A 60,948-nucleotide genomic window follows, 5' to 3' on the forward strand; every position below is an offset into this window, starting at 1 on the left:
TCGGGGGGAAAGGGGAGCCGGAATAAAGAGCACCACCCTCTAACCACACAAGCCCACTGCCCTCCTTCCTGGCCCACCACCCTGCTTCCGCACAGAGAACCAGAATGCTCCACCTGAAATGTACATCTACACACATTCCTGTCTGGCTCAGACCCCTCCAGAATGAAGCCGCTGCAGGACCCCTTCCCCCAGCCTTGTCACTCGCTTTCTCTCCATACAAAGCTCCATCCTCTTGTCTAGCTAGAGGGCCTGAAGTTCCCTTTGCACCCAGCCGCTGCCCCTGCTCCAGCGCCTTAGCACCGTTCTGGGAACACTTTCTGTAAACCTTTCAGCGATTCATGCTCAGAAACAGCTCAAGTGCCACCCCCTGCCAAAAATCTGCCTGGGCCCCCTAGGTCGGGTTCCCCTGGACTCCCATATCCCCTTGTGGATTCACATGCATCCAGTATGTCATTCACAGTGTTATTCTGAAATGGTCTGCTGATGAGTCCATTTCTCATGCTAGCCTTGAGATCTCGGGGGCAGCAACTCTGTCTTAGCACACCTGTGCACCCCTAGCACCTAGCACAGCACCAGCACCTAGTCGGTGCTCACGGAGTAATTTCCAAATCAACCCAGACCCTGTGCATCCACGATCTGAAATGCTTTTACACTATTCTCTCCAATGAATTAATCCTACCTCTACTCCAGGCCCCAGCCCTGGGCCTTAAGGTAAATGCAGAAAGCTGTGGTCTGGGTTTCAACTTGTCACAGTATCAAAGTCTGCAAGGACAAGTAAACTTCTGAGCAGGCGGCTGGTGGCCAATCTGATCCAGGATTCTTATTTTATAGATGGACCAATGAGGTCTGGAGATGGGGGTGACTTGCTCACATTTCACAGGGAATGAAAGCAGAGCTGGGGCAAGATTCAAGTACTCCTCATTCCATTTCAGGGTTCCTACTCTTTACTCCGTGCCTGAGTCCTGCAGGGAGCTGGGTGAGGAATGGGGGGTGGGGGTGCGGGTGCAAGAGCAGAGAGATGCATGGGCCTGAGCCACCATTAGGAGCTGATGGGCACAAAAGTTTCTCATCCCCCAGCCCCTCTTCCCCAGGGACAGTGGCTCCAGGCTGTGGGTCAGGCCAGGATAATCTTTTTGCTCAGCTGGCATTGCTCCTGCCTCCCCAGCCTTTTGTCTTTAATCATGTTTGTTGGACAGTCTCAAAGTGTCTGGTGACTTCTTCAAAAAGGAATTAGACTTGGAAGCCGGAAGAGGTGGGGCGGGGTATGTAGGGAGTCGGTGGGGCAGAGCAAGGCAGGGTGATGGGAAATGGTGCGAGGATCAGGGCACATGGCTCCCATCTCAGCAGCCAAAACGATGAGGCCAATTCAATTCATAGCCTCTCAGAGTCCACAAAGAATAGACTATGGAGATAATTGACCTGATAAATCAAGAAAAGGTTTTTCTTTTCCATGAATGATAGGCAATAAGACAATTTAATGACCGTCTTCAAGGCTGTGAAGGGCTACAAGAGCAAGATGATTGCCTCTTTCTTTCTTTTCCTTAGAAAAGAAAAAGAATTAAGTTTCTCTTACAGCAGGAGAGAACAAGGTCAGACTCAAGCATATAGATGGGGAGAGTGGAACACAGAAAGTTGTGGATTTGTGCAGAACCCACCACAGAAGGAAGAAGTGCCTGCTGCCAGGCTCCAGAGAGAATGTTGGAACCTCAAAGTCCCCCACTCAGTGCCCTGAAGTCCTTGCCCTACTTCACCCCTCCCCAGTCACTCCTATACACGGCATCTCACCCCACCTTTCTCAAACATTCCTCTCAAGCAACCCTGAGATTCAGAATCCTGGCCATTCTCTGACCCAAGCAGTCCTGCCCCTTCCACCAAATTGGGTCTTTCGTTTTTTCCTAACTTTACTGTCCTCACCTCTTCCAGGAAGCCCTCCCTGATGACCCTCACCTAGCATGAATTCAGCTTTAACTACACTGTGTAAAGAGTCTCAATCCCATTTCACTGATATATTTGTTTAGACTCATCCCTCCACCAGGGATGAGGAGCCTCCAAAGGCAAGAACTTGCCCCTCTCCTGGAGGACTGTCCCTTTGGCACTGGGCTCTGCCCTCAGCACCCAGCCCAGATCCTGTGCCTGACCTAGTCTTTGTTCCCTCTCTCTGTCTCAGCCTCAAGGCACTTCTAGGACCTGCCTCTTCTCACCAAGATGAACTCACTGGTTTCTTGGCAGCTACTGCTTTTCCTCTGTGCCACCCACTTTGGGGAGCCATTAGAAAAGGTGGCCTCTGTGGAGAATTCTAGACCCACAGGTATGTATCCTCTGGGGAAAGGAGTGGGAGGGAGCAAGTGGGTTGTTACAAAATGAGCTTTCCCGTATTTTCCATCTAGTCGACTGGTGTGAGTTTAACATTGCATTTGGTGGAAATCTAAGACTGGCACACGTGCAAGTCATTGAGGGGGTCCCGTTATCCCTGCAAGTGAGGGATGCCTTGCCTCTGCGATGGCCTCAGTCCGCCCACCTAGGTTCCAGGGCTTGTTAACCCTTGAGCTCCTTCATGGTTTCCTCACACTGCGTTCTCTGCTTTACATCAGCAACCTCTCTGTGCCGATGTTGAGAAGGAACTTCATATGCAACCTTCCTTTATCGGTGACCTCAGATTCCTTGTGGAGAATTAAAAAAAAAAATTTAAACGAAAGGACAGATATTTGATACCTATTAACCTTTTGGGGACAATGAACTGTCTCCAGTTCATTGGGGAACTGATAAGCTGGAAAATTTGAGACCCACAGAGGTAAAGAGACTTCCCCAGAGTCGCTCAAACACTGTGGAAACCCAGCAGGTGTCAGAGCTCCCCAGGAGTGTGTCTGGTAAGTGGTACAAGCTAGAAAAATACTAGTCCCCAAGTCAGGAGCTGTGGCTTGGCACACTTCCTGGTGTCAGCTTTCTGGGCAAACTAGAACCCATGACTTAGCTTCTCTGGACCTCAGTTCCCCCAGCTATAAAATTTGGGGCATGCCCTCTACACATTTGATGTCCTCATTTATGCCCATAAGACCTTCCAGAGCACAGAGGACATGGCCCTGGGTGTCGTTTGCCAAGCGTGTCTTCTGTCCTGGGATCAGGCATTTTTCTGGGTGAGGGAGGCTACCCCAGACAATAACGCCACACTGCCCAGGCACATAGGGTTGTTGGCTCTTTTTGGCAAAAGGCTTTAGGTGAGGTCACCAACAGCAGCCTGAACAGTGATTTACCACTGATCTAGTGTGTGCAACTGGGGAGAAAGCCATCCTCCTCCTATCTCAGCCAGGCCCTGGGCAAGGGCTGAGGGACCTCGAAGGCGACTGCCATTAACTCTGGACCAGGTCCACACTCCTCTTTTCCAGAATGTGCCAGGGCACGGAGGAGCAGGGCTCAAAGCCAACTCCTGCCCCAGCACATCCATTCACACCCATTCACACACCAGGCCTCATTTCCACTAATCTCTTGCGCAGTGGGCTGGGGTTATTGTCTACGCAGAGCTAGTTGCCCTATTTTACGGCCAAAAAGTACAGTGAACTTAATGAGCCTTGCATGTGAAGTGCCTTCCAAATTAGCCTTGTTAATCCTCAGAATGAAGGAGAGGAGTTATACCCAGGATGGAGGAAGAGAGCCAGTTAAGGTGACCTAGATAATTTTTGTTTCTCATTGAGTCCTTACGTAGCTTATTGGGCCGGAGGGTGGGGGCGGGCGGGGGCGGTCACAATTCTTATCAAAGAAGAGGGTTGGAACACAGGTGTGTGGGGCCACAGTGACTTAGCTCCACTTTCTTGATTTCTGTTACTACACGTTTTTAGCTTTTATGCATTTAACAAGCATTTATTGAGGCCCCACTATGAGCAAGCCACCGTTTCAAGCACTGTGAGAGATACAGAGATGAATTAACACGGCCCCACTGCCCAGGCTGCTCACAGCCAGGAAGGGGCCCAGAGCTGGGTGTTCAGCAAATGCTTTGGTTTTCTTTATTTCCATGCCCTACCCTGTTTGTTTCCTAAAAGGAAGTAATGTAATATGAAAGTTATTTAAGATAATTCTGGCAAACATTCTAAAATCGAAGCTATGTTGGAAGAGGGAGGCGCCTAGGGCCTAATCATCCTAGCTAAGATGATCATGCTGGTTCTGCATGACATTGAGCTCTGAGCTTCCAAAAGGTCAAGGAAGGAAAAGAAGGATAGGATGGGATGAGAGGAGGTGTTGCAAAGCCATCTTTCCCGGACCCCGGCCTCATCTTTCTGTGCCCCCTGTCCTAGGCCAGCAGCTGGAATCCCTGGGCCTCCTGGCCCCCTGGGAGCAGAGCCTGCCGTGCACCGAGAGGAAGCCAGCTGCTACTGCCAGGCTGAGCCGTCGGGGGACCTCGCTGTCCCCACCCCCTGAGAGCTCCGGGAGCCCCCAGCGGCCAGGCCTGTCCGCCCCCCACAGCCGCCAGATCCCCGCACCCCAGGGCGCGGTGCTTGTGCAGCGGGAGAAGGACCTGCCGAACTACAACTGGAACTCCTTCGGCCTGCGCTTCGGCAAGCGGGAAGCGGCACCCGGGAACCACGGCAGAAGCGCTGGGCGGGGCTGAGGGCGCAGGTGCGGAGCAGTGAACTTCAGACCCTAGAGGAGTCAGAGCATGCGGGGCGGGTGGGGGGTGGGGGGGACACAGGGCTAAGGGAGGGGGCGCTGGAGCTTCCAATCCGAGGCAATAAAAGAAATGTTGCATAACTCACTGGCGTGTGGTCTGTGGCTCATTTTGGCAAGCAGCTCTGATGAGGCTGTTCCCCTTCCATCCTCACTGGATGGTTAGCTGATTTCAAGAGGCCTCTGGTGTCATTAAGGTCAGTGCTTCTCACACTAGATGTAATGAAGGAACAGGCGGTTAGTTCTCCAATCCATTGCAGATTGGTACTTTAAAAAAAATTAAAATGGATCACTGAAAACTTGAAAAATCTAAAAACAACAAAAGAGAAGACCAAATTGTATGCTGCTGGAATGTTTCAGCGATATCAAATTTCTATAAAAATTTCTGGAGATGTCCTCAGAATGCCCAGACTTATCTCCCTGAGGATGGGTAACGTTTTGCAGAGGGGCATGGCTCACTGCCCACACCTTGAGTAGTACTGGGGGATAAGGGTGGCATGGGGGAGATGGACTGATTAAGTACCTTTCCCTTTCCCACGGAAGTTGGGCAGCTTGATCTGGAAGATGATGCCAATCACTGCCCTGTCCATTGAGGCTTAAATATCACCCAAGCCCCACAGTCAGACCTCTGCTGGGGTCTGGGATGCAAAGGGCATCAACAGTGGACCAGCCACTCACTCTTCCCCCTCCCCTCCGGGGAGCCAGGTTGGGTCTTTACACATACTGCTTTTCTTCATCCTCATAACTAACCAGGGTGATGGGCATGCATTAGCCCCATCTTTACAGGTAGAACCCTGAAGTCAAGAAGGATAAATCACTCGCTCCAGGCACATCGGCAATGAGCTCCAAGCCTAATAGGTCTGATACCAGAGCCTGTCTTCCCCACTGACCTGTCATGCTTCTCTGCCATGGAAGGGTTTCCATCTGAGTCAGCCAGGTGCAGATCAAGAAAGGGTAGCCTGCCTCACGGGGACTTACTTGGGGGCGCAATAGCTGGGGAGTAGAAATTGTGGTAGGAAGAAGTAGAGCTCGTCAGTGGGAAAGCCCCAGGAAATCCACCCTCCTGCCGACAAGAAAACACAGCACTACTTAACAGCCTCGGGGTACCCCTATCCTGCACAGTCTAGGATGAAAATGTTCTTTCCCAGAGGGATCGTAGGACCCATCTCCATACAGTGAAGTGCCACAGTGTTCCACCCACTGTGGAAACCTGGACTCCACAGGATGGAGGCAGAGCTGTGTTGCTATGGCAATGAGATAGGCTGTCATGGGAACATGACAACCTGCTCCCTCATCTCTACCCTTGAAACAGCTCTCCAGGATCTCTCAAATTATCGATACTGCTGTGAGCTCACATCATCACGCATCATGACAGCATGATGTTGATATTTAGAAGGGCTTTTTATCCCTAAACACTCTGGGCTGTGTCTCTGTACCTCTAGGAGAGGAATCATCAACTCAAGACCTATTCTATTAAGCATGTTGTTCTCCTAGCCCCTGGAAGCAATCCTTTATCTGATGATGGATAGGAAGAAGCTGATGGTTTCCTGAATTCTGCTCTGAATTTTTACAAAACTTCCTGTGACCCCATTTACTCTTCCTCACAAGCTTAAGCTCGGGCAGATGGGAGGAGTGCTTGTGCCGCTTCAAGTGTGCGAGAGTGAAATGTGTTCTCTGGCTTGAGAAGCTGGCCTGTGTGTGAGAGGGCATGTATGAGGGGGGTCAATATAAGAAACTGCACGCATGTTCATATGCACATGCCTGTGTGACCTTGTGTATGGTGTGGGTTCCTCTAACCATCTTCCAGTCCTTGTCAGCACTGCTGCAACCCGAGGGTCCCCCAAGATCTCTCGTCTAGCTGACCAGAGGCCCTGCTTCAGCAGACAGCTGGAAGGGGGTTGAATGCCCATCCCATGCTGCTAGCAGCCTGAACTGCTGCCTTTGAGACTCTGGGCTTTGCAGTTCTTGGCCTCGTGTCTTGGGAAAAGATGGGGAGTCTCTGCGGAACAAAAGGGATTTCTGATTTCATGTGGCTCCCAGCCTATGAGCCTGCTATCCAGATGGAAGGGAAGGACAGGGGAAGATTGGAGGCTGTGAAGAGCCCCAGGGTTTCCCTTCCCTCCCTCCAGCCTTTCTGGGTGGGCTCAGAGAGTGGGGCACCAGAGCCCAAACACTTGGAGGTAGGACTGCCTGCGGGCACGCAAACCTACTTCTTCCTGGGGTCTCTGGACAGTGCCCAAAGGGGAGAAATCGGCAGGGCCTGGGCATCCCTTGTGAGTGGAAGTGGGAGGATCTCTTCCCAGGCTCCATCCCTTTTGGTAAGTCATTTACAATAGATGTGGGCTAGGAAGTAGGGGGCAGGGGTGAGAGGGATGCAGGGAGATTTCTGCCTCTAGTATCGCTCTTACCACATTCATGAGCCATTTTTGAGTACCTGCAGCGTGCCAAGCAAAGTCTTGCCTCATTTTGTCCTCACAACTGCATGAGGTGGGAGTACAATCCCCATCGTATAGAAGAAAAAACTGAGGCTTGAAGAGGTTAAGTGGTGTGCTCAAGTAGTTGTAAAGTCATAGAGCCAAGAGTCAGACTCCCACATTCTAATTGCAAACACCATTAGCTTCCTACATACTGCAGCCCCTACACCACTTAAGAAAGCACTGCCAACACTTTGGGAGGCCGAGGCGGGCGGATCACAAGGTCAGGAGATCAAGACCACGGTGAAACCCCATCTCTACTAAAAATACAAAAAATTAGCCGGGCGTGGTGGCGGGCGCCTGTAGTCCCAGCTACTCGGAGAGGCTGAGGCAGGAGAATGGCGTGAACCCGGGAGGCGGAGCTTGCAGTGAGCCGAGATTGCACCACTGCACTCCAGCCTGGGCGACAGAGCGAGACTCTGTCTCAAAAAAAAAAAAAAAAAAAGAAAGCACTGCCAGGTATCAGACCCGACCCTTTTCCTGAATGATTTGTCTTGGGAAACAGTCTGGCAGGCAATGTCACTCTATCCAACCCATCTGCAGGCCTCTCCACAACACTAGTGACAATACAGACAAGTCACCAATCCCCAGGGCAGGTCTCCTCTTCTCTGACCACATGCCAGGGGCCAGGCATCTGCTCTTGCCCCTGCCTGCCTTCTCTCTCTGCCAGCAGCTTCCCAGGTCTAGAATTGGTCACAGGGAGGGGAAGGATGTCAAGTCCAAAGAGTGTGCCCTTCCTCACCTGTGCCTTCTTCTGTTTTTCCGTCTTACATTTTAAAAGACATCAGAACCCATCATGGTTTCTTGCTTGGTGCAGAATGGGGAGCCTGGGGACAAGGTTTGCTTTTGGTTACTGGGGAAGCCAAGACACAGCAAACAGCTCCCCACTTTCATCACCTTCTCAGGTTTTGCTTTCTTATGACTCCTTTAATATCTGCCCAATAGTCTTTACAATTAACCCTGCAGCATATTACCTTCATAAAATGTTAAAAAGTACCACTTTGGACACATCTGTGTTTGCTCACTCCCTAAGCCCCTTAGAAGACAGCAAAGGAAGAAGAACGGTATAAACCCTCAAGGACAAAGAGAAGGGAGAGGAAACCAGAGCAGATGAGAAACGTCAACAAGATTTTGAAGATGGAAATTGTATGGAGGGCTTGGCAGAGAGCAAAGGAAGCTACAACCTGAAGCCAGCAAAGGCGGTTACCGAGAGGACATGACTGATTCCTGCCCAGGACCAAGGCTTGGCGTGTGAAAGTGTCTGGTAGGGATGACACCTGGACTGAAAACAGGGAGACTGGCTGAAAATCTGCACATAGAGGAGTTAGATTTCCCGAGTACCCTCCCGCAGCCAACACAACCAGGCTACTCCGCCAGGAAGAGGCCAGACGCTTCCTCTCTCAAGGACTGCAGTGGAGACGCTCCAGTCATGGGGACAGAAAGCATAATCAGGATGCGGATAAAGAGTGGCTGAAGGTCAGGTGCAGTGGCTCACGCCTGTAATCCCAACACTTTGGGAGGCCGAGGTGGGTGGATCGCTTGAGGTCAGGAGTTTGAGACCAGCCTGGCCAACATGGTGATACCCTGTCTCTACTAAAAATACAAAAATTAGCTGGGTATGGTGGTGTGCACCTGTAATTCCAGCTACTCAGGAAGCTGAGGCATGAGAATTGCTTGAACCAGGGAGGCGGAGGTTGCAGTGAGCCAAGATTTTAACACGGCACTCCAACCTGGGTGACAGAGTAAGACCCTGTTTCAAAAAAAAAAAAAAGAGAGTGGCTGAAAAGCAGGACCATGTGACAGTCTCTCTGGGTAAGCCCCCTCCCTCTCTGTGTGCTGGGAATGCAGGCAGCAAGGTTTATATTCCCCAGGGGGGAGACCAAAGACCCCAAAGAAAAGACCTTCAGAGGCTGACATTGGAGGGTGCCCTAGAAAAAAGCCAGCTTGGAACCCCCACCTAGAGTGGGGTGTACCTGCCCATGAGTTCTGCCTATGCACTGTGAGTTTCTAGGCCCTTCCACCTGCTTCACTCTTAACCATGAATGAAGTCAAGGAGTGACAGGAGTTTGAAGAAAACTTCAAGTTGGAAGAGTAGACCAAGTACACAAATGCAGAGGAAATAGACTTTCTGCAGAAAACAGATACAATTTTTTATGTGTGGTTAAAAAAAAATTACAAAATGTCCCATATTTCCAAGTGTGGTGCTTTACACCTGTAGCCCCAGCCTCCTCTTTCGGAGGCCAAAGAGGAAGGATAGCTTGAAGCCAGGAGTTCAAGATCAGCCTGAGCAACATAGAGAGACCCCATCTCTACAAAAAATAAAATAAATTAGTTAGGCATGGTGGTGTGCACCCTATAGTCCCAGCTACTTAGAAGGCTGAGGTGGGAGGATCGCTTGAGCCTGGGAGGTCAAGGCTGTGGTGAGCCATGATCACGCCACTGCAATGCAGCCTAGGTGACAAAGCAAAAAAGACTCTGTCTCAAAAAAAAAAAAAAAAAGGCCAGGTGTGGTGGCTCACACCTGTAATCCCAGCACTTTGGAAGGCTGAGGCGGGGGATCTCGTGAGCTCAGGAGTTTGAAACCAGCCTAGGAAACTTAAGGAGATCTTGTTTCTTAAACACAATAGGCCGGGCGCAATGGCTCACGCCTGTAATCCCAGTGCTTTGGGAGGCCGAGGCGGGTGGATCTAAGGTAAGGAGTTCGAGACCAGCCTGACCAATATGATGAAACCCATCTCTACTAAAAATACAAAAATTAGGCAGGCCTGGTGGTGCGTGCCTGTAGTCCCAGCTACTCAGGAGGCTGAAGCAGGAAGATTGCTTGAACCCGGGAGGCGGAGGTTGTAGTGAGCCGAGATCGCGCCACTGCACTCCAGCCTGGGCGACAGAGCAAGACTCCGTCTCAAAAAAAAAGAAAAACAAACAAACAAAACAAAACTGTGAGATCCCTGAAGGTATAAAAGAAAATTTTGCATCTATAAGACAAGTACTGGATACAATAAAAACAGAAGTTATCAGAGAATCAGAAAGAGCCTTTGGAAGTTAAAAATATGAGATCAAAATGTTTAAAAAGAAATAAAAGAATTGCAACATAGGCCGGGCACGGTGGCTCATGCTTGTAATCCCAGCACTTTGGGAGGCCGAGGCGGGTGGATCATGAGGTCAGGAGATCGAGACCACGGTGAAACCCCGTCTCTACTAAAAATACAAAAAAATTAGCCGGGCGTGGTGGCGGGCGCCTGTAGTCCCAGCTACTCGGAGAGGCTGAGGCAGGAGAATGGCGTGAACCCGGGAGGCGGAGCTTGCAGTGAGCCGAGATCGCGCCACTGCACTCCAGCCTGGGTGACAGAATGAGACTCTTTCTCAAAAAAGAAAAAGAAAAAGAAAAAGAAAAAGAAAAGAAAAGAAAAGAAAGAAAAGGAAAAAATCAAGAGATAAAATGTAAGAAAAGTAGAAAAACAAACAAAAGTTGCAACATCCTACTTATGTGAGTTCCAAGAAAAGAGAAAGAAAAATGGAAAGGAAGAAATGACCAAATAATTAATGCAGGATGATTTGCCAGAATGGAAGGACATGAATTTCCAAATTGAAGGGGCTCACTGAGTGTCCAGCTCATGAAAGAAAAAAGACCAGGCCAGGCATAAGGAAAAGGTAGTGGAAGCCCCTTGGGATGAAACCGTGGAAGGAGTTCAGAATCAGAATTGCATCAGACTCATTCAAATAAGAAGATATGGCCAGGCACAGTGGCTCACGCCTGTAATCCCAGCACTTTGAGAGGTCAAGGTGGGAGGATCACTTGAGGTCAGGAGTTTGAGACCAGCCTGGCCAACATGGTGAAACCCTGTCTCTACTAAAAATACAAAAAATTAGCCAGGCGTGGTGGGTGCCTATACTCCCAGCTACTCTGGAGGCTGAGGCAGAAGAATCCAGCCTGGGCAACAAGAGTGAAACTTTGTCTCAAAAAAAAAAAAGAGAAGAAAAAGAAGATATTGGAAAAACAACTTCCAATATCAGAGAGAAAATAATTCCAACCTAGAATTCTTTTCACATTGAACTATCAAGAATAAGGCCCAAATGGGGGTCTTTTTAGACATGTCAGGGCTAGAAGTGTTTACTCTCATGCACTCTTTCTCAGGAGCTTTGGAAGCTCTATTTAAACAAACATGTAAACTGAGAAAGAGGAATTCCCAGGCACCAGCACACAGAGATGTAGCAGAGAGAGGTCCCCAGGCAACAAGGCAGAGCTCCCTGGAAAGAATCCCACTGGGCCATAAATTGGATGTTGGACCTGGTGGGAAGGGGTTTGGAGGATCTGAGCAGAATATATAAGGTCATGCTGGGTGCAGTGGCTCACGCCTGTAATCCTAGCACTTTGGGAGGCCGAGACGGGCAGATTGCTTGAGCCCAGGAGTTTGAGACCAGCCTGAGCAACACAGTGAAACCCTGTCTCCACAACACACACACACAAAATACAAAAAAAAAAAAAGCGTGGTGGTGCACGCCTGTGGTTCCAGCTACTCAGGAGGCTGAGGTGGGAGGATTGTTTGAGCCTGGGGTGATTGAGGTTGCGGTGAGCCACTATTGCATCACTGCTGTCCAGCCTGGGCGACAGGGTGAGACCCTGTCTTAAAAATAAATAAATAAATAAATAAATAAATAAGTTCACAGAAAAACAAGAACTAGAAGAGGAGAGGCAATGCTAAACAATGAAAATACAAAATACACAAGAAAGGAAATTAATCCAAAATAGACAGTGAACAATAATTATTTATTGTAAATACTGAGGTTGTTTTTTTTTTGTTTTCACTTGCCAGACTATCCAAAACTTCAGTCTTGCCTTTTCCACCTTCAGAATTAGGAAGCTTAATGTTATCAATGGTGACTTCACAAGAGATGCTGTCATCTTCATCCTCAGATTCTGAACTGTCCACTTTTGAATCCGACTGGTTCATCTCAAACAAGACCACATCCATTTGTATAGCTTTTCTAAGAGAACCATCAATATTTTCAATATTGAAACAACCAGGGCCAGGCGCGGTGGCTCACGCTTGTAATCCCAGCACTTTGGGAGGCCGAGGCGGGCGGATCACGAGGTCAGGAGATCGAGACCACGGTGAAACCCCGTCTCTATTAAAAATACAAAAAATTAGCCGGGCGTGGTGGCGGGCGCCTGTAGTCCCAGCTACTCGGAGAGGCTGAGGCAGGAGAATGGCGTGAACCCGGGAGGCGGAGCTTGCAGTGAGCCGAGATTGTGCCACTGCACTCCAGCCTGGGCGACAGAGCAAGACTCCGTCTCAAAAAAAAAAAAAAAAAAAAAAAAAAAAAAAAACAACCAGGTGGTGAACCCATCATTTATTGTCTTAGCTTTTCACGTGCCTGGGCCATCTGTGGGAGAAAGGTCTGTCCTTGGTCCACTAAAGGACTCCTCTGTATCTGGACTGGTTGGAGAGTGGAGTTCTTTCTAGAATCAGGCTGGGAGTTGATGAGCAACCTGTCTGCTATACCTCCTTGGCTGTTGTTCCCTACCGTCAGCCACTCCTTAGGCACCAAGACTCCCTCTGGAGCAGTCGTGGGCGGACAGCACAGAGCTTGAGCTGGCCTGGGGCTTGCTGTGACCTCTATGCCTCCTGCACACCCAGGCCCGGAGGCAGGAAAGACCTGAGCTTTGATTTTGTCAAAAACCACAGGTGGAATATGAGAGAAATTCTCATTTATCACAAAAGAAGAGTAATACAAATGTGTAAAATTTTGGCCAGGCATGATGGCTCACGCCTGTAATTCCCAGTACTTTGGGAGGCCGAGGCTGGTGTATCACCTGAGGTCAGGAGTTCAAGGCCAGCCTGGCCAACATGGTGAAACCCTGTCTCTAGTAAAAATACAAAAATTAGCCGGGTATGGTAGTGGGTGCCTGTAATCCCAGCTACTCCGGAGGCTGAGGCAGGGAGAATCTCTTGAACCCAGGAGGTGGAGGTTGCAGTGAGCTGAGATCATACCACTGCACTTCAGCCTGGGTGACAGAGCAAGACTCTGTCTCAAAAAAAAAAAGAAGAAGAAGAAAGAAGAAGAAAGAAGAAGAAGAAGAAGAAGAAGAAGAAGAAGAAGAAGAAGAAGAAGAAGAAGAAGAAGAAGAAGAAGAAGAAGAAGGAAAAGAGAAAAGAGGAAGGGAGGAGGAGAAAGGGGGCAAGGAAGGATGGGAGAGGCGGGCAGGCAGGCAGGGAAGGAGGAAGAGAGAGGTCTATTTTCTGGAAAATGTATTCTTGAGGTGCTGACAAAGAATTTTTGCTTGTCCAAACTTTAGTTATGCCTTTCAAATCTTCTGCTAGGTTTATCTAGGCACTTCCTTGTAAAATCCAGTTTTAGCAAAGAGCCCTGCTAAGTTAATTTAGCAAATAATCCCCACCCTCAATATCTGATCACCCTGGATATCTGACCAGGTTCCTCAGCCTGCACCATGCCACAGGTGATGTCTGATCACCCTGGCCTGTCTGTGGCGGGAATCCTGTTAGATGAGTTTAGCCAGAATGCCCCCACGCCCCTGATGTTTCCTCTTAGTGATTTTCATCCACTGACCCCACCATGCTCCTTGGCTTTACATTTTCACTTGCCCATGCTGTATTTGGAGTTGAGCCCAACTTCTCTTCCCAACTGCGAGAACCTGTTGCAGTGGTCCCTGTATCTATCTCAAAAGTCCTGAGTAAAGTCCGCCTTACTGTGCTTTAATAAGTGGCACTGGATAATTTTGCTTTAATAGTACAAACCCTGTCCCTAACAGCCATCCTCCATCCCAGCTATGCTTCTGCTGGTGACACTCAGCACACGAACCCCTAGCACTATCCTATCAGAATCACCACCCCACTGTCACCCCCTACACACCACACACACACACATGCACACACACACTCCACTGCTGTGCTGCCAAACCCTCCTCTAGAAAAGGAGCCTTCCAGCTTAACCTTGTTCAATAACAAAACAGACTCCTGGTGCCACTGAGGAAAAGCATTTTTCTATGTTTCTAGCTTTCATGCCTAGGATATTGATGTCTGGTTCCACCACATCGGGTGCATCTCATTTTAGGAACACCCTTCGATCAGGCTATTCCACCAAGCCCCCAACCCCCATGCCAATCCCCTCCTGCCCCAGGCCCCTGCAGATCCCAAGACCTGTATAACCTGCCTTCGATTTTCCTGGGTCACCACTTAAACAGGCCTCAGGTTGGGATCACCCAACCCCATGGCTGAATACCTGTTCCTTTAAGGTTCCCAGAACAAACAACTAAGGATACTTGGTTCCCTCACCCCAACCTCTACCCCACCTCCATCCCAAGGTTCTTCTGTTCCTGCCCATCCCTTGCCCAGAGCTCTCTGAGTAATTATCCCTTCTGGAGAGTCCGCCCACACAAGGCAGCACTGGACGGTTACAAAACTCCATTCTGGGTCTTTCTTTCCTCTCAAGGCCACAGCTGCTCATCTCTACTAGCAGAGTTCAGCACCCCATCTGATTGGTAAATTCCTCCAGAGCCAGCTGGGGTTCTCCAGGGATGGGGAGTGAAGTGTGATGAGGGAAGGAGGACAGGTTGAAGAGAGACGTGGCCATGGTTGATCTCACCAGTTGCTTGCTCATTTGCCTTTTTTTTGTTTTGAGACAAGGTCTTGCTGTGTCACCCAGCTGGAGTGCAGAGGCCCAGCCACAGCTCACCGCAGCCTCGAACTCTTGGGCTCAAGCCATCCTCCCTCCTCAGCCTCCTAAGTAGCTGGGACTACAAGTGTGTGCCCCCATGCCTGGATAATTTTTTTAAAATATTTTTAGACACAGGGGCTCTCTATGTCACCAAAGCTGGCCTTGAACTCCTGGACTCACGCAATTCTCCCACCTTGGCTTCCTGAGTAGCTGGGATTACAGGCGTAAGCCACCATGCCCAGCCCCATTTGCTTTTTAATGAATAGAAGCAGGACTGGCCAAGAGATGATTAGCTCCCAAGCACTAAGCCTCAGTGAGTCCAATTTCTACCTCTTTACCACCACCCCCTGGGCAGGGGCCATGATAAGAGTTTTCTACTAAACTGCTGACACCAAGAATAAATCCATGCCTGTTTCACAGGAGCACAAACCAGATTTTTCATGCTACCCAGCCTTCCCTCCCTCCACCCTCAACCTCCCCTGACCACTCCAGCCTTTGTCTCAACATCTGAATCTCCCTGGGCTCATTATCATGGAGGAGAGTGGGATTTTGGGTTTTTAAGAAAAAACCCTGAGCACCACTTATGTCCTGAGAGATTTCCAGAGGTTGTGGGATCTGAAGTAAGATGAGAGGGCTGGGATCTGACTGGATTTATGCTTCCCCTGCCTGGTTCTCACGTCCCAGCTCTGCCTCGCTGGGAAAGGGCTGGGGCAATATGACCCTTCCCTCTGCCCCCACCCGCTCCACTTCCCTGAGCGAGAGGTGACGCAGCCCAGGGCTTCTGCGTAGCATCCTGGCGAGCCTTTGTGAGAAGAACTGGACCCTGGGCAGAAGGGGGTCAAAAGATGACCTGATAAGCGTCCTCATACTCTCTCTTTTCCATCCCCAGCCTGGGACACGGGAAGGCCCAAGTTCAGAGGGGAGGAGAGGCTCTCCTGGCAGCTTCACCTCCCCTTCTGTATTTTCCCCCACCTGTGCAGCAGAAATGGGAGAGTGACAGGTCAGGCCATCTGGCAGTCAGGACACACCAGAGCTCGACAGGCACAGAGTCAGCCCAGCCCTGTCCACGGCAGAGAGCTCCCTGACAGTTGAGCACCTGGGCAGGACTATCCCCAGGTAGGGGAGTTCACCACCTCAGAGGGCACTTGCCCTGTTGGGCAGTGTGAACTGCTGGACAGTTCCTCCTTAGAATGGAACTCAAACAGATTCTCCCCATCCCGCCACTTCTCATGGGCCTCAGATCTGCATTGTGGGCACAGAAAATAGGGCTGGTTCTGATTCCTTCAAGAGTCGCATATGTGGCTTCTCTCTTCCAACTAAGCTTCTCCAGGGCCCTTGGCCAACCTTCAAGACATGGTTTCAGGCCCCTTGCCTGTCCCAGCTCCAGACCGTGCATGGTCGTGCTTAGCTGTGTTGCCCATTTTCTGATCTCAGGATCTCTCCTCCAACTGTTCCCCTCCCAGGCTGTGCGCTGGGGTGGAAACCAGGAGAAATAAGACAGTGGCTGTTATTCTGGACGCTGTTACCCTCTTAGAAGTTGATTTCCTTTCCTGCCCTGTGGTCTCTGCAAATCTTGTCTGCAACTTGCCTGCAGCCTCAGAATGAGTTAGCAGAGTCATTGTTCCACTTCTCTCTCCTGGTGAGGTTATTCGTGCTTCCTAGTCTCACTTGTATGCACTGCTGGACTCAGGACCACATGGGGGTCATGGTGCTGCATACATGGTAGGAGGCAGGGGATAGATGTGGGAGTGAGGACATGTTTGGTTGGAGAGTGCTGGGTCCCCAGGGGGCCTAGATCTACTGGCAGCTCAGGGCTTCACATTGACTGCTCTGGACCTCCTGGCTCTGGTTTTGCTGTTGAAGAGTCCGGAAACTTAACCAAAAATAGACGTGAGGGTTCTGCTGCACTGTACTGGGTGTCTAAACTATACTAGACGTGGGGCTTAGAAAAGCTCCCCTTTCCCCATAGAAAAGCTCTATGGGGTTGGATCACTCTCTACAGATTCTTCTTTTGAATCCCACTGGCTCTCCCAGTTGTTCCCGATACCCATAGCCACAGAGAAGGAGTCACAAAGTGAAGCCCTCAGCTTGTCCTTCTCTAAGCTCTCTGCAGCCTCAGTGGCCTCATCTGAACAGTGCGGATGATAGTTACCACTTCATAGAGCTGCCTAGAGAACAAAATCCAGCAGTGTTCAAAGCACCTCATAGCACATCGTAGATGCTCAAGAAAGTTGGCTGGTGTTACTCGCATTCTGCTGCAGCCCCTAGGCTGACCCCATCTCCAACAGTCCCCCAACTTGTTCTCTCCCTGCTCCTTGCTCCCTTTCCTCTAGGGTTTGCTGAGAGCAGAGGGAGAGAAAGGGTAGGTGGTCAGTCACCCATGCTGGCTATGACAGGTTGCAGTCATGGTGGGAAAGGAGACAGCATCACTCTTAAGCACTCTCCTGAGATTCATGATGGACATTCCTCCAGCAACGCAGGGGCCCTCCAGCTCGAGGTGGAGAGAAGTGAGATTCTGGGGCAGGGCACCCACCCAAGTTCAAGTCCAGCAACTGTACCCATGAGCAACACCGGATATGGTGCAGGAGAGATGCAAGTCCCCACTCTGCCACTAACCATCTGCAAATCATGACACACTGCTTACCCTCCTAGGTCTTGGCTTCCTCCTGTGTCATGGGGAAACCGATCCACTCACCTCCCAGGCTGATGTGGACACTGGGAGAAGACCCTCTTCCCTTCAGGCCCTGCTTTTTTGCCTTGGACCCTCCACACACTCCCTGCTGTCATTACTGGACTTGCCGTTCCCGCCCGGTCATTTATCAAAGACATTGGCTCCTGGTTTACAGATTTCCTCCACCCCTTGCCCTCTGCAACCTCCTGGATGACATCATCAACCACGCAGATGGTGACCTGGCCATACTCTGGCCTCTCAGATCCTTGAGGTCCCATTTCCAACGACCTCACCCCTCCTCTGCTTCAGCTATCCACAGCCACGTCCTACTTGGGACTTATCACTTATAACTGCTCCCCCTCCAGACTGTCTCAAGCATCCCACGCTCAGCCAGCTCATCTTCCAGCTTTGTGTTTCAACTGTTCCCACCAGCTCTGCTCACTCTTCTCAATTGCCGTGGTCCTCTGCTTTCTTCAGATCATCCATTCTGTCCTGTCTTGACTTCTCTAGCCACCTTACATTCCACAGTTTTTCATTCAATAGCAGTTTTTTTCGTTGTTGTTGTTGTTTTGAGATAAAGTCTCACTCCATCACACAGGCTGGAGCACAGTGGCAACAATCACAGCTCACTGCAGCTTCAACCTCTTGGGCTCAAGCAATCCTCCACCTCAGCCTCCCAAGTAGCTGGGACTACAGGTGGGCACCACCATACCCCGGTTAATTTTTGTACTTTTTTGTAGAGACGAGGTCTCACTATGTTGCCCAGGCTGGTCTCAACCTCCCAGGCTCAAGCAATCCTCCTGTCTCAGCCTTCCAAAGTGCTGGGATTATAGGCATGAGCCACTGCTCCCGGTCCAATAACATTTTTGCTAAGACCTTAAATTCCTTTGTCCCTCATCTTTGATCACCCCAACCCTGGATGAAGCCAGCAATATACTTTCTCTGTATCTGTATCCAAGGAGCTGACACTGTGGTATTGGTAAGAGGAGTCAGAGAACCAGGCCAACTGGCTTCCTATAAAGTCATGATCTCCAGCCATTAAATGTCTTCATTCCTCACAGAAATCCTCTGGATTTCCCTGGCCAGCTTCTTCCCACTTTCCATAATGATTCCAGAGCTTCTCCATTTTTCTCATGCCTCCAAACCCCCTCCCATCCCCAACTCTCAGCAGAGGTCCTTGCTTCCCACTTGTCAGAGAAGATAACAGCCACTAGACAGGCAGTCCCTCAGCTTCCAACGCCAAGCAAATCAACCACTAACACCTGCACACGCCTTGCCTTCTTTCCTCCTGCTGCAGTGGAGGGGCTGCTTCATCCTGCTGTTTCCAGCCCTGTATACTCCTTCCCTCCCAGGAATCCTACTGTGTTAATTAACTCTTCCTCTCAACTGAGTACTTTCTATGCATTTAGATATACTCAACTCCCTGCCATCATTAGAGAAGAGTGGCAGTGCAGCGGGATAATTAAGGAATCAGAGAGACCGAGGGGTTAAGGAGGAATTATTTAATTACTTAGGTGCACCGACCTAGTTGGATTAACATCTAAATGACTGAGCCCCGAACAAAGAGTCAAGCTACCTTTTAAGCATTTCATCAGGGAGAGGAGGAGGAGAGGGAAGGAGGGAAGGAGGAGGAAGAAAGAGAAAAACCTCTCACCTGATCCTCATTCTCCTCCAGCTATCACCCTCTTTCCCCTTTTTTACACCTCCACTTTTCAAAATAGCTGCCTACACTATGTTGTCTTCATCTTCTTACTTTCTATCCTAGTCTGTTCAGGCTGCTATTAAAAAATGCCATAAACTGGGTAGCTTATAAACCACAGAAACTTATCTCTCACAGTTCTGAAGTCTGAGAAGTTCCAGATCAATGCATTGGCAGATTTGGTGTCTGGTGAGGGCCTTTGTCCTGGTTCATGAATGGCATCTTCTTGCTGTGGCTCACATGGTGGAAGGGGAAAAAAGAGCTCCCTTGGGCCCCTTTTATAAGGGCATCAATCCCATCAGGACTTAATCACCTCTCCAAAGGCTCATCCTCCTAATACTATTATATTGAGGGTTAGAATTTCAACCTATGAATTTTGGGGGACACAAACATTCACATTGTAGCACTTCCCATCATTCATCAACCCATCCCTGTGTGGACTCCCACCCCTCTGAATCACCAAAACAGCTCCCACTGACAGCACCAGTGGCCTGCATGTCTCCATTTTAACCCACGTCTCACCTCACCCTGCAGCAGCAACTACTGTCGCTCACCATCTCTTCTTAAACAGTCTCTCCCTGCAACTTCAGAGACACCTGCTGCTCTCCTCCTTCCTCTGTGGCCACTCCTTTGGGGTCTCCTCTGCAGATTCCTCCTCTGCTGCTTGTCCTTAAAGCTTAGAGTCCAGGGCTTTCTTGCTGCCCACCTTCTCGCTGGCTAATTTCATTCATACCTGTCGCATTACTCACCAATTGCAAATAACACATAAACCTTTCACCCAGGTTTATTTATGCACCTGCCATTTGACATCACCCCTGGGATGTCTCAAAGGAGAGCCGTACTCAACAACTCCTCAAACTCATGGTCTCTCCATGAGTTCAGAGTTGGCTAAGCATACATATTCAATTTATGTATGTTACAGGAGAAGCTACAAATATTTATGAAGGTGATCCTGACACATGCGTATTGTACAAACATGCATGTTACATATGACCCATGTTTACCCTGAGGTGAAAATGTAACATTTAAATGCACTACAATTAGGCCCTGTATATCAAAAGGTCTTTTCAGAACACAAAGGCATGCAAATGCATAATCTCTATAAGCAGCTAGAACCAGTTCATGGCCAGCAGTCTTATTATCAGGACAAAATTAGTGAAATCAGTCTTCTGCTCAATCAAAGCTATAGTTATGGCTGGTGGAACTGGGGTTCAGTTAGTCAGCATCTATGAACTGGATGAGTTGCAATTGTTTTAATATCGCTTGTCTTAAGGCCAGTGCTTGCTTAGCTGCTACAGAAAAAGAGAAACCTTGTGTCATTGAGAATATAGCTCATTCTTTAAGTGTAAGGATGCATGACTTAACTCTTGCCTGGCATGGCCTTAGGTCCTGTTTATAACATGGTATTTTATTGCCACAAAATTTCAGTTATGTCAGTCTTATGACCTCTATTTTAACATTAGTGTTGATTAGTTGTTGTATCTAAACCACAAAAGGGAGAGGGTATAATCAGGTGTATTTGACTTCCCATCACATTATACCTGAAGACTAAGGTTTTTTTTTTTTTTTTTTGAGACAGAGTCTCGCTCTGTCGCCCAGGCTGGAGGGCAGTGGCGCAATCTCGGCTCACTGCAAGCTCCGCCTCCCGGGTTCACGCCATTCTCCTGCCTCAGCCTCCCTAGTAGCTGGGACTACAGGCACCCGCCACCTCGCCTGGCTAATTTTTTTTTGTATTTTTAGTAGAGACGGGGTTTCACCGTGTTAGCCAGGATGGTCTCGATCTCCTGGGGTCCCCTTAGCCAAGAGGGGGCCATTCAGTCAGCAAGGGGCTTAAGATTTTATTTTTAGTTGACATTCTCCCATTTGGCCAAGATATACCAAAGGCAGCATAAATGGCCAAACTTTTATTTTGTTCCATATTGTTGCTGGGGGTGTTGTGGCTACCTGCCCCAGGTCCATCCCAGCCCTTGCTAGGATCCCTGTGGCTGAGGAACTCAAAGCCAAAAGACCTGTAGTCAATTAAATGTTTTAGGCCAGATGGTAATGGAGGTGGGCAAGCATTCATTAACCCTTAAAACCTTTTAAGTAACATAAGAGCCAAAACCAAAAGCCAAATAGCAAAGGTACAAAACTGACCTTTCGATAAGTTCTATGTGTTGAGCCATCAGCTGTTTAGGCATCTATGTACCTATATTTGGAGGATCTGAACTAATTTTACTCTTTAAAAGTAAAATTATTACATCAAAAGGTGTTTTGTGCCCACCTCTTCCATGATCATCCTTGGGCCCAGAGGGATTGAATAGTTTTTTAAATCCTGGAGATATTAGGTACAGAGAGAAAGGTAAACCCAATTTCTATAAGCTATAAATAGCTCAAAAAGAAAAACGGTGGGCCGGGCACAGTGGCTCACACCTGTAATCCCAGCACTTTGGGAGGCCGAGGCAGGCAGATCACGAGGTCAGGAGATTGAGACCATCTTTGCTAACACGGTGGAATCCCGTCTCTACTAAAAATACAAAAAATTAGCTGGGCGGGGTGGCACGTGCCTGTAGTCCCAGCTACTTGGCAGGCTGAGACAGGAGAATGGTGTGAACCCAGGAGGTGGAGCTTGCAGTGAGCTGAGATTGCGCCACTGCACTCCAGCCTGGGTGACAGAGCAAGACTCTGTCTCAATAAAAAAAAAAAGGCTTTCTTGACTCTGGAAAACAAAACATAAAGAATTAGCAACATTTCGAACAATTTAGGATTAGATTTTGAGGACATCTGTCAAAATGTTAAAGCCTCAAAATATTTGATCAAAACAGAACCACCAGTCTTTGTAAAATAATAATTATTCATTTCACAAAAGTGATAATCAAAAGACTTTAATAGTAATACAGAAAGTTACATGAATATAAAGCCTTAACCTTTCTAAAGCTCAGTTTTCCTAAGTAATCAAAAACCTGATAAAGATAACATAAGAATTAAGAATTATCTTGAGAAAATGTAAAATCTTTCCTTTTTTTTTTTTGAGATAGGGTCTCGCTGTGTCATCCAGGCTGAAGTGCAGTGGCGCAGTCATAGCTCACTACAGTCTTGAACTCCTGGCCTCAAATGATCCTCCCGCCTCAGCCTCCCCAGTAGCTAAGACCACAGGCACGCACCACCACACCCAGCTAATTTTTTTCAGAGGTGGGGTCTTGCTATGTTGCCCCGGCTGGTCTTGAACGAGCTTCAAGTGAGCCTCCTACCTCATCCTCCAAAAGCACTAGGATTACAGGCACGAGCTACTGTTGCCCAACCTAAAATAATTGTTTCTTAGACCAGCTACCAAAGACGCAAAGAAAAATTTTCTGTAGTGTGATTGCTTCTCCTTAGGGGAAGCCCATTTAGATAACCTGTAAGTCAAACCTGATGAAAACAATACTTGAATGTAATCAGACACAGAAAGACTGTTCAAGGCTATGAGTAGCTGAGTCCAAGCTCATATCACTTGCCACACAACAGCCAATAAGTCTAGAGACAAGGTGTTGTGGCAAGGAAAGCTACCTTATTCAGAGAACCAGAAAACCAAGAAGATGGTGGGCCACCATCATGAAGAACCATCTGAAGTCAGCATGAATGTTAGGCTCTTTTTTACGTTAAGGGAAGGGGAAGAAGAAGGGGATTGGTATCAAGAGGTGACTGATGACCACAGACACCTGGGTGCCAGCAAGGGTCTGAGGAGGTTGTAAAACTTCTTTTTTCTAGGTCGGGTCACAATGTTCCTATACATCTTTAACATAACATTGTTATTTGTCTGTATATTTCCTTATCTCCTTGGGGGTTAGTTTGGGGAAAGGAACTGTTACCATTTTTTTTTAAGTTGAACTGCAAGCTAAACTCCTATAATTAGCTGGTCTATGTACAGAGCTAAGCAGAAGCTTTTAACCTAAAGGATAATACCCCTGGGGGGTCAGAGGCAAAATGGAGTCAGTCATGCTAAGTCTCCCTCCACTCTCTTTCTTTTTTGAGACGGAATTTCACTCTTATTGCCCAGGCCAGAGTGCAATGGCATGATCTCAGCTCACTGCAACCTCCGCCTCCTGGGTTCAAGCAATTCTCTTGCCTCAGCCTCCTGAGTAGCTGAGATTACAGGCGTCCATCACCACACCCAGCTAATTTTTGTAGTTTAGTGGAGATGCGGTTTCACCATTGTTGGTCAGGCTGGTCTGGAACTCCTGACCTCAGGTGATCTACCCACCTTGGCCTCCCAAAGTGCTGGGACAGGTGTGAGCCACCATGCCTGGCCCCTCTACTCATAATTAAACCAGGTGTTTCTTCTCCTGCCAAGAAACCAGTCATGAAGATTCACCCATCTTCTAGATGGGAAAACTGGGCTGCAGCCTGGGAGAGGCCAGTCAGGGACAAAGCCAAAGTTAATACAGAGGATGGAGCTTCCAGGGTACAGGGGTTGGGTCTGGGCTAGGAAGCTGGAAACCTAGATTTTATGCTTGTCGCAGTTTTGATGTTGGCCCTAAGCAGTGCTGTTTCTCATCAGCCTCTGCCTGCTCCAGGGGTCACAGGGCCAAGCCAGATAGAGGGCCGCTAGCGTCACTGGACACAAGATTGCTTTCCCACAGCTCTCCTTCCTCTGGCCCCTCTGCTCCACATCCGGAAACCTGGGTACCCTTCACCCACCTAGCTCTGTCCCACAGTGAGATTTATTGCTGACTGCCCTGCCATCTGCCCCAGGGTAATAAATCAGGGCAGAGCAGAATTGCAATCACCCCATGCATGGAGTGTATAAAAGGGGAAGGGCTAAGGGAGCCACAGAACCTCAGTGGATCTCAGTGAGAGCCCCAGACTGAGGGTAGCATGGACGGATGGAGAAGAATGCCTCGCTGGGGACTGCTGCTGCTGCTCTGGGGCTCCTGCACCTTCGGTCTCCCGACAGACACCACCACCTTTAAACGGTAATTGGTAACTCAGGCAGAGAAGGGGTGGGAGGGGTGCAGGGTTCCCACCTTCCCAACACCCTGGCTTTTCCATATGCAGTGTCATTCAGTCCTTACCGTCAGCTGGACAGGGAGGTATGGACCTGTTCAGAGAGGTCGAGTGACTTGCCCAATAAATGACACTAGTAGTCAGGTCTAGAAGCTGTGTCTTTTGCTTCCTGCCCAGAGCACCATGCTAACTAAGCACTGTAGAGAACTCAGAAATATTAGGAGATGCCCCTTGCCCTTGAGGGGCTCACAGCCTGAATATTAAGAACGGCATGGGTGGTTGGGTGCGGTGGCTCCTGCCTGTCATCCCAGCACTTTGGGAGGCCGAGGTGGATCACTTGAGGTCAGGAGTTTGAGACCAGCCTGGCCAACGTGGGGAAACCCCGTCTCTAATAAAAATACAAAAATTAGCCAGATGTGGTGGCAGCCACTTGTAATCCCCAGCTACTTGGGAGGCTGAGGCAGGAGAATTGTTTGAGCCCGGGAGGCGGAGGTTGCTGAGCCAAGATCGTGCCACTGCACTCCAGCCTGAGTGACAGAACAAGACTCCATCTCAAAAAAAAAAAAAAAAAAAGAGGGGGGTCGGGGCATGGGTACAGTTAACTCTACCAGGGAAGCAGCGTGATACCGTGGTTAAATGCAAGGCTTATAGAGTTAGATTGCCTTCATTTAAATTTTGCTTCACTAGCAGAACAAACTAGGTCTGGAATCATGGGCAAGTTATTTAATCTCTCCAAGTCTCAGTTTATCATTTTAAACAGGTATGATAATAACAGTACCTACTTGATGGGGCTGCTTTGGGGATTTAAGGAGATAATGCATAGAAAGCTGGGCACGTTGTAAGAGCCCAGCTACTGTTAGTACTACAGGATGGATTCTTACAAATATCAAAAGCAAGGCTTGGCCGGGAGCAGTGGCTCATGCCTGTAATCCCACACTTTGGGAGGCCGAGGCGGGCAGATCACCTGAGGTCGAGAGTTCAAGACCAGCCTGACCAACATGGAGAAACCCTGTCTCTACTAAAAATACAAAATTAACCAGGCGTGGTGGCACACGCCTGTAATCCCAGCTACTTGGGAGGCTGAGGCAGGAGAATCGCTTGAACCTGGGAGGCGGAGAGCCGAGATGGCGCCATTGCACTCCAGCCTGGGCAACAAGAGCAAAACTCTGTCTAAAAAAAAAAGAGAAAAAAGCAAGGCTTTAGGTAGCCCACAACTAGAAGGAGAAAACCCTAGCATCCTCTAGGTGCCAGGCCCTGTGGGGAAAAAGTGATTCATTAAGACTGTAGAAGGAAGCTGGGCACGCGGCTCATGCTTGTAATTCCAGCACTTTGAGAGGCTGAGAAGGGCAAATCGCTTGAGCTCACGAGTTCAAGACCAGCCTAGGCAACATGGCGAAACCTTGTCTCTACAAATACAAAAATTAGCTAGGTGTGGTGGTGCAAATCTGTAGTCCCAGCTACTCGGGAGGCTGAGGTGGGAGCATCACTTCAGTCTGGAAGGTGGAGGCTGCAGTGAGCAGAGACTGAGCCACTGCACTCTAGCCTGGGTGATAGAGCCAGACCTTATCTAAAAAAGAAAAAAAAAAAAAAGACTGAAGAAGGGGAAGAGACAGCATTTGAGAAAAGGCTTCACAGAGAAGGGCGTTTTCAATCTGGGGACCGCAGATGTGACCAGCAGTCCTGAAGGTAAGAAGGCACATTTTAATAATGGTAATACTTGCTAAGCCTATAAAATGCTTAGGGTGTCACGGGATCTTTTCACATGTCTCATCTCAAGTCATGCCCCCAACAACTCAGCATTCCCACTTTGCAGATGAGGACACTGAGGCTCAGGGAGGTGATATGTAAGAGGCTAAGGCTCAACACACACTGGGCCTTTTGCTTCCAAAACTGCTTTCCCTTGCTCTGAGGCTCTCAGAGAGTAATTGCTGGGTTGTGAGCACTGGGTAAGAAGATGGGTGCTTCAAAGCAGCTGCACCCCAGGATAAAGGTAGAGGAAAGTAAAAACATCTTCCCCTGCTGTTATCCAAAAGAGAAAAAGAATGGAATTGGACAAGGGGTGGAGGGGGAAGCCAGCTTTTGAAACAGAATTGTAGGAATTTTGCTACCTGCTATGTGCAGAGCACCATGCGATGCACTTGGGACAGCTGAATGAATGAGCTCCATTCTCAAGGTGAACATGTACATATACACACTCACAATTTACATTTATTGAGCAGTGGCTGCATGGTTTCATCTGCACAGTGACTCTGAGGTAGGTACTACCATTAGGTCCATTTTTAGAGAGGGGTTAATGGAGACTTAGAAGAGGCCCAGAGAGGTTAGGTAGCTTTCTTAGAATCACACAGGTGGTAAGGGGATTCGGCATGTCCCCTGCAACCACTGTCTTCACCACTGTACGGCACCAGTTCCACAAGGTGCACAGTGTGGGCTGTGAGACCCAAGGAAAAACAGAGCAGAGGCCCAAGGGAAGGTGAGGCCAGTGTGGGCTGGAGGCCTTGGGGCAAGCTTCCTGGAGGTGGGGGTACATGTTGGGCCTTGGAGGACTAAAGAATTAGGGGGAAAATGAAGGGGAGAAGGAAAGGATTTTCTGAAAAGGAAATGGCAAAAAGTAAAAGTCCAAAGCATAGGCTGTTGTGAGTAAATAGTGGGAAATGTAACCTCTTTGGGGTCAAACTTCTCACCCTCCATTTTCCCATCTGTAAAGTGGGAGTAATAAAATCATCCACCTTATGAGAGCAAACAAAATAATGATTGTGAAAATATTTTGGTAACAGTAATCTGTGATAGGAAGATAACAAATCATTTCCATTACAATACCATGCTGATAGGCATAAAAGTTGCATTCATGTTCATGGGCAAAATGGGGGTAAGTAGAATGCATGGGACGCAAGAAGAATGTAGGAAGGAAAGGGTAGTGTAAGTAGAGGAGGACTAGCCGCTGAGAACAAAGTAGAAGAAAGAGGGAATCTCCGTGTGTATGGGAAAGTCTATTGCACAGTCAACTTGGGCTTCCATCCTGGGATCTTCCCGTGAACAGCTAGGGACATCTTCTTCTAGGCTTTGGCAGCCTTTATGTCGGGACCCAGGGGACCCTATATGGGAAATAGGGCCAGACGCATGCTCTGAATCCCTGCTTCAACACTTCTGAGTCACCTTCTTCCCTGTGAGCCTTCATTTTTCTCACCTATGAAATGCATGGCAGCTAGCTTGTTGGTGTGCTTTCAGTAGCGGCTCAGTAAAGTCGGTTTCCTAGGTCTCTTTAATTCTGCCTCTCAAAGGTGATGGGAAAACATCTGGACAAGAAGCCAAGGGACTGGGACACATCTCTCCAAGGACGAGGTGCATGGTGCTCTGAAGATGCTGGTATCTCTCTAGGCCCAACCCAGCTCAGGGGGTCCACTCCACCACAGCCCTGGCTGGGTGCCTGTCCCCTGGTATCCTGGAGACCTCGCAGCTGCTGTGGGCATCTGCTGCCACCTAGAGGCCTCCCATGGCACTGTCTCCCCGCCAGCCCCTAGTTTTGACGGGGGCACTAGCTGGCATTAATCTCTTCAGAGGGAATGTCTGTGCCTGTTTCCTGTCTGTCCTCCCACCAGCTGGAGTTCCTTAAAGGCAGTCATGATCATTATCTTTCTAGCTCCAGTTTTCCAGCACAATGAGGCACAATGTAGTTGTTCAGCAGGTGATTACGGAATAAATGAATGAACGGACCAAGAAACAGCCTTATCTAATCAAAATTAGGCAACAGAAGGAAGTCACTTCAGGGTTATTTAATCCCCCGGCAGCTGACTCCTCTAAATTGACTCTTGATAAGAAGTAACTCTTATAAATGCTCCAGAGGCTCTCAGGGACAGAGGTGATTTCCAGGTGGCCGGGCTAACGTTAAAGGTGGTTGTACTAAAAGCAGGAGTTTGGCCTCAGGGACTCTACCACTGTGGTGGAGGTACAGCACTTTTCTATTTTTGCTTCCTCCACCCTGGGCCAGGATCTTCCTCAAGAGAATGCCCTCAATCCGAGAAAGTCTGAAGGAACGAGGTGTGGACATGGCCAGGCTTGGTCCCGAGTGGAGCCAGCCCATGAAGAGGCTGAGCCTTGGCAACACCACCTCCTCCGTGATTCTCACCAACTACATGGACGTGAGTGCCTGGCTCAGCCCCTCGCTCCCTCCCTGTCTCCTTTCCCTCATGGACCTAGGGCTTTCTTTGCCGCAAGACTCACCCTTTCCATGCTGTGTTTGACGAAGGCGTTGAGGAGCACATGATCACCCTAGAAAATTCCCATTTTCCAGCTGGAAAGCCTGAGCACGGAAGACAGGAAGCCACCCAGGGGCCATTCAGGGGCAGAGTTAGGTTTGAAACTCAGCCCAGGCCTCAAGCCAGGTGTCACAGGTGGGTGGGAAGGGGTGTGTGACTCAGGTGGGGGTTTCTGTGACCTGGCCCAGCACAGCCTGACGGCTTCCTGCCCCAGTGGATCCTCAAGGGTCAAGTTTGCTTCCTGCTTCATTCTCAATGTTTTGATTTTGCCCTCTTGTCTTACTGAGGCTCCCACTTTCTGGGATGCCATGGGGCGATGCTAAGCCTCCTACCAGTTCCTGCAGGAAAATGGAAACCCCGAGAGGCTATAGGACCACACTGAGAGCCAAGAGTGAAGCCAAGCAAGACCCCAAGACCCAAGGTCCCCTGAGCCCCTCCAGCCCTCTCTTTTTACCCCCACAGACCCAGTACTATGGCGAGATTGGCATCGGCACCCCACCCCAGACCTTCAAAGTCGTCTTTGACACTGGTTCGTCCAACGTTTGGGTGCCCTCCTCCAAGTGCAGCCGTCTCTACACCGCCTGTGGTGAGACCTAAGACCCACAGTGCCTCTCCCCCATCCCCCTGCCCTACTGCGCATGAGCAATCCTGCCCAACACCCAGCTCCCATCCCTCTTGCCACCAAGGGAGTGGCTTCCTCTCCGCCTCCGTGCCCACTGACACTTAGGGGAGAGAGGAAGATGTCTCCCATTTTTCTGATATAGCCACCAAGGTTTAAAAAAAAAAAAAAAAAAAAGGTCCAAGAACCCCTGAGCACCCAGAAGTCCACTTCCCAGTCTTCCCGAGATTGAGACAGGACTGAATTCTCAAACCCATCCCAGGCACTCGGAACTCTTCCGTCCCTAGTCTTAATCAACAACCTCTTACTAGGCACTTACCCTGTGCCTGGCATCTTCTCTGGTGTTATCAGTGTTAGTGATTACTTTAAATTCCTTCATTTAGGACAAAATTCTCGAGGTATGGGCACATTAGGAGGGCCCAAGAAACCCAGTCCTTAATTGATGAAGCACATATTCCAAGTCCCCTGACCCTAGGGCCACTCATCCCTGCACCTAAGCTAACCAGCCATACCCACAATGCACCCTGCCTCTGAGTCCCCCTGTCTGGGCCACTCTTGGACAAACCTGAGCCTCTGTCCCCCTGCCAGTGTATCACAAGCTCTTTGATGCTTCGGATTCCTCCAGCTACAAGCACAATGGAACGGAACTCACCCTCCACTATTCAACAGGGACAGTCAGTGGCTTTCTCAGCCAGGATATCATCACTGTAAGTTGGGCCGCCCTAGGTCATCTGCCCCCGACCCCTTCTGTCCCCAGGCCTCTCCTGACCCTCCAGGGCCCACACCTGCGGGGAGGCACACTGCAGCCCACTTGGAGCCTGGGGAGCTGAGGAACACCCTACTCTGCCACATCTGGCCGTTGCTGCAAAGCAGCAGTACCTATGGGGGAGCAACCCTGGGCTACAGGCTCACCGTTGGGTGGTTTATGGATGTTTTTGCATCTAACTTGCATGTAGGGCTTGTCCTGAGCCCCATGGCTGCAGTCAAGTAACTTGTCCAAGTTCACCAGCTCTGACTGGGCTACACCCTAGACTGAAATCCAGGGTCAGGGTCAGGCTGAGTTTTAGGGTCAGGCCTAGGTTTTAAGGTCACAGTTGAGGTTGACTCTGGGATTCAGGTCAAGGCCTGCTTTTCTTTTTCATGTGGCCCATGTCTGACCCTTTCCTCATCCTGGAGTTTCTCAGGCCCTGCTCCATCAGAATTAGGGGAGGGGCACACATGGCACCTGACAGGAAATCAGGGTGATTCCTGCCTCCCTTCCTTTTTCTGTGAACTCAGATATAAAGGAGGGAGAAGGGCAAGCTTGGCTGTGTTGAAGAAACCCTTTGCCCATGATAAGGGTGGGGGCCAAGACCCAGTCCTGCCGGGCATGAAAGCCGGGCCACTGGGGAGGGGGAGGAGTTCTTGGCAGCTTTTCTTTTGCTGCTTGGTAGGACCACCCTCTCAGCCTCTGCTGTCCGATCCCTGGTCAACTCCAGCTCTCTCTGGGCTCCGCAGCAGAGATGTGTATTGGCACAGAGTGTGTGGGTGCAGGGTTGAGGAAATACTCTTACCCTGATTTTTGTACCCTGGGGCATGTGTGCCCCTGGGATCCCTAGTGTGGAAGCCCAGACCAGACTCCAACCAAGGAGGGGGCAGTGGGCTTGGTCTCCTCTGGTCCTTCCTCCCACAGGTGGGTGGAATCACGGTGACACAGATGTTTGGAGAGGTCACGGAGATGCCTGCCTTACCCTTCATGCTGGCCGAGTTTGATGGGGTTGTGGGCATGGGCTTCATTGAACAGGCCATTGGCAGGGTCACCCCTATCTTCGACAACATCATCTCCCAAGGGGTGCTAAAAGAGGACGTCTTCTCTTTCTACTACAACAGGTGGGGACTGGGACTCCAGGGGCTGAGGTGGGGGGAGAGGAGGGGAGAAGTGCTGGGGAGTGGAAGGAGAGTCTGGGCCAGAATTGTAAAGTGTTTGTAATTAGGTGACAGCCAATCAATATCTAGAGCTGTACTAGCCAATATGGAAGGTACTATTGAAATTTAAATTAATTAAATACAATTAAGCATCAATTAAGCATTCAACTGGTGGCTGTTAGTTGCACTAGCCACATGTCAAATGCCTGGCAGCCACGGTGGCTAGTAACTACGGTCTTATGACAGTGCGGATAGAGAACATTCCCAGCATGGCAGGACGTTCTAACAGACAGTGCCACTCTGGAGCAAGAGGAGATGCAAGGTGGGCGTGATGGGAAATAAGGGATTACTGTGACCTGTAGCCCTGCCTGTTAGGGCCATGGCTCCTCCCACACAGAGACAGCCATCTTCAGTCATCCATTAGATCCTTCATTCGTTTGCTCACTCATCAGTTCAGTAAATGCTATGTGCCAAGCACTGTGGTAGGCTCTGGGGGTGCAGCAGTGAACACAGTGAACAAGGCAGAATCCGTACTCCCCTACCCACATAGAGCTTACAGGCTAATAGGGAAGACAAGACATATTCCAACATAAAGAGTCTCACAGGCAGGCAGCAAGTGTGGTGCTGAAAACCATGGATGCTTTTCAATTCTAGGCTGAGTTTATATGCAGCTCAGCCAGCCTTGGGGAAGCTCTTGAGCAGGGTTGGGCTCTACTCCAAACTGCTGGGCTTAGAAAGATGGCACGAGTTGGAGACGAGAGAGCTGGAGGCAAAAGGGGCTGGGTGCAGTGGCTCATGCCTGTAATCCCAGCACTTTGGGAGGCCAAAGTGAGAGGATCGCTTGAGCCCAGGAGTTAAGGCTTCAGTGAGCAGTGATTGTGCCACTGCACTCCAGCTAAGGCAACAGAGTGAGATCCAGTCTCAAAAAAAAAAAAAAAAAAAAAAAAAAAGTCACAAGGGTAAGAACATGAGGCCAGTGGCAAAAAGAATAGAGGAGAGGATCAGAGTTCACAGAAATCTCACAGTAAAATGGAGAGGAGCCTCCGGTTCGGTGATAGAAAGGGAGGCCTCGAGGAAAGGCCAATTGGCGGCTCTGCAGTCAGGGGTGGTCTTTAGAAGAGCTGTTCTAGAGGAGGTGGGGGCAAGGCCAGATGGCAAGAAGTTAAGAGGTGGACGATGTGGGTGTCAGGAAGTGGAGGTCATGAGATGTAGGCTGCCCTAGGACATTCAACAGAGAAGGGAATGGGGGGTGGAGTGGGGGGTGAGATCCAGAAGCAGGAGAGGAAGGGTGGGTGTTTTTAAATGCTAGAGGAAGCTCGAGTGATGCCTGTAGGTGGAGGAAGAAGCCAATGGAAAGAAAGAGATTAAAAATATGGAAAGAAGAGGAGCTAAATGGGGGCACTGGAGTTTGGAGGCCATAAAAGAGATGAGGTTCCAGCAGACAGGAAGAAGCCGGGCTTTGCAGAGGAGAGGGCTGGCCTCTTCTTTTATCTTGGGATGCGAAGGAGGGAACATCCAGAGAGATCCTGAAGTGTGGAGAGAGAGGCAGGAGGGAATTTGTGCTAGCATGTACACATATATTCTGAATGTATAAAAACACAAGTAGTTTGCAGTTGCACAAAATAACATATGCACACCTACACACCCGTGCACACATGTGCATGTGTGAATTCTAGTATGAATTCTGGAAAAACACATCACACACACATGCATGCCCTGGAGGCTAGGCCTACAGTAGTCCCTGAGCCAAGTGCAGTGAGGAGGAAAGGAAGGTGAGGGGAATCAGCTCCAGGCGGGGCACCAGGAGCCTGGCTCCAGTCCCCGACTTGTTCACTCATGGACTGGGTAACTTCAGGCAAGTGACTTTGCCTCTTGGTGACTCCATTGCCTGAAGGGCAAAGAGAGTACATAACACCCACCCTGCCGATCAGCAGGGCTGATGAGCCTGGCATGAAATGAAGCTTCCTTTCTGCTGTCTCTCTTTCTCTGCAGAGATTCCGAGTAAGGAGAAAAAAACCCCACATGGCTGTGACCTTCCAGTACTCCCTGAGCACCTGACCTAGAATTATACATGCCACCGGCCCAAAACTCACATCAGCAAGCCCAGCCTCCGCTAGATGCCGAAGTTCTCTGTCTCTCCTTCCTGCTCTCTCCATGCCCCCTGCCCACCCCATACCCAACAGCCTCCCCAGAGTCCCCTCCCATGCACCTGCTCAATCAGCAGCAACCCAAGGGTGAGGGGTGTCCATTTGTGTCTTGCTCACATCCACTCACTGTCCTTGTACCTGCGCCTTTTCTGTGACCTCTCTGGGGATGCTTTTTGGGGAACAGCTGGACTACCCTGGAAGAATCTCTGGTTGGTCTTGGGGAGGGGAAGAAAGGCAGAGAAGCAGTATGTTCTGCATGCTTCCCAACAACAGCTCCGAGCCTGGCTGTCTGTCCCACATTCCTCTGCCCTAGAGCCCTCTGTCCTGCCCTGCCCTGCACCCTTGTGCAACCTTCCCGATTGCCTGAGTTGCTGGGTCCTGGAGGTCATGGGTTTCCAAGAGCTTCTGATCTTTCCTCTAGGAATTCCCAATCGCTGGGAGGACAGATTGTGCTGGGAGGCAGCGACCCCCAGCATTACGAAGGGAATTTCCACTACGTCAACCTCATCAAGACTGGTGTCTGGCAGATTCAAATGAAGGGGTCAGAAATCCTCAACCCTCCCCGGGCTCCAAAAAGTGCTGCTGTCACTGGGGTTGGGGAGGGTGGGGAAAGACAGCATTACCATCCTGCCCTCTTTCCAAATGCAGCCACTTCTTAAGCACAGCCACCATTTGCTCTCTGCCTGCTCTGTCCAGGCTGGGGAACACAGAAGGAAGGGGCCTGGGGAGAAGCGGTGGAGGGCGACAGTACCTTCCCTCCTCTACTCACTGCCTCAACAGGCCACCAGCGTGGCCTCCACCCCCCCCCCCCCCCACACTCAGGAAGGACATGCAGCCTGGAGGTGCCCCATCAGCCTTCTGTCTGTCTGTCTGTCTGTCTGTCTGACTGACTGTGGCCTCCCCCAGGGTGTCTGTGGGGTCATCCACCTTGCTCTGTGAAGATGGCTGCCTGGCATTGGTGGACACCGGTGCATCCTACATCTCAGGTTCTACCAGCTCCATAGAGAAGCTCATGGAGGCCTTGGGAGCCAAGAAGAGGCTGTTTGATGTAAGAAGCCAAAGAGGGAAGGTGGTGTGGATGGGGGGAGCGCCACCTGGTATCGGCTCACAAATCCCCCAGGCAAATGAGGCCATCTCAGGCCTTCGCTTGTTCACCTCGCACTCTCCACACATGTGGCTGGTCAGCCACGGAGCAGGGCACTGTGCCTAGCCCTCTCCAGCAGAGAGGCCAGGCCACCAGCACAGGACTCCTTGTCTGCTGAGATGTCTTCCATACTCAAGGAAGCTCCCTTTGCCCCCCACCCCAGTATGTCGTGAAGTGCAACGAGGGCCCTACACTCCCCGACATCTCTTTCCACCTGGGAGGCAAAGAATACACGCTCACCAGCGCGGACTATGTATTTCAGGTGAGGTTCGAATCGGCCCCCTCGGTGGCAGGGAGAAAAGCTGGACAGAGACCCTCAAAGGGGGACAGATTACAATGCACAGATCATGTTAGAACCGTAGTTCTCAAACTTGGCTGTGCATGTCACTTGGAGAGCTTCGAAAAATCCTGGTACCTGGGCCACATCCCATACCTATTAAATCAGAACCTCTAGAAGTGGCACCTGGGGCTCAGTTTCCCCAGATGATTCCAATGTGTGGCCATGTTTGGGCATCACTGTGCCTGTTCCTTCATCTCCATTTTCTCATCAAATACTCCCAATAATCCTATGCTCCTATGTTCTTATCCTCTCTTCATCATCAATAGGCTTAGAGAAGTTGAATAACTTGTCTCGGATCAGAAGCTAAGGGAAACTGTAAGCTCCTGAAGGAAGCACGGTGCCTGATGCATTGTTTGCCTGGGATCTAGCACAGGGGCTAAACACAGGAGTGGTGCAGTCCACGATGGGGCAAAATGGCCAAGATGTGAGGGAGGCCCAGTGTGGCTAGGGGAGAGATGGGGGCGAGAGGGGGAATGTTGCTGAAGACAGTTGCTGGGGTCAGGCAAGGTGAAAGGAGAATGCTCATGTGCTGGGTATGGAGAAACTCTCCCCCTTCCTGCCAGGAATCCTACAGTAGTAAAAAGCTGTGCACACTGGCCATCCACGCCATGGATATCCCGCCACCCACTGGACCCACCTGGGCCCTGGGCGCCACCTTCATCCGAAAGTTCTACACAGAGTTTGATCGGCGTAACAACCGCATTGGCTTCGCCTTGGCCCGCTGAGGTCCTCTGCCACCCAGGCAGGCCCTGCCTTCACACCTGGCCCAGAGCTGGAACACTTTCTGAGATGCCCCTCTGCCTGGGCTTATGCCCTCACATGGAGACACTGGATGTGGAGCTCTGGCTGGATGCGTGCCCTGACCCCTGCACCAGCCCCTCCCTGCTTTGAGGACAAACAGAATAAAGACTTCATGTTCACAGCCTGTTGCATCTGGGTTCACTAGGGTTTAGAATGGAGGGAGGGGCTGCGTGATCATGTGTGGACAGGAATGTGACATGGATAAGCTACACATTCGCCTCGCGCACAGGTTCTTGCGTGCAGGGATGATGCCATCCATCTGCCATCAACAGGACTCAGGTGGAGCTGTTTACACAACCTCGGGTGGGAAGTCTGAAGAGAGCCAGAACCAAGCTCCCTATAGTCCCTCAGGGACCAAGGCTAATGCTATGGCAGTAGACTGTGGGTCAGAAAGTTCTCCCAGCTCACAGAAGCCAGCTCTGAGTTCAGACTCTGCTCTGCTGAGCTAGTCAGCCCTGTCTCTTGTCCGGTTGCAAAACTCCCCTCAGCTCTCCTTATCCACTGCAGATGCCCCCGCCCTGCCCCATGTAGCCATTTACACAGGCATTCTAAGGCACTACCACCTAAAATCATAGAACACCAGAGATCCAGGCAATACTTCCACTTTGCAGGTGGGGAAACTGAGGCCCAGAGAATGGAAGGCCTTGCCCAAGATTACTCGGTCAAAAATCAAGTAGTGAAGAATATTGAAAAATAGTGAAGAATCAAGACTGGAACCCAGCCCGTCTGACTTGGGTCCTGGGGGTTTCCACCTTATCATAAGCAGTTGGTACTGTCATAAGTACAGTGCTTCATGCACGCTGGTACAGGGCCACGTGCACAAGCACACAGGTGCACACACACACTGCTGTCCTCCATCCCATCCACCCGGGACTCGTCAGGCTGAAGTCTCTTCTCCCACTCTCACTCCTTGGGCTGTCTTCAGGGCACATGTAACTTGGGGAATGAGAAATTAGCATCCACCTGGAGCCACTGAAGCCATCCCTCTTCACCATAGTTGCTCACCTCTCTTTTGACAGAAAGTCGTGAGGCACTGAATGGCCCAACCAGGCCCTCAGTACCTCTGGGAGCCATCTGCAAGAGTCCCTGCGCAGCACCAAGAGCCGGAGCCTGGGCTTCAGGACGCTGGACTCCCACTGATTCTCCATGTTCCCTTGTCCTGCATAGCTGTACTTCCTCACTGCAAAGGAAGTGTTGGAGGCCAGTGTCTTTTCCAGCTCCATCCTGGAGCTCCAGGACCTTAGGAAGGCAGGCACAACCCCCCATTATCTCCTTCACTGTCCAATATGGTAAGCACATGTGGCTATTTACACTAAAATTAAAATTAATTAAAATTGAATAAAATCGGCTGGGCGCGGTGGCTCACGCCTGTAATCCCAGCACTTTGGGAGGCCGAGGAGGGTGGATCACCTGAAGTCAGGAGTTCAAGACCAGCCTGACCAACATGAAGAAACCCCCTTCTCTACTAAAAATAAAAATACAAAATTAGCTGGGCGTGGTGGCACATGCCTGTAATCCCAGCTACTCAGGAGGCTGAGGCAGGAGAATCGCTTGAACCCAGGAGGTAGAGGTTGTGGTGAGCAGAGATCGCACCATTGCACTGCAGCAGCCTGGGCAACATGAGCTAAATTCTGTCTCAAAAAAAATTTTTTTTTTAATAAAATCAACGTGGCTAATGGTCACTGCATTGGACAGCAGATATCGAACATTTCAATCACTGAAGAAGTTCTGCTAGGCAGAGCTGGATTCTGGACAGCAGTAAGCATAGGAGTCTCACGGTTGAGAGGTTCCAGGATAGGCCAAAGGGGTAACTGGGAAAAATAGGAAAGGGCCCCTTCACTGAAGGCGCTTTTCTGGGTGGGGCAGTGAGAGATAGTGACTAGTGAGATCCCTGAGGCCTCACTACAACAAATAGGGCTGGCAGCCAACAGAGCCCTGCTCAGGAGGTGGCAGAGAATGACCAAAGGAGAATCTGGCTAGTAGACGGACTTGCCCCCTGAGCTGGCCTGGCCGCTCTCCATGTCTCCTCCCCACAGCAACCTGCCCAGGGACACCTTGTCACCCCTTCCCCTTCCTTCCCACCCCTTCCCCTTCCTTCCCACCCCCAGCCATCACCACGCCTTGCTTTGGCCCTTAGCTGCGCCAGGCCTTTAGCTCTCCTCCCTAGGACGGGCGAAGGTCTGTCCACTTCACACCCCGAATGCCCAGCAAAGCACTGGACTCGGGTACACCGCTTGCCTACTACCTGGCTCCATTCACACGCTCAGGATGGGAGGGAGGCTTTAACTCAGTCTTGCCCCAAGTCCTGCCCAGGATGTGCCCAAACACTCCAAAGACCTGGCTGTTCAGTGGCCTGCCAGGGGACAGCGCAGTCTGCTGAACTGGCACACTCTCACCCCAACGCTATCACCCAATGTCCCCTCTTCATGCAGTGTGTTTATGTCGGGGATGGGAGGTTGCCTGGGTAGGGGGGGCTCTCTGCAGGGAAGGACCTTTGAGATGCAGCAGGGGCCGCCCCTGCAGAGCCATTTCTCGGGGTCCGGGGACTGGGGGCAGGAAGCAGGGGCACAGGGGGGCGAGCCCAAGCTGACGTCGTGGGAGCAGCGGATCTCTCTATTCCAGGATGAGGTGGGGGCGCAGGACGAGCCCTCCCCCGCCTCCGCCCCAGGCTACCGGGAGAGAGCTGGAGTCTCGCGGCCTCGGAGGCCGGGAAGCCAGCCCCGGCGGGGACCCGGGTGGGGCGGAGCCAGCGGAGGCCCCACCCCCGGCGTCACCGGCCCCCAGGGGGGCGTCGCCCCCACCCCGCCCTCCAGGTAGCGGCGGCCGCAGCTGCCGGCGGTGGCTGGCTGAGCTCCCCAGCGGCCCGCGGGCCGGGGCGGGGGCGGGCCGGGGGCGTTCCCGCGGGCCGCCGCCAGTGATGTCACAATCGCGGCGGGCCGCGGCGCTCCGGGGTCGGCGGTGGGCGGCGGGCCGCGAGCCGGCGATCGAAGCGGGCAGCTCGCGCCTGAGTCATGGACTTCCCCTGGCCCCTCCTCTACCACTCCCACTCCCTCGCCGGGCCCCCCCGCCGGGGCTAGCGTCTGCCGCGGCTCCGAGGGGGTGGGGCTGCTGGGAATGGCTGTGCCCCCTTCGGCCCCTCCGCCGCGCGCGTCCTTTCACCTGAGTAGGCACACGCCTTGCCCGCAGTGCTCATGGGGCATGGAGGAGAAGGCGGCGGCCAACGCAGGCTGCCGGGAGCCGCCGGGCCCCCCGAGGGCCGCCGCCGTCGCGTACTTCGGCATTTCCGTGGACCCGGACGACATCCTTCCCGGGGCCCTGCGCCTCATCCAGGAGCTGCGGCCGCATTGGAAACCCGAGCAAGTTCGGACCAAGGTAGCGGAGTGGGCGCGGGGCCGAGGATGGGGTCCTGCCAGGGCTGCCAGGGGGATGCGGGGACGCCGTCCTCGCATCCTTCCGGGTGTCGGTCCCAAGGGTGCGCGGCTGCTGCGCAAGAAAGGTTTGGAACGTGGTTTGTGTACGGATTGATTTCGTCCCTACCAAAACTAGGCTCACACCTCCCTCGGCCCTGCACACGCCCCCCTTCTCCCGGGGCTCTTAGGCACGCCGGATGGCCACCTGCCCACTGTCGGCATGCTGCGTGTGCGGGCCGCACCCCTTGTCGCTGCGTGCTGGTGCCCCTCGCTGACCAGAAGCGCGTACCCAGCCAGCTCTGAAACCTGAGGAGGCGGGAACTTTTAAGAGACCCCCCACCCCCCGACCCGCAGCCATACATGCATACATTGCTGCCCCTTTTCCACCCCATGGTGGGAGCAAATCCTCCATGCTCTGAGCTGCCCCTATGGGTCCCAGGAGCCACCCTGTGGAATTCCAGCTAGCACTCAGCTCCTCACCATCGCTGCAGGCTCGGGCTCAGCACCCCCACACAGGCCAGCTTCCCTAGCCCCTGCTGGACACAGGTCCCAGGACACACCTGTGGGCAGAGCCACTCACTGAGCCTTAGGCGAACTCCCCAGCTGACTACCTCCAGCCCCGCTGTGGGCTGCCTGTGGAGGAAGGTGCCGAGTGGGGCGCTTGTAGCTCGTGCTGGAATGGTAGTGGCTCCATGCAGACAGGCATTCTGGGGTGGGGTGGGGGCAAAGTTGTGGGGAGGTTCTAAACCAAGTGTGGAGGCTGACAGAACCCGCCCTGGGGATGGAGTAGCGTTTTCAAAATAAAAGGCCCAGTTTGGTATAAGACTGTCAAGGCATCAAGCAGGCCTGAGGTTAATTCCAGCACTGATCTAAGGTGCTATCTGCCAGTCCCTCCCCTCTCCTGCCTCAGTTTCCCTACCTAGAATTGGTTCAGATGACCTCTAAGGCCCTCCCAGCTCTGTCACATTGTGCCCCATAAATTCCATGGTTCTTTTCTCCTTATCACCCTGCTGCCCAGAGAACCTTGCTCGCAGCCAGGTTGTCTCCTGTCTCTTCCGGTATGGACCTCTGGCCACTAAAGTCCTGGGATGGGTGCCAACCTCAGTACCCTCCTTGTACCTCTGCCACTGGATGGGGCAAGGGGTAGAGCAGAGCCCACTGCCCAGCACAAGGTGAGAGGCAGCTGGTCAGGACATAGTGTTCTGGGCAACTCCCAGCCCTCCCCTGCCACAGTCTGGTCCATGCTGTTTCTTTCTGTACTGGGATGGAGGGTAAGGAGCAGGAGGAGGTGTCTACCTCCCAAGTAGTGTGGAAATTTCTCCACTGCCAAATCCCATTCACTAGAGGCAGACCCAGGAGTGTGTGGGAGCTGAACCCAAGCTACCATTTTTTTCTTGAACTCTATAGAGACTGGAGACCCCCAAGGTTGGGGACAGAGTGGAGCATGAGTGACTGGGCTAAAGCACTGGGGGCTTGGGGTGGTTGTGCTCAGCATTCAAATGAGCACCTCCTGCTGGAGCTACAGAGCCCAGGAGAGAGACCAGAGAGATCCTGCCCCACCCACCCACCCACGCACTGTCCTCTCCCCATGCTAGCGCTTCACGGATGGCATCACCAACAAGCTGGTGGCCTGCTACGTGGAGGAGGACATGCAGGACTGCGTGCTGGTCCGGGTGTATGGGGAGCGGACGGAGCTGCTGGTGGACCGGGAGAATGAGGTCAGAAACTTCCAGCTGCTGCGAGCACACAGCTGTGCCCCCAAACTCTACTGCACCTTCCAGAATGGGCTGTGCTATGAGTACATGCAGGGTGTGGCCCTGGGGCCTGAGCACATCCGTGAGCCCCGGCTTTTCAGGTGAGGAGGGTGCCAGGGCCTCTGTCTCTACTATTCTTCAGGCCTTGGGCTTGGAAATCCTTGGCATGTGGGGTCCATGGTGGAGAGTTGTAAGATCTGTGAGTTCCCTGAAATTGCATGAAAAATGCATGTTTATATGCATTGCTCTGCAGAGAGGGGCTATCGCTTTCTATAGATTTTAAGTGGTGCCTGCTAGAAGGATGAGTTCTGGGGGAGGAAAGGAAGAATTGTGATGAACATGGGAGCAGAGGACCTGGTTCCCTAAGTGCAGCAGAGATCTGCTTCCTGGCATCATGCCTCAAACCTCTGCCCACTCCAAGTCTGACCTGGAAACATCTCAGAGCCTTAGAAATGAAATCTGAGCCACATCCCCAGGGCACTCAGGGTTTGCTACCTCTGTCTCTGTTTGTCAAGGAAAATGGGCCCTATCCAGGGTAAGCATGGTTTTACCAGCCCAGGGAGATGCTATCTCTTCTGCCAGTCTGAGCTCCTTCCCGGCTCCCTGACGAAGTGGGAACCCAGGTTTGGGGAACTGTCAAGGCCTCCTTTCAAAGGCTCACAGGAACCTGTGGCTCCTGGGGAGCCCCTCCCAGTAAATGCTTGGATGTGTAGGGCCCAGGAACTGGACTTTTCCTTCAAGCCCTGGGAATGCTGTGGAGCCTGGAAAGAGGGAGGACCAAAGAAGGACCCCTAGCATCTCCCTCTCCTCTGTGCCAGAACAAGGATGGCAAGCAGTGTCCTCCTTCCTCTCTCCAATGTCATGACCCACATGGAGGGCACTCAGACTTGAGTGAGGCCCAAGGCAGGCTGAGGTTTACTCCTGACACTGGGACAGTGGCACGGGGGTCTGCCTAAGAGCCTTGGCATCTGCCCAGGCTAATCCAAGGGGAAGGAGGCCTTGCATACCGAGGGGAAACAAGCCCACCTGGGGGTAGAGCAAGAAGCTTCTTTGCTTCTTCACCTGCCACCCACTTAACCCCAAATGCACCTGGCTCTGTTTGTGCATGCCTTCTGCAGGGACTTAGAAGAAGAGGATCTGAGAGCTCTTCCACCCCCATGCTCATAAGCGGCTGGTCAGGCGGGATATTTGAGTTGTGTATTGTAGCAGTGTGTGTGTGTGTGTGTGTGTGTGTGTGTGTGTGTGTGTGTCTTGAGGGTGTGAGAGGCATACAGACCTATGCACGGGTGTTTGCGAGCTCCAGCTGAACAGTCCCAAAAGGACCCAGACTGGAGATGTGAAGTCAGAGCAGGGTGCAAGGGACCCTGTCCTGACTTCTGCCACTGCACTCCCCCCAGCTCTCCCTCAGTCTGGTGCATATAAGCTCAGATATTGTCAGGTCGTCACCACTCCCAGGATCCCTCCATCTCTGTGTATCTGATGCTGTCACTCATCCTCTCACGCAAACAATTACCATTGTCAAGAAGATTGAAGGTGGATTTAGGTTTCATAAGAAGAAGAACGTGACATCTGGGGGAGAGCCCGAAATTGGGATAGGTGTAGGAGGTAGGCCCTTCCTTGATGATTTTCCCAGGATAGACCATCATCCCTCTGGGTGAAGGTGAATGTCTATGGGGAAGGCCTCCAGGAGCCACCCTCTACATTTTCGCTTGAACCCCACCCCCAACCTCGGCCTGCTGAGGCTTTGCAGCATGAAAATGCTGAGTGTTGAGGTTACTTTCATTGCTATTCCAGACAACAGCCCTATTGATATTCAAGAAAACGCTCTGTTCATGCTCTGTTCAGAATCTTCCTTTGGGAAGGGAAGGCCTTAGTCTCAGGTCTGTTTCCCTGCCTTGCCCAAACCCTGGTGGGTTCCCTTCTGCCCCAGGGCCTCTCGCCTCTGAAAGAAAGCACAGCCTTCCTCTCTCACCCATGAGGTTGCTGCCACGCCCCTTGTCTCCTCCACCCTTTAGGAGGTGGGAGCCTTGGGGGCTTCCAGAGGAACCCCAAAACTGCTCTGTTATCCCGGTAGGGTATGGCCTGCCTCTTCCCAGGGCCTGGCAAGAGAGAGGATGTCCCTTGAACAGCTCGGTAACAAGGTTTCAAACAGCCAATGCCTTTGTTGTCTTTCCCAGTGATTGTTGTTCGAGCAACAGGCAGAGGCTGTATGTTGGAAGGAAGCTGAATGGTGGAGTCTTAGCAGACGGTTGGGGGGTGGGACAGCAGAAGGGAAGACTGGAAGAGGACTGGGAGGGCCCCGCTGGGACACAGGGCCTCGGGCGATGGGGTGTTTATCAAGGCCCTCCTTCTCTGACCGGTCAGTGTTCGATTCACCCCCACCTTCTCCCAGCAACCTTCCCTACCACCCACTCCTCTCCTGAGACCTTGGATAATGTCCACAGGAGAACTTGAAAAGAGAACGCTGGCTTGTTTTGCGTCCTTGGCACCCAGCCGCCAGCATCAACTCCCTATAGCAGAGGAAGGGGCTGCCCTGGGCCAATGTGTTTCCCTCCCCACCTTGGCCAGACTGATAAGAGGCGGGTATTTCTTCCCTGCCTGGCATCACCACCCCCTGATCTCTTGGTGCAAAGTGACCTATGTTCATGTCGCCTGAGAGGATGGGTCAGAGTCTGGGGAGAGGAGGGCCAGCCCCGCCCCCATCCCCAGGTGCCCCTCTGTTCTCAGGAGTTGCTATGGGTACACTGGGGTAGGACGAGGCCACTGACCTGTGACCAACAGCCCCACTGCTCTCCCCTTCTGCTCCCTGAGGCAGCCCCAGCCTGGCACTGGAAAGGGAGCAGCCAGGCTAAGGTCTTAATTCATTTCCCTCTCTTCTGCTGAGACCTTCCTTCTGCAGGACCCGTGCTCCTAAGGGACTTGCAATCATCCCATCCTTGGACCTCTGGCTAGTGCCCTGGTGGGCCTGGAGGGCCCCTATCTGGCCAGGAGGGAATGAGTGGGGAAGGCAATGTCCCAGCACTGATGCTCTACTCTTCCTGTTCCCTGCTGTAGGTTAATCGCCTTAGAAATGGCAAAGATTCATACTATCCACGCCAACGGCAGCCTGCCCAAGCCCACCCTCTGGCACAAGATGTACAATTATTTCACGCTTGTGAAGAACGAGATCAACCCCAGGTACAAAGATCTGGGAGGGTCCAAGGCTGCCTTCATGTGATCTCCCTTCCCCATCCTTTTGGCTCCAGCCCACCCTGCTAGGAGGTTTAAGGGCTCAGGTCTTGGGGAGGAGGCTGGGGAGTTTCTCCTGCAGTCCCTTCAGTCCTAGTTGCTAAGCCTCTGTCTCCAAGCAGAGTTGGACCCGCTGACTAAGGAGCTTAGATGGGCAGTTTTATACCCATGTGCTCGTTTCTCCTTCACTCTCTGATTGTGGCAGGGACCAGGGTTGGGGACATTTCCCCATTTTACTTAGAGGATGCTGAAGCTCAGAGACTGAGCTTGGCCCAGTGTTATGGGGCTTGTAAGAGGCAGGGCTTCTATTTCCCAGCCCAGGGCTCTTTCCAGCTGCCCCACCTTCTGAACCATGAGCAGGGCAGGGGCCTCAGAATGAGGTGGGACTGAGTTTAGCGTCAGTCAGAAGAACTCAACTCATCAGCTGAAAGACCTTGGGGACATCAAGGTTCCTGCTACTTCCCAAGACCCCTCTTGTCCCCATGTGCCTCTGGGGACCCTGCCCCACCTTGCTCTGACTGACAGCTTGCTGCTTCCCTCACTGCTCTTCCCAGGAAAAGAGATAGACCACCCATCCTGACACTGCCTTTCCCGGATAAGACAGGGTTCCCTGAGTTTTCCCTTAAGCACTCTCACCAGCAACCTGAGAGTCCTCCAAGCCTTTAGACGCCTGACTCCCCAACACACCCTGAGTGCCGAGGAAAGGATGCAGGCCTGGAGGAAAGCATGGTGTCTTGCCTTCCCTCCTCCAAAAAAAGGCAGTAGTGAGTCTCTGATTCCTTCACGCTCCCTGCTGGGTTTGGCCATCACCCGTGTTCCAAATGTTCATGGGAATAGGGTGCAGAAGACGTTTGAGGTGAAGGGTGTGTCTTCCCTCTTCCAAGATGACAAGATAATAATTAACTCTATCCCCATTTTGAGTATGTCTCTGTCACACACATGCATGACTTTATCTGCATCATCCCATGCCATGCTTATCAAGCACTGCTTTGGGACTATTTGTCCAAGGTGGCCCAGGCCTGCCCTCTCTTTGACCATGTTCAGACCTTGTATGTCAAATATTCTCTTTGGGACAAGGACCTCCTTTTCCCTCAGGGCTAGAACAGTTCATAGAGAACAGGTCCTTCCAACCCTTCAGCCCACAGCTCTTATTTGACAGGTGGAAAACCGAGGCCCAGGGAGGGGATGGAACCTGCCCAAGGTCGCTGATCAGTGGCAGCTTAGCAGCTAGAGCCAGGCTTCTGGCGCTCAGATATAATCCTTGATACTGCAGGTTCCTTTGACTGTGCTGTCACTGTGTGACCTTGGGGGTAACCTTACTGGGAGGGAGTAATCCCTGGAGAAGAGCTGGCCCAATCCCTTTGCTCTTGTCACACCTTTGAACCTTGGACAAACCAAGTTGCTTAACTTCTTTGAGCCTCTTTAGGGGGATGATCCATGCCCTAAGCTGCCTGACTGCCCAAAAGCAGAAAAATGATGAGCAATCATTTAGACTAGATAAGTACCTAGAGCTCCAGTTATTGCCTAATAACCCTGAATTATTCAATCCTTCTTTTCACAGACATTGATTGACTGGGATTTAAAACAATTTAAAAATGAATGTGACACTGGCCCTGCCCTCAAAGAGCTTAAGAGCCATCTAGGTACACAGGACATGCCCATGCACAGCTGCAAAATAAGGCAGGGTGTGTAATGTATGCTGGGGGTGGAAGAACCAGGGAAAGTTGTCTTGGCAGAGGTGGCGTGGCAGAAATAAGCAGGGAGGCTACTCCAACTGGAGGAGATGGCTGAAGCAGGGTTTGCTCGTGAGTGATGAGTAGATGAGGTTGGGTGGAGCAGATCTTTGGGAGGACCTGGGAAGGGTTTGGGGGCAGGGGTGGACTACAGAGTTGGAGCTAGGTGGTAAGGGGCCTCAAATGTCAGGCTAAGTAGCCAAGATTTAATTTAGCAAGTAGTGGGAAGTCATGAAGGTGTCTGAGTCCGAGATTCAGGTCAGTAACCTGACCAGGACTGGGCTTTAGGAAGAGAGTCCTCTAGCATCATAAGGGACAGATTGGTGGGGGAGGGTGGATTTGAGGTAGGAAGACTAGTTGGGAGTGATGTAATTAAGTGAACAAGATCTAGGACTAGGATTCCCAAACTTTGAGCATAAGATTCCCCTGAAGTGCCCAACTTTGGAGATCAATTGAGAGGTCTTGCATTTGCCCCCTAGGAAATGGCTTTTTTAATTTTTTTTTGAGATGGATTCTCACTCTGTTGCCCAGGCTGGAGTCCAGTGGCATGATCTCAGCTCACCGCAACCTCTGCCTCCCAGGTTCAAGTGATTCTTCTACCTCAGCCTCCCAAGTAGCTGGGATTATCGGTGCCCACCACCACACCCGGCTAATTTTTGTATTTTTAGTAGGGACAGGGTTTCGCCATGTTGGCCAGGCTGGTCTCGAACTCCTGGCCTCAAGTGATCTGCCTGCCACGGCCTCTTAAAGTGCTGGGATTACAGGTGTAAGCCACTGCGCCCGGCCAGGAAGCTACATTTTGATAGGCATCCCAGGTGATTCTGAGGCAAGTGATTGAGGAACATTGCGCTAGGGTAACTTGAGGTGGTGGATGGAGAATAGGATGTGTTGGAGACCTGTGGAAATAGATTTAGTAGCCTTGGTGTTGGATCCATGCCCTAAGCTGCCTAAGCCCTAAGGTGACATGGATGTGTCCAGAGTGGCTGGGAGAACGTGGGGTGGATAACTGGGTTGGGGCATCACAGGGAGATACTGGTGGGTGGGTTGGTGGGAGGGCAAAGTGTGAAACCAGTGAGCTCAAATGCTTAGAAAGAGCCCTGTGGGGAGAAAGTACTCTGGCCTGTCCAGATCTTGACAGCAGAATAGAAACTGGCCAGGCAGCAGTCCTGATATCAGGAGGAACCCCAAGGCTTCCCTGCAGGGACCTCCAGCCCCTTCCTTCCCCTCCTGCTGGCCCTGGGGTGGAGGAGCAGGAGGAGCAGTTTCTCCTGGGCAGTGTTTCTGGAATGTGGTGGTGGTTACTCTTCTGCCGATCCCACAGCCTTGAAAGAGCCCCGTGGTGGCGGGACTGAAGGTAGCAAAGCTGGCGATGTTTCAAGTGCTCAGGGGAGGGAAGCAGAGCAGGGAGGGAGGCCCCGGGGAGATAGAAGGCCGGGATTGTTCCCACAGTAACCATCTGCGTGGCCTTGGGGTGGGCAGGGTGCGGTTCAGACTGAGGTCAGGGACAGAGCAGCAGGCATCTTGGATGTCAGAGCCATGTTTTTCAGGCCGGGACCTGAGCAAACCAAAGGAACCCTCCTAATTCTTCTCTTTTGGTGGTCTCGGTCCAAGAAAAAAAAAAAGAATCTTAAAAGGTAGCTTCTTAAGGAGAGCCAGGACTGAAACACATCTTACGCAGACCTGTCGGCACAGATAAACTCCAGGAAGCATGGGGGAGGCCTCCCCCATATCACCTCTCCCAGCAGACTCCCTGGACTCAGAGAGGCCTTTGCAGAGCCTCTGAGGGGCACCCAGGCCAATTAGGAGACTCCATTCGATTTGGATCCTTGGATGGGCCGAGGACTGCTTTCCTTAGATGAAGAAGTAAAGGATCCAGCAGTGCAAGAGATATCTGGAGGCTGGGAGGGAGCCTCTTTCCTTCCTTGAGCCTCAGTTTCCCCATGGGGCTGGACTAGATAACCTCAGATCTTCTTGAGCTTTGACCTTCTCAAAGCCTAGAAGGGACCCTGTCCTCTTTTCCTTCTCCAGAGGGGGCAGAGGAGTGCCTCAGTCGCTGAATACTCTTTCTCATGTTCTGGCCCCTGGGCTGGGTGAGGGAGTGATGGGTCTGTCCTGTGGGAAGGTGAGAGAGGGCCGGTCTCATTCTCATCCTTCTCTATGTGCTCTTGCTACCCTGGACAGAGAAACACAAACAGGTGACACAGGAATGGAGATAAAAGCACAGCCTCCTCCCCTCTGCGCATTGGTGGTTCTAGGTTTTTAAGGACTGTGATAAGCGTTTGGCCTTTTCAGTGTACACAGACCTGTGTGCCTCCTGGGGACCAAAGTTCAGAGCACGCGAGCACAGCGGACACTCATCAGACTTCCACATGGCCTCTGATAACTTGATTGATTGGCTGATTTCTTCATTCCTCAACATGTGTTTCTTTCAGCCGAAATGGCTGCTGAGTGCTTGGGATGGGGGTGGGGCAGCAGGAGAGGTGGACCCATGCATCTTTGTTCATGCCCCCAGGTTGCACTTGCATGATCTGGCAGGGGTCTGGGACAAGGGAACACTTACTCATAATTCAAGGTAGAAGGGACGAGTCACTGGGGAGCCACAAAGCAAGCAAGCTCTCACTGAAGGCTTTAATATTCCTTTGACAGTGTAGGAGTGAGCTAAAGAAGCTCTTGGTTTGCTTTCTCATGTGAGCCGATGGTCTGTTTGTGAGACGAGAGGTTAGACCAGACCGTCTCTCTGATCCCTTCTACCTGTGACGTGGTCAGCTGCTGGGGTGAGAGCGGGGGCATACCAGGACATATCTCTGCCTCCCCAAGAGAGCTCCATTGCTCCAGCTCCCTGTCAGGGCACTACTCTTCCTCCCAGGGAGGAACTTTGTGGGAGTCAGCTCGACTTAGGGAGCTGTACCTCCTCCTAGGGAGTTTTCCCAGCATCCTAAGATCAGGTCTGTTTTGCATCTCTCCCCACTGCTCCCGTTGCCCTTGTTCCCTCTTAGTCTGGAATCCCCAAGTCTGGACACGCGTTCTCACCTGCCTTGTCCTTTCCCTGTGTCTCCTTCCTTACCCTCCTGTCCCTTTCACAAAGTAGCAGGGATGCCCTCAGTCAGTGACTTTTATGCCCTGCCTCATGCTTTTATGCCCATGTCTTTATCAGCTTCCTAGCATAACCAGAGGAGTCAGAAGGACAGGACACCTCAGTGCCATTTTACAGATGATAAAAGTGAGGTTCTAAGAGATTGGCCATTTTTCCAAGGCCCCCTGCAGTAAGACAGAGGGAGTGATGAGGCTCGAACTCAGGGCTCTTGAGGCCAAGCACCTGCCTGTCTATCAGCCCTCCCTTCACTGGCTACCTTTTTTGCCACTGCCCAGCCTTTCTGCAGATGTCCCTAAGGTAGAGGTGTTGGAACGGGAGCTGGCCTGGCTGAAGGAGCATCTGTCCCAGCTGGAGTCCCCTGTGGTGTTTTGTCACAATGACCTGCTCTGCAAGAATATCATCTATGACAGCACCAAAGGTATGGCTTCTCTGGCCCCGGGGCAGCAGCAGGGTTTTGGTTGGTTGGTTAGCTGGCTTCATGGAGCTGTTCTTCCAGCTGGCACTTGGACAAGCAAAAGTTAGACCTGGATTTAGGTCTTAAGTTAATTTGTAGGAGGGAAGGGTGAAAGGAAATAAAAAATTACCACTTTGAAAAGTCTGTGCCAAGGGCCAGGCACAGTGGCTCATGCCTATAATCCCAGCAGTTTGGGAGGCCAAGGCATATGGATTGCGTAAGCCCAGGAATTCAAGACCAGCCCAGGCAATGTGGTGAGACCCTGTCTCTACAAAAAAAATACACAAAACTTTTCCTGGTATGGTGGTACATGCCTATAGTCCTAGCTCCTTGGGAGGCTGAGGCAGGAGGATCACCTGAGCCTGGGAGGCGGAGGTTGCAGTGAGCCATGATGGAACCACTACACTCCAGCCTGGGCAGCAGAGCAAGACCCTATTAAAAAAAAAAAAAAAAGTCTGGCCAGGTGTGGTGGCTCATGCCTGTAATCCCAGCACTTTGGGAGGCTAAGGTGGGTGGATCATGAGGTCAGGAGTTCAAGACCAGCCTGGCCAACATGGCAAAACCCCGTCTCTACTAAAAATACAAAAATTAGCTTGGCATGGTGGTGTGTGCCTGTAATCCTAGCTACTCAGGAGGCTGAGGCAGGAGAATCGCTTGAACCAGGGAGGCAGAGGTTGCAGTGAGCCAAAATCATGCCACTGTACTCCAGCCTGGGTGACAGAGCGAGACTCTGTCTCAAAAAAAAAGACAAAAACAAACAAACAAAAATCTGTACCAAGAAAGAGAGAGAAAACGAACACCTCCTGGTGTTGCTGATGAGGGCATCACCCCAGGGCGTATTAATACTTAGCTTTATTCCTGATTCTTAGCCATGCTGAGGACAGCTGTCTTTAGATGAGGAGAGCCTGAAGATCCAGCTGTGTGAGAGGGACACTGGGAGCTGGGAAGGGCAGATGGATGGATGGATGGATGCAAGTAGCTTAGAAGACTGCTGCAGCGATAGGGTTGGGCAGGGTTGCTGCAGAGGCTGGCATCACTCAGTGGGTGCATCCCAGAGGTCTGCAGAAGCTTGACCACGCTCTGTTGCCAGATCTCCTGGGCCAACTCTCATCGACTCTCCTCTACTTCATAGGTCACGTGCGGTTCATTGACTATGAATATGCTGGCTACAACTACCAAGCTTTTGACATTGGCAACCATTTCAATGAGTTTGCAGGTGAGAGGGGCATTTCTACAGTCATGTGCTTTGTAGCGGTGTTTCAGTCAGTGACTGACCACATGTAGATGGTGGTCCTATGAGATTACTGTATATTTACGGTAATAGGTACCATATTTTTACTGTAACTTTTCTATGTTTAGATATTTTTAGATACATAAATACTTAGCATTGTGTTACAGTTACCTACAGTATTCAATACAGTAACATACTGTACAGGTTTGTAGCCCAGGAGCAACAGGCTATACCATGCAGCCTAGGTGTGTACTAGGCTATCCCATCTAGGTTTGTGTAAGTACACTCTGATGATCACACAAAGTCACCCGACGGTGCGTTTCTCAGAAGGTATTCCTGTCATTAGGCAATACAGGACTATATTTGACCAATGTTCAAAGCACCCTCTTTAGGATGGGGACCAGGGCCAGGGTATGGGGAGGGCCAGAGGTGGTTCTGTACTTGGAGGGTAGAGGTTAGATAGCTCTTGTCCTCCAAAATATCACAGCTTAAAGGGTTAAGGCACAGCCTGCTTTTAGAGAGTACCAAGTCTCATTGGAGGAAGCAGGACTCACATACACAGAGCAGACCTCTCCTAGCCCATATGGGACTTTGGTACAAATTAGGAAAATGTGACCTCCGTAGGATCCCTGAAGATACTCAGCTTGGTACATGAATTAGAAAAAGACCCCTTCCTCCGGGTAGACACAGCTTAGACGATTGCTGCAGCTTGGCTGGCATAGCACAGGATGACTTCAGCCTCCACTCCTTTGTCCAAGCTCCTTTATACCCAGTACAACCAGCGCAATTGTACATGGGGGCCTTACATGGAGATAAGAAGCAGAACAAGCTACAAGTGGCTGTTTGCCTGGTGGCCTGATGAGAATCATCTAAGTAGAATCTAAGTATGTGCTATGTAATTTGACTCCCTAAGTTCAGTTTCTGGCTTTGCTGCTTACTGGCTGTGTGACCCTTGGGCAGTTTATTTACCCTCTCTGTGCCCCTATAAAATGGAGATGATGATAGTACCCATCTCATAGCATTGATATGAGACACACACACACACACACACATATGTATGACACATACTAAGCATTGTATTGGTGTTTGCTGCTGTGATTAGACTGGGAAGCTTTCAAGGAGTGGGGATGGAAGAGGCACGATAGGGGGGTGATTCCTAGGGGTAGGCAGGTGTTCTATGAAGGCATAGTATGCACAATGGAACCATTTGTGTAGAGGAAGCAGGGCAGGTTTTTCCAGCTTGAGGGCTTAATTAGATGGGACCGAGGAGGCAACTCACATGGACGGAGCTGGACACTGGGGCTGGAGAGCTGTCCCCAGACTAGCACAGTAATGTGTTCACATGATGGGGCCAGGCCCTGTGGCTCAGGATAGAGAGGCATGCCCAGGCCAACTGGAGAGCCCCATCTCCAGCCCCATCGGGCCAATTGTGTTCCTTCTGGAACCCCAGGTGATCAATCTGTCGAGCAATGATTGTACCTGAGAGTACACCTAGGAACCCCCGGGGTGATGGAGCCTCTGCTGGGCAGAGCAGCTGAGCCTCGGGGTGTGGCATGGAGCAGAGGCTGGCACCGGCAGGGCCCTGGGTCTGGGAATGCTTGGCTGCCAGGCCCACTGGCCTTTCCACACGGGATAATTCCTAAGCATTTTAAGTCCTCCTTGCCCACAGCACAGAGCAAAGTCCAACTGGAATTTCTCCAAAGGGGTAGATTGCAGCCTGCTCCCAAGTTGAGAATGGAGGAGGAAGAACGTAGCCTGGGGGAAGGAAGAGAGCTGGGGAGATCCAGACCTACGGAGAGGGGCCTCATGGGTGCGCAGGAGTGAGGAAGACACAGTTCTGGGCATTGGGAGATGAGTTCAGCCCTGACTCTGCCTCTAACCACCATATGACCTTGGGTGCATTTCTTCTCCTCTCTGGGCCTCCGTTTCTACATCTGTTCCAGGAGATTCTTTTCTAGCCACGCTCCTGGAGCCTCAGGAGACTGCGTATGTTTCTCCAGGGATATAAAGGAAGCTTCAGAAGGACAAGAAGAAGAGGAAGGAGGGAACCCTAGAGAAGGTGGCCCAGTCCTGGTCCTCCTGTCTTAAACCCCTTCTTTCTGTACCAGCTCTGAAGCTGCGGTTTCTTCTACCATGCCCAGGATGAGGCTGGTGGTACTGGGCTGGCAGCTGGAGGGCTATGGTGGGGCTGGAAGAAACCAGAGCCATCTGATCCATGGGTTCCCAGCCTGGCTACACATCAGAGCCATCTGGGGAACTGGACTGGGGTAGGGGTGCTCTCCAGGTGATGTTTTTAAGTAGCCAGCTTAACACCAGGAAGCCATGTTTGATATCCCTACATGAAGTCCGGCTCCCTCATTTGATAAATGAAGAAATTTCGGCCAGTGATAGAAAAGAGTTCCCTTAAGGCTAACAAGGTTAGCATAAGACCTAGGGCTAGTAATGCTTATCCAGTGCTCTTAACTGAGGGCCTCCTGTGCACCGTCATTTTTGTGCAGGGGTTGGGAGAGACAGTGGTGCTGTCTTGAGGGGTTCCTGTCACTCCCAGGACAGTGTCTTGCCCCTTAACCAGTCTACCTCTCTCTCTGCTTTCCTCAATCCCACAGAAGCAGTGATCCTAGCTGGGATGGGGTAGACCCCACACTAGCTGAGTTTAGTAATCAAAGAAGCTGCCTTCTCAGGGCCGCCTCCTTGAGCACAGCCCCACAGGTCAAAGGAGATGGGAGTTTGAGGGGAGAAGGGAACACCTACTGAGCTTGAGGAGACCCTAGGTGGGCCCATCTCCGAGCAACTTTGTCTGGCCTGCCTCCCCATCAGGCGTGAATGAGGTGGATTACTGCCTGTACCCGGCGCGGGAGACCCAGCTGCAGTGGCTGCACTACTACCTGCAGGCACAAAAGGGGATGGCGGTGACCCCCAGGGAGGTGCAAAGGCTCTACGTGCAAGTCAACAAGTTTGCCCTGGTGAGTGCCTTGTGACTAGGGCTGGGGCAGGAAAGGAGGAGTCAGCAGGAGGGACTGGTGACCCACCTAGCCTCCTTCCCAGAGCCCAGGGTCAGGTGAGAGCCTGGGGACACCCATCCCAGGCTCCTGACCCCACCCTAGAGGTGAAGCCTGGGAAGAGCCGTCTTAGGCAGCCCTTAATACATGATGCCCTGTTCCCTGCTCCCCAAGCCCCACCAAGTCTAGGCTCTCTCCTTTCTAGAGAAATAGTTCCAAGAAATATCCTAGCTTCCTGTGTTAGCAATTCCCTTGTTTGAATAAGTAGTTCTTTCTACTGCCTAACCTCAGCCCTTCATGCTGCAGTTAAATTCATCCATATATATGTATATATACTTTTTTTTTTTTTGGAGGCAGAGTCTCACTCTTGTTGCCCAGGCTGGAGTGCAGTGGCGCTATCTCGGCTCACTGCAACCTCCGCCTCTCAGGTTCAAGCCATTTTCCTGCCCTCAGCCTCCCAAGTAGCTGGGATTACAGGCATGTACCACCACACCCAGCTAGTTTTTTTTGTATTTTTAGTAGAGACGGGGTTTCACAATGTTGGCCAGGCTCGTCTTGAACTCCTGACCTCAGGTGATTCGCCCGCCTCTGCCTCCCAAAGTATTGGGATTATAGGAGTGAACTACTGCACCTGGCATATAATATATATACTTTTTTTGAGACAGGGTCCCACTCTGTCATGCAGGCTGGAGCACAGTGACACAATCATAGCTCACTGCAGCCTTAAACTCCCAGGCTCAAGCGATCCTCCCACCTCAGCCTCCTGAGTAGCTAGGATTACAGGTGTGTGCCACCACGCCTGGCTCATTTTTTAAAACTTTTTGTAGAGATAGGGTATTGTATGTTGCCTGAGCTGGTCTCTAACTCCTGGCCTCAAATGATCCTCCCACCTCAGCCTCCTGAGTACCTAAGGTTATAGGTATGAGCTACCATGCCTGGCTATGTGTGTGTGTGTGTGTATATATATATATATTTTTTTTTAACCTTTAGAGAAGATACAGAATATCAAGCTCTAATCCTTCTTTGTAACTACCTCCACTGACTCAGAACTCTAAGTAAGCTTTTCCCAACAGGCTCTTCCTGCTCAAATGACTGTGCTGTCAGTTCTCAATTTTGAATGCCCCTTATCCAAGATACCTGGTTCATGCCAGGTCTCCACTGGTGTGTGCCCAGGGATTGCTAATGTCAGCTTGCATAAGTAAGAAGACAAGTCAGCTGCCTTGAATTTCACAGTACAGAAGAGAGCTAAATACAATCTTTACTTTTCTGTAATTTCGGATTCCCTATTCTGTTTTCCTCACTGGCACAAAACTGAGTCTACGTTAGGCTCTTCCCCCTCAGTCTTAAGACTTTAAGACCTTAAGCACAAGCCTTCCTCTTGCTAAGTATTTTAGTGATCATTCATACGTGCTAGCTTATCGATGCCCCTTTTAAGGAATGGAAAGGAAATAAAGTGGAGGGAGGTACTTTGTAGCCAACCCCTGAGTGAGGAGGACTCTGGGATGGGGTGGGAATGGGATGGGAGAGCCACAAGGGTTGGGGGACTCACATGGGAAAGTGATGGCATCACTAGTGTTTGTTCAGGGGTAGACGGGAACCACAGCTCCCTGGCTTTATTTTATTTTATTTTTTTACTTTTATTTTAGATTCAGAGGTACACATGCAGGTTTGTTATATAGGTAACCTGCCTGTCACCAGGGTTGGTGTACAGATTGTTTCATCACCCAGATAATAAGCATAGTGTGTGACAGGTAGTTTTTTGATCCTCACCCTCCTCCCATCCAATCCCTGGCTTCTTGAGCCTGAGGTGACCTGGGCCTGGTGGGTACCTCTAGCCACAGGGAGAGCACAGTTGGATGCTTAGCAAATGCCCAGACTTGGGGGATTCTTGTTTCCATATCTAGGTTCATTTTCCAACCCAACCAGCCTCCCAGCAGGAGAGAGGAAAAGGAGTGGAGGAGGTTAGTGTAGGCATCTTCCAGCAGACATGTGGCCAGGGCACTGCTGCCCATCACTCTTCCTTCCCTGCACCTTCCTGAGGGGCACCAGCCCCCCACTGGCCATTAAGCCTAACCTCTGGCTTAGAGGTTCATCTTGGCCTGGATCCCACCTTGGCCTTGAAGACTCCAAGAGATTTCCCTGGGTAGGGAAGAGACCAGAGGTGGAGTGTGGGTCCTGCTTAGGTTGTGGGAACCCCCCAGAATTCCTCACTGCTGACCACCTGCCTTAGGGTTGGTAAACATTAGGGCCTTGGTAGAACTGGCTCTGCCCACCTTTCTCTAGCAGGAGTGGAGGCTCCAAATGCTGTGCAGTGACTTGGCCTCCAGAATTTCCCCAGCTTGTGCTAGGGAGACCCCACCACATCTCTTCCAGGGTCCTAGCTGTGTGTCTTCCACAATGACTGCATCCCTCCAGTGCTGTAGAGTCGGAAACAGGCATGGGGAGATTGCCAGGCTGACCCTCTCTGGTCTGTTTCCAGGCGTCTCACTTCTTCTGGGCTCTCTGGGCCCTCATCCAGAACCAGTACTCCACCATCGACTTTGATTTCCTCAGGTGAGTGTGAGGGTGACGGTGGGACGTGGAGAAAAGGGAGAGCCTTGGTTGAGCCCAGGGTGTGGGCAAAGGACAGCCCAGGCAAAATGCCCAGAGTCCGCTCCCCTGCTCTGCCCATCTCCAGCGGGGCCGCTATCCCCAGGGGATGCCAGGAAAGTACCACTCTGAAAAGAGAAGTGTCACATCCTCCCTGTTCCTCGTAGGAGGTGTGCTAGTCCCCACCAAATCCTACTGCCTACTCCACTCCCCACCCTGCTTCCAGCACACCTATCCACAGAGCCTGGTGGTGGATGGTGGTGGAAGGAATCGTTGAAAATCAGTCTGAACGATTGTAGGTCCTACCCTCATTTTACAGCAGAGAGGACAGAGGTCCAGAGAGCAGAAGTCACTTGCCGAAGCCATGCAGTGATTAAGGGTTTACCATGCTGCCTTCTGGTTGGGCGACAGACCCAGCTACTCCTTCAGTAGCTAGCCGCTGCTTGCGTATCGATGATTCAGGGAGTCCCCGTCCTGTGAGGTTCCTATGTCCCTAAGGCCAGGAATCATTTCTTCCTTCATTCTGGTCCAGGGCCTTGCCCTTCTCCTCCTCACCCATCTTCAGCTGAAAGGGAATCACTACCCTGGTTTCAAAGTGTTCACAACTATTAGAGAAATGCAAATGAAAAGCATGGTGAGGCCAGGCGCGGTGGCTCACGCCTGTAATCCCAGCACTTTGGGAGGCTGAGGTGGGTGGATCATGAGGTCAGGAGATCAAGACCATCCTGGCTAACACAGTGAAACCCCGTCTCTACTAAAAACACAAAAAATTAGCCGGGCGTGGTGGCGGGCACCTGTAGTCCCAGCTACTTGGGAGGCTGAGGCAGGAGAATGGCGTGAACCCAGGAGGCGGAGCTTGCAGTGAGCGAAGATAGCACCACTGCACTCCAGCCTGGGCAACACAGTGAGACTCTGTCTTAAAATAAAATAAAATAAAATAAAATAAAATAAAATTAAATAGCAAAGCATGGTGAGATGTCGCTTCACACCCATTAGGATGGCTGCTATTAAAAAACAGAAAATAATAATTGTTGGTAAGGATGTGCAGGAATTGGAACCTTTCTGCACCATTAGTGGGAATGTAAAATGGTGAGCTACTATGGAAAACAGTAGGGTGGCTCCTCAAAAATTAAAAATGTAACTACCGTATGATCCAGCAATCTCACTTCTTGGTGGGTAGCCAAAATAATTGAAAGCAAACTCTCAAAGAAATATTTATATACCTATGTTCACGGCAACATTATTCTTGGCACAGTAGCCAAGAGATGGACGAAACCCAGATGTCTGTCAACAGATGAATGAATGAATAAAATATGGTCTATACCTACAATAGAACATTACTCAGCCTTAAAAACGAAGGAAATCTTGTCACTTGCTACAACATGGATGAATCTTGAGGACATTACGCTAAATAAGCCAGTCACAAAAAGACATGGTTCTATAAGAGATAACTAAATATGGTTCTATAAGAGATAACTAAAGTAGTTAAATCCATAGAAACCAAGTAGAATTGTTGCCAGGGGGTGAGGAGAGGGAGCAATGGGGAGTATTGCTTAATAGGTCTAGTTTCGGTTGTCCAAAAGGAAAAAGTTGTAGATATTCATTTGCACAGCAATATGAATATACTTAACAATATAGAACTGTAAAAACAAAACTCCAAACAAGCATGTTTGTGGAAGGGTTTCTCTAGTCTGATCTAAGAAGAAAAAAAATGTAGTTGAAGTCAAAAAAAAAAAATAGGCTGGGCGCGGTGGCTCATGCCTGTAATCCCAGTACTTTGGGAGGCCATGGCAGGCGGATTGCTTGAGCTCGGGAGTTCGAGATTATCCTGGGCAACATGGTGAAACCCTGTCTCTACAAAAAATACAAAAATTAGCCAGGTGTGGTGGCATGCACCTATAATCCCAGCTATTCTGGAGGCTGAGTGGGAGGATCATCAGAGCCCGGGAGGCAGAGGTTGCAGTGAGCCAAGATCATGCCATTGCACTCCAGCCTGGGTGACAGATCCAGACCCTGTCTCAAATAAATATTAATAATTTTAAAAAGAAGCAGAAGAAATAATAATACTCATCAGTCTGGGTTGGGGTTGATCTGCTCAGACTTAGATAGGCCTAGAGCCACTGAGAAACTTTCCCCATGGTGTGGGCACCCCCAGCAGGGCCCACCTGGCTTTCTTCCTCACACCCAGCTTCCTGCTGTCTTCCCCACAGGTACGCAGTGATCCGATTCAACCAGTACTTCAAGGTGAAGCCTCAAGTGTCAGCCTTGGAGATGCCAAAGTGACCAGCCACCCCATCCCTCCCCTACCCATCTGTCTGGCCAGACCTGTTCTGCAGAGCTCAATTCTGCACTCTGGGGTCCACACCCTTGGACAAGGTGGGAGAGGGGACAGGTGGGTGTCCAGGGAGAAGGCTCTGTCCCTGCTGCCAGACCCCAGTGGTTGCCACTGAAGACCTCATTCTCCTGTCTGGAGGGGCTGATAGGACCCCCTTCTGGGGGTCCCCTTCACCCCACCAGGCTTGGGAGGAAGTGCCTGCAGCCAGGTCCTAGACCATAACCACCCCTGGGAAACACATCATTCCCAGCCTCAGGCCCTGCTGGAATTGGGGCTGCCTTATATGTGTGTTTACCCCTTCCTGGCCTGGGGAAGGAGGCGGCGAGGGCTCCTTTCTACCTCCAGTGCCCTGAGCCTCCAGTCCGTCTCCCCCTGCATGCCCCACGTGGGAGGTGCTGAACTCCAAACCAGCATCACACCAACTCTTGACACATGGATGTACCTATCTTGGTGACAGGTGGGGGCCAAGAATTGAACACGACATCTTCCCCAGCAGCCACCTCCTCTGAGATCCCTCACCTTCTCCAAACCAGATCCAATCAAACCTCAGCCTGAGGAAACATGCTCCCCAACGTGCTCTCCTGTGCTTGTTTTGTCCCCCTGCTGGGGGGACAGGAGAGGGCGTGGTGAGGCCCTGGGCCTCCAGAGCCTGGCTCTGCTTTGTGCTGTGGCTTAGCCAGAGGGGACGTGGCCAAGGGTGAGGTGGCCAAAACCAGAACCAGCAGTCTCCTGCCTTGTTCCCTCCCTGGCCCTCAGGCCCTCCTTCCAGGGATGTCTCTCCAGCTCTACTTTATGTCCTGAAGCTGACCCGAGGTCTTCCTATCTGGAATGACTAGTGGGAGCCAAGAGGATGGGGTAGGGGCCAGGGCCCCCCAGGGCCTAGCGTGGGAGAGCCTGGGCAGGATCCCATCAGAAAGGTGCTGACTAAGCTGGTTGCCCGGACACTCAACAGCCTCCACCTCCTTTCTGCCCTCACAGCTCCTGGAGCCTTCCTGGCTCTGGCCCAGAAAGTGATTCATTTGTAAATTATCATGGTTTTCTTTCTGCATTAAAATGCTCATTTCCGGACTGCTGTGTCTTGAGTGACAATGGTGAGGAACTGACCCCTGCGTGGGGGCTGAGGGGTGCTGTAACCCCTCCTGATATCCCCCCTCCACCTGGGCTTCATGCTGAAGTCAAGGTAGCCACCTGCACACATCCTGTGCACCTAGCTCCGAAGGCTCTGGGCAGGGCCCCCTATTTCACTCAGCTTCTGTGCCTTTGACTCTCTTAGTAGAACCTACCAGTTAAACCCGGTAAAGCGCTGCTTAGAGGGAACTAGGCTGTGGATTACAAGGACTTTGGTTGACCCAGGAGATGAACCAGTGGCATTCTAAATAGAAGTGCTCAGGACATCTTCCTCGGTCATGTCTGGCTCCCAGCTGTCAGTGGGGTGGGGAAGGGGCTGCTCTGCCTGAGAACAGGCAGGAGTGATTTCTGGAACCAATCCATCACTTTTTCAGAAGACCAGAAGGAAGAGCAGAAACTCAAAGATGAGAAGGGGGCACCCCTCCTCGGAGCCCAGTCACTCCGGCTATACTTCCCAGGCTGTGCACCAGGCAGCAGCTGCTCCAGGACTGCCCCCCCGCCAGTAAGTGCCCAGTGCCCTTAGGGGCAGCAGAGGCAACAGCAGCAGCAGCCTGCCAGGTGGACTCTGGTTGTTTGGCTTTTGCCTGCAAAAAGCACCCTGGTGCCATGGCAACCACTGGAGCTGGCACCTGCAGCTGGAGCCTTCAAGGTCATGGTGATCCAGCATAGCCAGGCCCTCCATGGGCAGCAGCCTCGGGGGGTGCCAATTGGGGGACACGGGTGAAAGAGGTGCCCAGGCATAGGGATGGTGCCAGGGCTGGACAGGTAGGGGCCCCCTGGGGTCACCTGTGGGGTCAGGTGGTCACAGACACTACCTGTCTGGATTAAATAGCAGTGTCCCCGCTCCTTGTTCCTCTCCGAGCCACCTCTGGAATTGAGGGCAGAATTAACACTGTGAAGCCAGCTTTGTTTCCAGCCTCCTGGGTCTTGATGCTGTTGCGCTGGAGACAAGTGTTGCAGTGGTGAGTAGGGAATGGCTGGGACAGAGCCCGCCCCGGGTATTGTCCTGTATCCCTAAGGCCCTGGCCACCATCTATATGGGAAGGAATTAACAGCAGGCATCATCCCACTGCCGCCTCTGAGAAAGCATTCTCATTCCCCCAGTCCTCCAGGGGAGTGAGCCGGTGTGGTGGCAGGGAACACAACCCTGCCCCTCAAAGTCTGGGAGTTCCGCCTTGGCTCCTTTCACTGCCACCCCAGGCTAACCAGCACTCCTGTGCTCCTGGCTGAGCAGCAGTCCTGGGAGCCTCCCAGTGTGATCCGGGCTCCACCCCCTCGGGCCCCTTCCAGGACACTTAGCAAAGAGCTCTAGTTAAAGGACACCTGGGCACATTCACCTTCCCAGCGGGCTCTGCCCCTTGGTCTCTGCCGGAGACGCACGGAGGGGACGAACTTGTGGCCCAGCTTTCCTGGTAATGACCACAGCACCCTGCTCCTGGCCTCTGCAACCACCTGGCCCCATCCTGCCTCTCACGGGACAGGGGGTGGGGCTCCAGGATCCGCTACTGTGCCTCAGCAGATGGAATAAGGCAGGCAAGACAAGAGGACTTGGGGGAAGAAAGAGGAACTCAGGACCGACAGGTGGGAATGAGCCAGGCTGGGAGTCTTGAGACTGGCAGGACCTGGTTTGGACGAGTGG

The 60,948-nt window shown here is 51.5% G+C and overlaps 3 protein-coding genes and 1 long non-coding RNA gene across 11 annotated transcripts in view; 3 read left to right on the plus strand and 1 right to left on the minus strand.

Annotated features, from left to right (window-relative positions):
* The window catches only part of KISS1 (KiSS-1 metastasis suppressor), a 24,327-nt gene extending 19,704 nt beyond the window's left edge, over window positions 1–4,623 (plus strand). The window contains exons 2-3 of the mRNA XM_032136937.2: window positions 2,168–2,308; window positions 4,287–4,623. Of these exons, the coding sequence (XP_031992828.1) occupies window positions 2,206–2,308; window positions 4,287–4,600 (417 nt within the window). The 5' untranslated portion in view covers window positions 2,168–2,205 and the 3' untranslated portion in view covers window positions 4,601–4,623. The remainder of the gene's footprint in view (window positions 1–2,167; window positions 2,309–4,286) is intronic.
* Window positions 4,624–23,969: 19,346 nt separating this feature from the next.
* Window positions 23,970–35,475, plus strand: REN (renin). The gene is made up of 10 exons (XM_032136938.2): window positions 23,970–24,111; window positions 28,131–28,281; window positions 28,861–28,984; window positions 29,606–29,724; window positions 30,690–30,886; window positions 32,915–32,923; window positions 33,491–33,610; window positions 33,976–34,117; window positions 34,377–34,475; window positions 35,117–35,475. The coding sequence occupies exons 1-10, from the start codon at window positions 24,014–24,016 to the stop codon at window positions 35,276–35,278; spliced, it is 1,221 nt and encodes a 406-aa protein (XP_031992829.1). The 5' UTR covers window positions 23,970–24,013; the 3' UTR covers window positions 35,279–35,475.
* A 2,801-nt stretch (window positions 35,476–38,276) lies between these two features.
* ETNK2 (ethanolamine kinase 2) lies at window positions 38,277–59,249 on the plus strand. 8 transcript variants are annotated; one of them, XM_058430853.1, is made up of 9 exons: window positions 38,277–38,726; window positions 40,360–40,619; window positions 43,573–43,695; window positions 48,849–48,991; window positions 50,160–50,243; window positions 53,076–53,221; window positions 55,737–55,810; window positions 58,057–58,238; window positions 58,639–59,249. In XM_058430853.1, exons 1-8 carry the CDS (start codon window positions 38,469–38,471, stop codon window positions 58,127–58,129), a joined length of 1,161 nt encoding a protein of 386 aa, XP_058286836.1. In that variant the 5' UTR covers window positions 38,277–38,468; the 3' UTR covers window positions 58,130–58,238; window positions 58,639–59,249. The 8 variants fall into 8 exon arrangements, with proteins under 8 accessions (XP_058286836.1, XP_058286838.1, XP_058286839.1 ...); XM_058430855.1 differs by having other exon boundaries at window positions 38,335–38,726; window positions 58,938–59,249; XM_058430856.1 differs by having other exon boundaries at window positions 38,335–38,726; window positions 59,160–59,249.
* Window positions 47,292–48,898, minus strand: LOC116457498 (uncharacterized). The gene is made up of 3 exons (XR_004245034.1): window positions 48,830–48,898; window positions 48,040–48,737; window positions 47,292–47,652 (listed from the first exon to the last, which is right to left on the minus strand). It is a non-coding gene; the product is annotated as an uncharacterized LOC116457498 (long non-coding RNA).
* Window positions 59,250–60,948: the final 1,699 nt, after the last annotated feature.

The sequence above is a fragment of the Hylobates moloch genome, unplaced genomic scaffold (genome assembly GCF_009828535.3).
Source record: "Hylobates moloch isolate HMO894 unplaced genomic scaffold, HMol_V3 SCAFFOLD_18, whole genome shotgun sequence".
Taxonomy (NCBI): Eukaryota; Metazoa; Chordata; class Mammalia; order Primates; family Hylobatidae; genus Hylobates; species Hylobates moloch.

What these genes read in the sequence shown, in the direction of transcription:
- REN (XM_032136938.2), top strand. Translation starts at nt 24,014, where the DNA reads ATGGACGGATGGAGAAGAATGCCTCGCTGGGGACTGCTGCTGCTGCTC. An exon ending in GACACCACCACCTTTAAACG is followed by an intron (nt 24,112 to 28,130) that starts GTAATTGGTAAC and finishes ACCCTGGGCCAG; the next exon opens with GATCTTCCTCAAGAGAATGC. An exon ending in CCAAGAAGAGGCTGTTTGAT is followed by an intron (nt 34,118 to 34,376) that starts GTAAGAAGCCAA and finishes CCCCCACCCCAG; the next exon opens with TATGTCGTGAAGTGCAACGA.
- ETNK2 (XM_058430853.1), top strand. Translation starts at nt 38,469, where the DNA reads ATGGCTGTGCCCCCTTCGGCCCCTCCGCCGCGCGCGTCCTTTCACCTG. An exon ending in CGTGAGCCCCGGCTTTTCAG is followed by an intron (nt 40,620 to 43,572) that starts GTGAGGAGGGTG and finishes TCCCTGCTGTAG; the next exon opens with GTTAATCGCCTTAGAAATGG. An exon ending in CATCTATGACAGCACCAAAG is followed by an intron (nt 48,992 to 50,159) that starts GTATGGCTTCTC and finishes TCTACTTCATAG; the next exon opens with GTCACGTGCGGTTCATTGAC.